Source organism: Triturus cristatus, chromosome 1_1, assembly GCF_964204655.1.
Source record: "Triturus cristatus chromosome 1_1, aTriCri1.1, whole genome shotgun sequence".
Lineage (NCBI taxonomy): Eukaryota > Metazoa > Chordata > Amphibia > Caudata > Salamandridae > Triturus > Triturus cristatus.
This window is the reverse complement of record NC_140579.1, coordinates 488156597-488217641: the sequence shown is the minus strand read 5'-3', so window position 1 is coordinate 488217641 and position 61045 is coordinate 488156597. Positions and strand designations below refer to the sequence as shown.

General features: G+C 47.3%; 1 long non-coding RNA gene across 2 annotated transcripts; it reads left to right on the top strand.

Annotated features, from left to right (window-relative positions):
• Window positions 1–2197: 2197 nt before the first annotated feature.
• On the top strand, window positions 2198–32647 carry LOC146870454 (uncharacterized). Of its 2 annotated transcripts, XR_014978127.1 has the most exons (5): window positions 2198–2317; window positions 2959–3078; window positions 3177–3197; window positions 3573–3641; window positions 31409–32647. It is a non-coding gene; the product is annotated as an uncharacterized LOC146870454 (long non-coding RNA). The 2 variants fall into 2 exon arrangements; XR_014978126.1 differs by lacking the exons at window positions 3177–3197; window positions 3573–3641 and having other exon boundaries at window positions 31409–32640.
• The last annotated feature ends 28398 nt before the right edge of the window (window positions 32648–61045 follow it).

The window sequence follows — 61045 nt, the reverse complement described above, 5'->3', positions numbered from 1 at the left end:
GAGTACGTAGATATTTTTCTGCAACCCTTGGTCAAAAACCTGCCATCATACATACGAGACACGAAACATGTTCTGGGTATTTTGGCCGTTCTGAACTGGGATGACAGTATGACTCTGGTGACTCTTGATGTCACTGCTCTATATACTAGCATCAGGCGAGAGTGTGGCCCAATGGCGATTCAAAAAATCCTTAACACTAGGTCAGCGAGTGCATGGAGCCACAACGAGATGCTCATTAAGATGATGGACTGATATTAGACAATAATGTCTTTCTCTTTGGAGAGAACTGGTATGGACAGAAACAAGGAGTAGCCATGGGCTCCAGATTCTCTCCCTCGTATGCCAATCTTTTCATGGGTTGGTTCGAGGAGAAGAGGGTCTGGGGTCCCATGGGGGCACAATGGAACGATTCGATCCTATACTGGGGCAGATATATAGATGATTGCCTAATGGTCTGGATAGGTTCCACAGAGAAACTGATGCAATTCATCGAACATCTGAACAACAATGATGGGAACATTAGGTTTACCTTTGAGTACAGTACCAACAAGGTCACATTCTTGGATGTTGAGATTTACGTTAGAGAAAACACGATACAGACTAGACTGTACCGCAAGAAAACAGCATGCAATGCAGTTTTGCATGCTTCCAGTGCCCATCCTTCACACCAAATAAGATCAATACCATATGGAGAAATGGTCAGGATCAGGCGCAACTGTAGTTATGACCCTGAATTTGTGGAGCACAACCGCAACATGATGACCCGATTTCAGAATAGAGGGTATAAAACTGAGATACTACAGAAAGCAGAACTTAGGATACAGAAAACTAAGAGACAGGACACACTCCGAGAACGCGAAAGGCCAGTACAGAAAAAAGAGGAATTACGGATGATAACTGGCTATAACAACTGGTCAAGCGTATTACTTGACAGCCTAAAAAAAGACATTGGCATCTGCTGAAAGCAGACAGATCACTCAGTGACTTTGTCACTGACAAGCCCACTATCACATATAGAAGAGGTTTGTCCCTTAGGAATATGGGAAGCCCTAGCTATCCCAGAGCTGAGAAAAAATAAAACTGGTTGACACAACGAAGTAGGGGATTTTATGGCTGCAATACATGCAGCGCATGCAAGTGGGCTAGCAACCACAAAACAGAATTCAAGGGTCCCTATGATGAGACACACAAAATAGAGTCAAACATCAACTGCCTGACAAAATATGTAGTCTATCATTGAATGTAAATGCACCAAGAGATATGTGGGAAGCACCATTAGAACATTACGAGAAAGAATTAATGAACATATGAGGGCTGTGAAACAGGAAGATTCTAGATATCCAATTGCTGCACATATAACACAATGTCCCGCACAGACTACTCACAAACGTTTTGAATACTTTGGTATAGAACAGACCCACAGACATCCAAGAGGGGGCAACAGGGAACTGGCCCTCCGCAGACGCGAAGCTCTGTGGATCCTTCGATTGAGGAGTACAGAAATAGGGCTTAATATTGACCATGAGCTGCATTATTTTCTAGGAAGATAATCCTAATGCAAGAAATACCTGAAATCTTCCCTCAATAAAGTATCCTAACATCATGTTTGATTATGCTAATGAGCCTACAATGTACAAAGGCCTTTTTCCTTTTGAAATGTATTACTGATATCATATGAAAGTTTTATTTACGATTCAATATGTTATTCATGCCAAATGATTATGTGACGCTTCATAACATTCATACCCTATACATGTAAGAAAATGTATTTAACCCATAGATGGAAGAGATGACCTTCATACAATGCAATTCATAAATAAAATATAGCTACCTATCACATATGATGCGAGAGACAAAATCACGTGATAAGAGCACTAACAGAATTTCACACTCACTGCTTGCATGAATTGGCACCGAGGTACTTATCAGAAAATACTTATACCTAGCTCGCTTTTAGAAATATCGGTACTACAAGAACCTTTTGAGCCTCTATCTTAATTTTCATTATCAGCCAATTACTAGGATCCTCCTCTTATAATTCAGTCTTATAACGTTCCTATGACCATTCTAATTTCTGTTATCTACTTTGGCTGCTTCTTAAACTTTAATATGGCCGCCGTATTAATAACAATACGTAGCAAGTCCCCGCTCTACTACTTTGCACCTGCGAGACAGAATACTCGTAGTCCGCCTTCTATTTTTATTACACCACGTTGGTGAGTCGTTATTTTCACAGTAATGGCGTGGGGTCTCCATCGCGCCCTTCACTCGGGGAGACGCGAGGAGTGACGTCACAGACTACACGAGCACCGCAACGGTAAGAGGACAGAGGATTTAGCTTGTGTTTACTGGATATCTATCAGCTATAATGCGGAGCTCGTAGCTTATTGTACAACCAGGACCCATGCAAGCATTTAACCAACTTACTTATAAGAATAGCGAAAATACCGGAGGAGATTTTTATTTTACATATGACTCTCGTGGCACTTGCCCTTACTAGGCTTATGTGATAGAAGCGAAACGCCTCTTTGATATCGGTTAGGACGTCATACCTAAGAACTGTTACTAAGTATAGTAGGAATTTATCTACTATTAAGTCCAATATAATTACTTTGGAGTTAAGACACCCGTGTCTATGGTGTTAGCAGCGCGTTTAAAAGGACATTTTCCGTTTTTTAATAAGGTTATATTTAATACACGATCTCATGTGACTCAGTATTAGAATTTGAAGCTACCGTGACTAATGTACAGGAGACAGGGTGCGACTTGTTGTTTTTGCAAGTTTTCCAACGTACCTTTATTATTCGGTATGATTCGATTAGGTATATCATACCGTACAAACCTTGCCATATGTTTCACCACTAGGAGATATACACACTTGACTTAGGTCTATGCTTAGGCATATAATGTGTCTATGACAGAATGCTAATATGCGGCCCTTTCTAACATTACTTTCAGAATATATTGAATCCTGCCAACAGGGACATAACTGGACCCCTGGGCACCTACCCTCACACTATTGGGACGTCGCTAAGAACAGAAACCCCTTTGTGGGTTGGAAATATCACCACAAAACAAGTAGGTCATGGACTGCTTTATTTTAGGCATCACAAACTCACATGAAGCCTTCCTTATCAAGCAATATATGCTTATCATGTGTGTCTCCATATTTTCAGGTCAATACAAGAAAGACAGAGGTACTTGGTGGATGAAATTTTGTTTACACCCTTATCACTCACTAGGGTATATAGGTGGGTGTTTTCTACACAACACTATTGTTGGCCCCACTATTAGAAACTTTTATCACAAACATAATTTGATAGCTGCTCATGTCACGGTTAAATCACGAACCCACTTTAAGACAATAATTTTGATGTTTCTCTTTCCCATCTCTTGGATATTCGTGTGGGCTACTTTGCCCGATTTATTTTAATTTGGCTAAGCATGTTTTTCCGCCTTTGCTCCTATTTGTGCTTCTTGAGCACCTCTTAAACAGCATTGCTTTACCAATCATATGTACACCAATTACTTTGTAAGGTGGTACATTGTTTGTTTTTGTTTATCTTACACAGCCTCGATAAAGTCGCGGGAGATTGCCCATTTGCGACGAAACACGCGTCGGCTGTCAGAAGAACTTTACAGTTAAAAAAAAGGAAAAAAAGTCATTGATTTGTACTCAACTGCTTTCAATTGTTGTTTACAGTATGCCATTATATCAACTGTGAAAAAATATTCTACGTGTGCTGGGGATAATCTTTTGAAATTGCTGCTAGCCACGGCTGGCAATCCTCTGGGGGGTTTAGTGGTATCCCTCACCCTTCAGCACCGTTATCGATATTGACATAGTACATATACTCATATGAGAATTTCCTGAGTGGCGCCATTTTCCTATCCCCTACCACCACCCTTCAGGGTATGCCCAAACCATTTCTGAGGCAGTGTACGTTTGGCATCTTGCCCTGTGACCTAAATATATATTTATCTGCAACACCAACACATCTGGTTTGACCTCGGCTGTCCATAGATGGAACGCACAGTCAAAGTTCATTGGGATTTACTCTGACACACATGTAACAGGCCTTAATCCAAGCAGAGTTGAGCCTGGTATTCTTGTCTGGGGGCAACATTAAAAATACAGTTTGTACTTGTAAACAGAAGCAGAGCTGTAGACTCCAGATGAGATCAACCCGGTTCCAAGAAGGACTGATTTTTAAGTGAGTAACATTAATATTTCTAGGAAGACAATGGACGCGTCCATGGCTTTAGTTCTGATAGATGCAAATCAACACATAACAATTCTGAGTACACCCCTCACGTCCCTCCAGACGTATCTCGTATGTACTGTGAGCAGGAGATTACCATTAGGGAGTGACAAATCAAGAACTCGTTTTTGTTTACAGAGGTCGTTGTTGCCTGACACTTTTGTGATTCAGGTTTATAGTGTATAAAATCCTGCAGCTTACAGGCTGTCTCAGTGGGCAATGGAGAAAATAGATTGACATAATGTTTTTCGCATAATAAGAGACACAATGCACTAACTAGGAAAGAAATTCACACTGATGAAAAATCAATGTCCTCCAATGTCAGCCTGGTTAAAATATCAATAACCACGAGGGTAATTAAACACTGTAGACCCACGTTAACAGCTGAGACAGGTAAACGCTACTTATTGCAGCACCAACTCCCCTTTCTCAATCCAGTCCAAAATAATATTACTCATTTTTTCCACCCTGTACCGCCAGATGTGAAGGCTTTGACGCACACCTTATCAGCTTAATTTGTAAAATATTAAGTGCAGGTGCTCACATTTTTTTAAGAGGCCACACCCAGTTCCCCGACTCCACCCACTTGTTCCTCTGGCTCCACCTACTTACTCCATCGGTTTCACCCACATCCTCAACTGGCACTGCTGAAAGCCAGATGTACTAGTGTGAAATAATCTATCCTGCAACACTAGGTAGTATACGGTGGTAGGTGGTGTTTTTCCCAGAGCTGAAGGAGGGATAGTGGTGTGGGTGCGTTATCATCAATTGTTTAACATGTATTTCTTGCGTTGAACCAGAGAGAATATTTTTTTCAGATTGCCTATTAAAATTGTCCTTAATAGCCTCAGTGTCTGAATTGTAAGTTGTAGAACAGTTTGTGAAATTAAAATCCACCTTAAAACGGTAGGTCAGAGAATTTACACGGGAATTATAATTATATTCCTATGCCGAGCCTCAATGGTATGTAGATTGGCATCTGTCAGTTGAATTGAAACTCGCAAGGGTTGGTTCTCTGTTCTCTGGCTGCAAGGTAGATAGTCTGGAAGTCTTTAAAGCGGAGTGCACAGCCAAGCCAGGCATCCCCGAAGTGCTCATTACCTGTAAACAGGAAACGCCTTCGCCCTTCTTCACGCCACACTGTAGGAGCGTTTTGATGGGCCCGGTCCATTCCCCGGTGAATTCGTCCTGCTGGAATATTTCGTTCTTCTTTATATATTTATATTTTATATATTTAATCAATATTAAATTTCCAGTGATTTTTAACATTGGTTTTTCAAATATTAATTTCTGATGGATATGTGTAACTGCTGACTCTTCACTTTGTGAATCATCTTTAGAGCCAAATTTAATGTAGAAAGTCTTGAAATAGCTTGTATGCGCAGACACAACTCGCCGACCGACCCTCCGGCAAATCGGGAGGCGGCGTCGTCCTGATCGCCCGCAAAGAATTCTCCTTTCAGCCGTTATCCTTTCCTTTCATCGGATCATCAGACTTTTTAGTCGTTCGCTCACCTTCCTTTAGCGTCCCACTTACCTGCCTGCTCATGTACCGCCCCCCCAACCTTCTCCATCCTTTCTCCCCGGCTTCCAAGATCTAGTGGCTACCCTAGCGGTCAACAACGCCTCTATCTTGATACTAGGAGATTTTAACTATTGGCCGTCCGACCCCGCCGAATGCTCGATTTCGAAAGAGTTCTCAGACACCCTCCGCTCCCTCAACTTTGACTCTCACGTTCACTCCCCCACCCACATTCAGGGCCACATCCTGGATCAAATCTGGTCCCTAAATTGCCCTCTAGCCTCCCTGCTCATCTCCCCCTGCATCTGGTCTGATCACTTCATGTTGTCCTTCTCCCTACACCTTAGCCTAGTCTCCAAGCCCTCTCTCCCCAAAAACACCTGGGCGCGCTCATGGAGCAAGGTGGACGTGCCCGCTCTCTCCGCCACTCTCCTTGCATCTAGTCCGGACCTACACGGCCTGTCATCCTCCGCACAGGCCGACTCCATCAACTCCTGGTTCCTGTCAGGCTGCGACTCTGTCGCTCCCCTCAGGCGGGTGTCCTCCAGACGTGCGAACGACGCCAACCGCTGGTTCAACGAGGAACTCAAGGCACTAAAACTCACAGTGCACCATGCCGAGCGGGCCTGGCGACGTGACTACTGCCCTAACCTCAAAACCCAGTATATCATCCTCCTGTCTCAATATAAAAAAACTATTTTGGCTATGAAGACGGCCTACTTCTCCTCTAAAATCATGGCTGCTGAAAACCAGCCCAGAGAAATTTTCTCTATTGTTCACGACCTTGCTTACTCCGACAGAGCCACCCTCAAACCCACCCCCTCCCAGGATCTATGTGATTCTCTTAACTCTTACTTTCTGGACAAAATCTCTAACATCAAAGCTAATATCCCTTCTCCCCCCCCTTCCTTCGTCAACCCCCAGTGTCCATTAGTTGCGGCACGCCTCGATTCTTTCCCTCTCTTGACTGAGGAAGCCTTTCTCTCCCTTCTCCCTTTGATTAAATCAGGCTCTCCTCTTGACCCCTGCCCTGCCCACATCCTGAGGCACATTTACTCGGTCTGTGCGCAGCCTCCTCTTGAATTTCTCAATAGCTCACTGTCCCAGGGCACTGTCATTCAACCTCTAAAATCGGCCATCATTGTCCCTATCCTCAAAAAACCGGGCTCCGACCCCTCCGCTCTCGCTAACTATCGCCCCATCTCATTGCTGCCCTTCCTAGGGAAGGTGCTGGAGCGCCATGTCACCAGAGCTCTCAGTACCTTTGTGAAGGAAAATGGAGTGCTAGCCCCCCGTCAGGCCGGGTTTCGCCCCGCACACTCCACGGAGTCCGTAGTGCTATAGGTCCTTGACAACCTCAGAGAAGGCATGGACACTAACCACCCCCAGGCCCTGGTACTCCTCGACCTCTCCGCCGCTTTTGACACGGTTGATCACTCCATCTTACTCTCTTGTGTCGGAGCGGCGGGGGTCGGTGGCTCAGCTTTGGTCTGGCTGTCCTCCTTCCTGACGGACCGCACCCAGGCTGTCCGCTTGGGCGACTACTCAGCGGACTTCCGGAAGGTGCAATGCGGGGTCCCCCAGGGTTCTTCCCTCTCTCCTCCATTATTTAATTTGTACATTGCCCCTCTCATCTTTGCTCTTCAGCAAATGGAGGTCCCCGTCTACAATTACGCAGATGACCTCCAGCTTATTTTTACTTTGTCTCCCTCCCCTGAGTCCATGGCGAATTTCCAGTCTATTATGATCTTTATCTGGGACTGGATGAATTACAACCACCTGAAGTTAAACCCAGACAAAACTGAGTTGGTTCTGACAGGTGGTTGCACCAGTCCCTGGACCCCGCTCTTCTGGCCCCTCTCCCTACGTACCCCCCCCCCCCTCCTCCCTCTTCCTCCGTGAAAACTCTAGGGATCAAACTGAACGACCAACTCACTCTGCACTCCCAGGTCAGCTCCGTGGTTTCCTCCTCCTTTCTTTCACTCCGCACCATCCGCAAAGTCTCCCGTTTCTTTTCTTTTTCCGCCCTGAAACTCATTGTCCTGGCGATGGTAATCTCCCGCCTAGACTATGGCAACGCTCTATCCTGCGGCATGCCCGCCTACAGCATGGGCCGATTACAACTGGTCCAAAACCAGGCTGCCCGCCTGGTTCACAATCTGGCCAAATTCCACCATGTCACTCCGCTCTTGAAGTCCTTACACTGGCTCCCTATTCGAGAACGAGTTCAGTTCAAGATAGGATGTATCACCTTTCAAGCTCGGGCTGGCGTAGCCCCTGCGTTCATCTCCTCGGAAATCAAAGCCTACGCCCCCGTCAGGGAATTACGCTCATCCTCTCAACAATTGCTGACAGTTTCCCGCTTTAGGCGTAAAAAGTGGGGGGGCACAACATTTTCCACACTTGCCCCTGCCTTCTGGAACTCTCTCCCCGCCCACCTTAGATCTTCCACTCAATACCCGCACTTCCGCAAGGCGCTCAAAACTTTGCTTTTCTCACGGAACTTCCCATCATAATCGTCCTACTCTTCCCCTCCTCCCCGGCCCTCTTGGGCTCAGTACTTCATAGCGCCATGAAACCGCCAGGTGTACGTGCGCTCTACAAATATTTTAAACTCAAACTGAACACAGTGTACATCTTGGGCAGTGCAGTCCTACCTCCTGACATGACAACACGGAGGCACATAAAGAAATAAACTGACGTGATGATACCATTTGCTCTTTTTACACACCAGAAGGCAATTAACAGTAGCTCTGCTCTTACTGATTTCGGTTTTCATGAATTTTCAAAATGCTTTACCAGGTTTTGACAGTGCAGAGTCATGTCACCTTTGAAGACAAACGCATTTAGACAGTTTCACACAAGTTGAAAGCAGGATCGGTGTAGGACCCACACAATGTCTGCTGAAGGGGTCTTGCGGCCAAACATGACTCCAAGTTCTTGAATGAGTGTTCATTGATGCACCTGAAGGACAGGGAGGCCAAGCTCTCTGCTGTGGAAAAAAAGAGGCTAGGTTAGTCTCACTCCAAATCACCCTCGTCCGGCAGGTTTGAGGCAAAGTTAAAAGGCCAGTCCAGTGAGTAAAGTTTATTATGCATGATTAATAAAAACCTTTCCATGTAAAAGACTTTGTACATAGCCATAAAAAGCGAATTTGAGGAAATGTTAAAATGTAGATCGAGATAGGTTACAGACCGTAAGAGCCTTGCCATCGGGAGTATCAAGTGCAAACAACAAGCAGAGGTAAGTGCGCAAAAGCTGCTTTGTGCCCTAAGAGTGTTGCAAAACTGTGCATTATGCTATAACACACAGCCAATAAATGGTCTGAGATGTTGTTCAGGTGAGCTATGCTTGGGGCCAGGGGGCATTAAGGTGCTTAAAGTGCGGAAGACGTGCCGATTAAAGTGCATAGTGCAGTTCGTAACAGCCAGTTAGGATAAAAGTCGTTTGACAAGGTTCATGATCTGTTGAGCCCAAAAACGAATGTGTGGTATAATTCATAAAAGTATGCTAGGTTAAAAATCTTTCATCAGTGTGGCTGGCCACTTTCATTAGTGTGTTTTCCACCCCCTGTAAATATTTCGCCGTCCGGCATATCAGTTGTGGATCTGCCGACCTGAAACAGGTAATTAATACTTGTCTGCAAAAATGAAGGGCTTTTTGGTTCCAGATTGGGCGAAGCAAGGCTTGATGGAGGCTGAGCGTCTCTTTACAGAGGCACAGCACGTGAATGATGTCCTCGTTTATGTGGCCACACAACCAGCTGCTGCCTGTGTCGTCCCTTTGTAGCCATGGAGATGCATGTAAAGTTGATGATAGGATACCCAGTCTGTATTTCAAGTATTTTGCTGTAAGTGCGCTATTTATTATATTGTTGCAGCTTCATGGTCTTGTAGCTGTTCAGGATTGTCCAACCGTGCTGTCTTTTGGCTAATGTGGCGTTGTCTTCCAGAAGCGATATTTTTAGTTGTTTTGTTTGCCACTTTTCTGAGTAAGTCGTAGCTGGCAGAGGAGTCGCAGACTTCTTTAGACAAAACATGGAGATTGTCACATTGAGATATTTTCTGGCAGGTGAATGTAATCTGTCTTTTATCTCCAGCCATATGTTATAATTTATAGTGTTTCGATCAGAGGTTTTGGATTTGTAGCAGCAGATGGTGAGGGCCGAGTTCCAGTCTTATCTGTGCTGGAGATGTGTGACTGGGTAACTGTAGAGTTTGCCTATAAATCCTCACTCTGACTTTGTCTAGGGTCTCCCCGTCTCGCCCCTGCAGCGCCTGGCTCCCATAGGCCAGGGTGGGGATTATCTTTGTACAGGCAAATTCAAAAAGCATTGGCATAGCCAATAGGTCTCGCCTTTGGGGCCTTATAAGTGTTTAACCATGCAACAGGTATGTTGTTGCCCCGAGGTTACTGTGCTGCATAACTAAATACTTATAAGGTCCCAAAAGCGAGACCTATTGGCTATGCCAATGCTTGTTTCTATTACTGTCCCGTAATATATGGTTCCACGCTGACTCACGGTGCTGAGATTGAGCTGCTGCACCTAACGTGCACGCAACACTGACACGCCTTTAAATACTACCGCTTCCCACCGCGAGCTCACTTTTGTCGCATTGACGGAGCGGATTGGCAAGAGGTGAGTTTACTTCTGCCTCACCAGACTGGGCCTGTAGAGTTCCCCCGAGTTAGCCACGTTTCCACAGAGCAATTTTGATACGTACGACAGAAGCGCTTTTTATTTCTGTTTGAAGAGTCCTGGCTTCAGCTGTCTGCGTTCGCATTCCCCACATTCTTCAAGCCGCAGACAAGCAGATGGTCTCCACCACAGCCTGTATTCGCAATTTAACCAACAGTTTTCACTCATTTTAGATTGTTAGTTTATATTACACTGCCTAATCCTTTTCCGGCGGCCGCTGGAATACGGCTTGTTTTACAACTTTAACTTTGGCAGTTCGACCGCGGATCGACTTACGAGTCAGTTGGCATCACGCTGGTTAGACTTCTGCACCAATATCATGCGTGCATTTCTTCAGCGTTTTTTATTTAATTGACCATTAGTTGGTATTGCATTATCACTTTCTCGAATATCTAGTCCTGATCACATGCCTAACGCCAGCAAACCTTTGCTACCTTGGGACAAATGGCACAATTCATTTGAAAACTTCCTGGTGGCCATTAAAGCAGAAAAATGAAATGCAAAGAAGAACAAGCATTGGCATAGCCAATAGGTCTCGCTTTTGGACATTATAAGTGTTTAGCCATGCAACAGTTGAGTTGTTGCACCAAGGATATTGTGCTGCATAACTAAATACTTATAAGGTCCCAAAAGCGAGACCTATTGGCTCTGCCAATGCTTGTTGTACTTGTAGCAGTGTTTTGTTGATAGATTTACTACAGTATACGAATGGGGCATGGAATGTGTGGCGCATTCTATAGGCTGGCTTCCAGTCCAAGGCATTCTTGGTATGGAGGTCTTGGAGTGGAAGCTGTGCTGCCCGGCTCTCACCTGTTTCCTTGTGTGACTTAAATAAACAGGAATGTAAGAGGACAACCTTCTCTGTGATTTATGCGGCATGCCAACATTACAATTGGTGACGATTTAGTGACATCCACTCGTAAGCAGAAGATCAGAGGATTATATTCGGCTTCTGAAGGGTAGCTGACATATTGGAACTACGAGGCACATGAAGTAAACGGCACGCTGAATTTACGGTCGACATGAAGGAAGGAAGAAAATTTAAGATTGCAGGCATTACCTTGGTTGAGGAACGTTGAGCAGTTGGGTGCAACAGCCGGTCAGCGTATTTTAGAAGCAGCGGCAGTGTTCTCAGACAGCATTGTTGAGCCCCAGGGGAGAATCAGCTGGCACGTCATCATGACAGAATAAAACTGTGAAGCATGCTGTGAGATTGCATAGTAAGCCTCCTAACAAACCTAGTGAGGTTCCTCCCACTACCACTACCACTCCAGGGACTGGTGTGCGAGTGATTAAGTACTATCGGTATGGTGCTCCTGGTCATATTGCTTCTAGCACTAAGGGGTCACTTCCGATCTCGCTCGGATGGCCCTCCCAGAACCATCTGTAGCCTTACCTTCCCATCAACTCGTTCCAGGAGCCGGTCAGTCCAAGTGAGGAAGTATGTTGCGCAAATGTGTCCATTTCCTGAGCGACACGCATGCTCCGAATCCAGCAACATTTTCTGTATGAGCCGGCTCTGTAAACGCTAAATGGACTCGCCCGGAACCATTTCTAAAGCATTTCCGACCAGGCAAGTATGATGCGTACTTCCTACGCGCCGAACAGGTCGCCACCTCCAGCACGTCATAGCATCCGGAAGAGCTGTATTTCAGCTCCGATTCGTGTCGTAACATGATTACCACATACGAGACAAAGCAGCCATGTATCCGATCGCGCATGTCCTCCCTATACCTATGGTGGAATCAACAACCGGAACCGACGCGTATGTTACAGATGGTAAGTCAGACACCTACCACACACAAAAACGTCACGATGCTGCGAAAGGCAAAACAGCCAAAGTGGGTGGATGTCCACCCCCCCAGCAATGTCCACCCATAGGGGGTGGATGTCTATCACCACCAGCACTGTCCATCCCATAGCGGGTGGATGTCCATCCCCCCAGCAATGTCCATCCCATAGGGGGTGGATATCCATCCCCCCAGCGATGTTCACCCCATATGGGATGGAGGGCAAACACTCCCCCACTATTGGCATGCCAAGATTGTGTATTGTTTGCAAACTGCCGGAAATAGTGACGCATTAAGAAAACAAATACAGAAACCCCCATCACTGTAGTGACCAAAAGCTGATTGTGGGGTTCAAACCACCAGCATTGTCAAGCACATAGGGGACATGGGGTGCAACCCCCCCCCCCCATCAGTGTAGTGACCAAAATGTGAGAGTGGGGTTCAAACCCCAGCATTGTCAAGCGCACAGGGGACATGGGATTAACCCCCCCATCAGTGTAGTGACCAAAAGGTGAATGTGGGGTTCATACCGCCAGCATTGTCAAGCACATAGGGGACATGGGGTACAACCTCCCCCCATCAGTGTAGTGACCAAAAGGTGAGTGTGGGGTTCAAACCCCCAGCATTGTCAAGCACATAGGGGACATGGGGTTTAACCCCCCCATCACTATAGTGACCAAAAGGTGAGTGTGAGGTTCAAACCCACAGAATGTGCAAACAATCAGGTATGATGTTTGAGGCCTAAAATCACAAGCAATGTAGTGACTAAGTAGTGGTTGTGTGCCAAACAAACACAGATCTTTTGAGGCAAACATTGTTGTGCCTCAAAAAATACCCCCTGCCATGTGGAGCCAATCATTGCCATTGTGGGCTAACACTGCCACCAATGTTCAATTCGACAATGTAAGAAGTGACCATCAAAAGACAGAAACACACATTTGTTCACAAACAGACACACATACAAAGAAAATCCTTCCCAAACCACAGTTATGACGAGATCCTATTCCACACTGTGGCAGAAATGGCAAACTCAAAACATGATGAATGTGCAGACTGAAGATGTAGGAGTCCCAGGGACAGTAGATGAAAAATCTCAAACAAACATACACTCAATGCCCCTCAAAGCTAGTAGAAATACATGGGTGAAGATACAGTAAGACAACCAGCCAGCCACACACGGCAGAACAAACACAACATGTGTGTGTGTGTGTAAGTGTCACTAGGCTACCCCAACACACACAATGGTGGGCAGAACTCCACTGAGACATATGGTGTTGAGTATAATCAAGAAGTATCTCCAGAATTGTGTCACTGAATGTTGGCAATATGGCATAGTTTGATGAGCAGGTTCACAACAGTCACATGTGGAACAAGCTTTGTGGAACAACAAACAATACATCAAGAGACTGACTACCTTACGCAGTACCCTTAAGGCCACTACACTGTGGTGACAGTATCCTGTCTGATGACCCTCTGTGATGATAAACTAAGATGTGGCCCATAATTCGGAGCACACTCACTCTTGAGCACTGTGTCACGTGTCTTGCCAGAACAACTTTCATCACACATACCCAAACATTACTCACAGGGCATGGCCTGTAATGTAAGGCCACAATGTAGGTAGGGGCCTTGCCAAGAGGCAAGTCACATTTGGCCTGTCTAAACACCACACACCTTGATCAGCAGCAATGTGCATCAGCTAAGCCTATATTGTCTGGTGACATTGCACATGCACCCATGACAATCCCAGGGGTGGTGGTGGGATCTGTGTTTTACAAACATAATACATATAGCTAGTCATTACACCTGGTAAATTTTGTCACACCGTTTAGGATGGGGTACATGTGCATAACGCGAAATGTATCAGACACGTTGGGAAATTTAACACTGTCCCAGAACAATGAAACACTTAAGGAGACCTACAGATAAGACATCTTGCCATCATGCGACAGGGAAGGGTAGAATCTGCTGAGTGTGCGCAGTCATACACACATACAAGTGCCAAACTCCCAAAAACAGATGACAGATTAAATACACGGTGATGTTGGTAGCAGAGATGTGACTTGGGGAATCCAAAATATGTCAAATGTGAGTTTGCCCACAGTGCAGGCACTTATATCAATCCATTTAGGGATGACACCATAATGACTCAATTTGGCCCATGCACCCATATCCCGGACACTCTCAGTCAAATAGGTTGGCAAAGCACTGGACAAATCTGCAAGCTTCGCAAACATTAACATCTGCAGGGACTACAGTCTTGGTAGAAATAGGGTGTGAAACACAGAGTCATGCTCACATAACACACACCATGGGCTCAGGAAATGTCACAGGTTAACGCACTGCCATGAGCTGATTTCACTACTATGGAAGGTCAGCTGTGTCAAGCTTGGTCTTGGCATGGGTCTGTCATTTCAGAATGAGACTCGGACATCGATAAACCTATTACAACACACAGAATACTTTGGTCCCATCAGCCTGTGTACAGGGGTGTCTCCAAAGTCATCTGCACACAGTCAAAATCCATGTTTAGCAAGTGGCAATGATGAGACAGATTACTTGTTCATCATCAATGCACTATTCTGCATGTCAAGTTTCAAGTTTTTCAAGTTTAAGTTTATTTGATTTAGTTCTCAACTGAGAACAACAACATTTTTACATATAAAATTTACATTTAAATAGTAAAATTGTCATTCTAATACAAAGTTAAAAATGAGTTAAAAAATTTGAACATATTAATACACAAAAATTCATTAGGCGGTTCCTTACAAAGAAGAATCAGGTTCTGAACAGAGTTAATTTTGCATTTTGTTCTTATTGGTTTTAAGAATCTTTTTCTAGCCTCTGTGACAATCACGTTTGGGCAAGCGAATAACACATGTTCTAAATCTTGCACTCCGCCTTTACATAGGTCACAAAGACTAGACACCTTTTCCTTTGGATACCACTTATATGTAAATGATTTCAAAGTCAGTATCCCTAGTCGGAGCAATAAAATACTTCGCCTGACTCCGTGCTTTAAATTAAAAGAGATATACTGTTGTGTTTTCTTAAATACAATAGTGTCCGCATATTGTTTGTACAATGATAGCTTGGTGCAGTGTTGGATATCGAGATCCATACTTAACCTTGGCGTTAAATGTTTTACAAAAAGTTTCAGATGTGCTGGAGTCCATGACTTTTGCATGTCGAGGGTAACCTTAGATAGTTTAAAAGCGGTAGAGACATTTTTACTAAATACATAATTCGAAAGTTCTTGCTCAAATGTTTCAGTTTTTAGTAGGGATCGTAGAGTTTCCTGATCCGCATGAACAAGGTTATATGCCCATCTTATAATGTTAATGATCCCTCTTGCAAAAGAACTGACTAATGAAAGTTCGAGACGAACGGCTTGTAGCGGCACAGCTTTTGACGTCTTGGTCAGTTTCCACAGGGTTTTCCCTTCTTTCAGGTCGAGTTGTTTCCATTGGCTTATAGGAATATATTCTATAGCATATGATAATACCGAGTGAATCTTTGAGCTATATACTTGTAAAAGTGATGAAAAGTGTCTTTGTCCAGTGGAGGAGTAAAGTCGTTGAAGAGCCCCTAGATGGACATCAACTTGACGGCCCAGATTTTGTAAATGGGGCAAGTTCTGCAACGATTGTGAAAAGATTCTCCCTAAATATGTATACTCCTTTATGATTTCTAACGGTTTTCCCCCTAGAGACCAGTTGTAATTAGCACATCGCTTCCTTCCTGTAAATGGAATGATTTTTGTTTTAGTGACGTTAGGTATTAGATAGTTTTCTTCCGTATACTTAGTGAGTGCCTGCAAATTCCTTTGCAGACCGAAAGGAGTCAGATCTAAAATGACTGCGTCGTCTGCGTACATCAGAGTATGGATTTTATAAGATGCAATTTTAGGTTGAAAATTATTGACCTTGATTATTCTGCATGTCCATTGGAGACGTGCGTACCGTTGAAAACATTGAAAATGTGTACAAATGTCAGCCCAAATTATGTGCTAAAATGTAAGCCAAAGATGGGAGGTTGTGAAAAGATTGTCACACTCCTTGTCCAAACCTATGTGGATCCTGACAACCTATAAATGCAGTCAATGATGACTCTGATGCATACTGTAATAGGACACATATACCATGGACCCCATGCAGTCCATTACATCACTATATCAATTTTTGTCCTTAAACAATATTTCCACAGCAAATTCAGTAAATCATGTACACACAATGCTAAGCAAAGAAATAACAAAAATTAGCTTTATTCATCATTTGCATATGAAAACCAAAAATAATGATGAACAATGTGGCCAATGGCCTGTCCATGTTAATGAGTCCTTCAGGGGGTAAACATGATGAGTCATCATCCATTGCTTGCCTGCACTGCCATAAGTAGGGGACATCTCCCCGAGGAGGGGCATCTTTTGGGGCAGGCCAGGCACCTCAGGGACAGAATTAGGGTGTACCAGTATGGGTTATAGGAGGGATGGGGGCTATTGAAGTGTCTGTATCAACTGCAGTGGACATGTCAGATTGAGGGGGTGGGGGCTCCACTGCAGTGGACATGTCAGATTGAGGGGGTTGCGGCTCCACTGCAGTGCCCATGTCAGATTGAGGGGGTGGGGGCTCCACTGCAGTGGACAGGTCAGATTGGGGGGCCAGGATCTCAACTGCAGTGTCTGGAACTGACTGAGGGTGTGGTGTTGTGTGAGTGGAAGTGCTTGTGGTAGGGGCGAGGGCCTGATCATCTTGGGGATGGTGTAATGGTGTGTGGGTGAACCTGGGATGGCTTGTGATGTGTGAACTTTGGGAGGGGTGGCCTTGGCTTTGGAGGATGGAGATTTCGTGGTGGAAGTGTGGTATGGTGGTGGGGTTTTGCCTTTCTTTGTCCTGGGGGATGTACAGGTGGGGGCCTCACTGTTCCTACTCTTCGGGGAGGGTGTGCGTGCAGTTGGTGGATCTCCTCTCTGTGCGTGGTGATTTCCTCTTCCCCTTGTGAGTCTGGTCTCAAGTATCTGTGGGGAAGAGGCCAAGGTCACAGAGGAAGAGCCTCTGGGAAGGGGGGGTTGCAGGAGAGTTAAGGGTAGGGCTTTTGGAGGGAGAGGTAGCTGAGGAATGCGTAGTGGTTGTTGATAGGTGTGTGTGTTTTGTTGTCCTATCCCCTGTGTGTGTGATGTCAGTCCCCTGAGTGTGCGTGTTTGTTTGGACTTTGTTTTAGGTTGCAGTGTGCTACTTCTGTCTGTTGGGGTGTGTGCATGTGCCTGTGTGAGTGTGCTTTGGTCAGGTAGGTTAGTGTGGACTGGATGGGCAGAGGTAGTAGAGGTGAGGGACTGTTGTAGGAGGGACATTGCTGCCGTCAGTGAGGAGGCCATGGACTGATTTGTCTGCTGTACGGCAGACATGTCGGATGACATATCCTCCATGTATGACACCAATTGTGTCAATAGACTGGTGTGTGCATGGAGGACACTCAGCATGGGTGTCTGCCCCACATTGTAACTGTTTCAGCAAGTCCACAGACTCCACACTCAGGGCAGCAGGGGTGACAGATGCAGGGGGTGAGGTGCATGAACCAAAAGAGACATGCTCCCTAACACGGAGTGTCCACGGACCTTTGGAATGGGAGCAGCTGGGAGGGTGAAGATAATGGTGGCGGGGACAGACACTGTTGTTGTGGCCTCTGCTCTGGTAACACCCACCACCACAGGGGAGTCATCACTGGAGCTAGATTGGTCCTCAGCTGATGTTGATGTTTCTGAGTGGCCAACAGTGTGGTTCCCCTCACCCTCTGTGCCACTGGGTCCCTCCTCCTCCACAGTGGACCCCGTCTGGCTAGCCGCTTCCTCTTGGTCCTTGGAAATGTCTCCTCCAGTCACCATAGATGATGCTGTGAACAAGGAGGAGAAACAGATTCACATCAGTCACCTGCATATACTTGATACGTGACTTTTTTCATAACACATCACAGAGTAAGCCCTTTCATGATGTTCATGCCACTTTTCATATACATTACACATATGTCAACATGTCACTTGTCAGTCTGCCAGTGAATCATGGTAACCAAACACATGATGGCAATGGAACCATCTGTCAGATGTATCTCAAATTAAACTAAATACAAGGCCAACAACGCAATGTTTTGCCTGTTGTCTGATCTGAAATGCTCCTGAGTGTAAGGGCTCATTAAAAACATGTGAATGAATTAATGAATGAAATAAGCATAGCTACCCTAAGGCATACCAGCACTATTGCGGGCGTGGACCTCTACTGAGTGATAAGTTAGAATAGCCAGGTTTTAAGTCGTTTCCTGAAAGACAGATGATTGGTTTCCTGTCGTATGTAAAGGGGGAGGGCGTTCCATAATTTAGCCACATTATAAGCGAAGGAACGGCCACCGCTTCTTGCCCTCTTTATTTTTGGAACTGTTGCAATGAACATGTTCATTGAGCGGAGGCTTCTGTATGGGTGGTATCGGGTAGTCATGGACTCATTGATTACCAGTCCCATCCCCTGGAAGAACTTATGGGCAATACAGAGCGCCTTGAGCTTAATCCTTTCTGATATTGGCAGCCAGTGTAAAGTCTTCAATGCGGGTTTGGCCGATTGCCTATAGGGGAGACCCAGAAGCAGATGAGCTGCAGAATTCTGTGTGATCTGGTTATCGTGGCCTTAGGGGCTCCCAGATAAAGTGTGTTTCCATAGTCCATTTGCGAAAGAATGAGGGCCTGGACCTTTATCCTTCTAGCCAGGAACGGAAGGGGGAAAGCACATTACGAAGCATCCTCATGATGCTGTAACATGTTGCTGATAGATTGGCTGTTTGGTATCCAAAAGTCAATGAGCGGTCCAACCACATACCCGGACTTTTGATCTGATTTTTTTCAGGTGGGGCAGGGCCAAAGCAGTTTGGCCACAGTAGTCCTATGCTGGAGATTGGAGAGTTGCCTAGGAGCATAAGCTCGGTCTTGTCTCCGTTCAATTATAAGCAGGAGAGCTCCATCTATTGTGCAACCTTCTCTAGGCAAGGGTCTAAACTTGCGAATGTATTTTCTGGACGGTTTAAGGCCACAACAAGTTGTGTGTCATTGGCGTACGTGACAATTATTATGCCAAATGGTTGTACTATGTCGGCCAGCGGCCTCATGTATATATTAAATAGGGTGGGGCTCAGGGAGGATCCCTGAGGCACCCCGTAGCTGAGGGCCATACACTTAGACACCACTTCTCCTTCAAAGACCTGAAAAGACCTATCTTCTAAGAAGGATTTCAACCATGTGGCTACATCTCCTGACACTCCCAAACTCCTGAGTCTACGCATTAGAATAGCGTGATTGACTGTGTCAAATGCGGCGCTGAGGTCAAGGAGGATGATGGCTGCAACGCCTCCCTCCTGGACTCTTCAGCCACTGCTAGGAGTACAGTTTATGTACCATGAAGGGGCCAGAACCCCGTTTGTGTGGGGTGGGGCAAGGAGTTTGGTTCTAGAAATTCAGATAGAACTGAATTAACATGCCTTTCCAAGATGTTACTAACTACGGGGAGTAGGGAAATCGGCCTCTAATTCCTCATGGTCCTTGGGTCAAGGTTGGGTTTTTTCAGCAATGCTTTTACCATGGAACATTTCCATGGTGCGAGGACCACTCCAGAGGAGATGGAGGTGTTGATAAGTTCTTGAATCACGGGAGAGTAGTAGCCTTCGCTAATTTCAAAACATGTAGGGGGAGCTGGGTCCCTGGGTGAACCTGATTTAACCTGGATGAAAATGGATTCAAGTGAACTAGTGTCCAGAAGACGGATATGCTCCAGCTTTAATTGTGTATCCAGGGGTTGCGTATCCGTCGGATATGAGTCGACGTGAACTGATGATCCCGGTAATGTAAGGTATTACTCATGAATCTTCTTATAGAAGAATTTAGCTAGGTCATTGCAACACATGAGGGCGCCATCTGTGCTGACTGTTGGTGTGGGAAGTTTGGAGAGGGTTTTAGCAATGCGGAAAATTTCCCGTGGTGCATTGGCGGCAAGAACGATTCTTTCCCCATAATATGTGGCTTGTGCTTTTTTAATTTCGCTTTGATAGATTTTAATGCTTGCCCTACATATTTGTTTGCTAGGTAATGCATAATCTTTTCTCCATTCTCTCTCTAACTTTTTACATACTTTTTTAAGTTTGCGAAGGTTCGAAGAATACCATGGTGATATCTTAGGTCTGTTCTTTTTGAGGCATAATTGTTTAGGGAGAGTTTGGTCTCGCAAGAGTTTAATCCATTGATTAAACATATTATTAGACACATTCGGGTTAGCATTTTTGGGAGGTATGGTGGTGTCCAAAACTGAGATCCACTTTTCAAAGAGAAGTTTAGACCATAGACGATCCTGCGTAATAGTCTTATTAGATAGGGTTGGTGGTCCCATAGTGGCCCATGAGAAGGGGATAAAAAAATGGTCAGACCATGAAAGTTGAGTTGAGGCCCCTACTGAGAGATCCTCAATGTTAGTGAAAATTGGATCCAGGAAATGGCCTTTGATGTGAGTATGTCCGGACACTTTTTGATGGAGCTGAAGGGATTCTCAACTAATTCTGAGATGACCAAAATGTTGGAGTCGTCTAAGTGCAAGTTAAGATCTCCCATAACTGTGAAATTCGAGGGGGTGCTAGCTAAATTGGCGACCATTTCGCTGAAGGATTTGAGAAACAGTCCCGATGTTCCCGGGGGACGGTAAATCAATAATCCTGAAAATGTTTGAGTAGGTGAGAAGCTGATGGAAAACATGAGGTTCTCACAGTTGGGTAGTAGGTCATATGTGACGCGGCAGGAGAAACGCTCTTTTTATATAACGGCGATTCCTCCCCCTTTACTGCTTTTGCGATCTAGTCTTTGAATAAAATAGCCAGCGGTAAGTGTTTGCACCAAAACTGGGTCAGAGTCACTAGACAGCCAGGTTTCTGTTAGGAATAATGCATCATGGAGCTCATCTTCTAAAAGCATGGAAATTTCCGTTCCATGTTTTGTCAGGGACCTACAATTCAAAAGGAACATCCTATAAGAAGCCTGTTCCTTAACTACTGGTTGAATTTTAAGGGATGGTGTAAATGCGAATGAACACTGTCGACAGGATTCTTCACTATTGGATGGGGTTAAAGAATGGGAGCAATTTTCATGTGTCTTCCCTCTGAGGAAATGGAGATAGTCAGGTGCGTATACGCGTATACCTGTAGTGAAACGTGCAGAGTCTCTGGCCCCTGGTCCCATCCGGGCACAGACGGGTGCAGACGGGCTTGCCTTTGGCGTGCCCACTGCGCGTTGCGGAAGTCATTGATATTTATAGGGTTAAGCAGCTAGACTGCTAACTCTAAACTCCGCCCCCACAGCTCCTCCGGTGATGCCGCTTCTGATTGCCCCTGCTGCCTTCACTCAAACGGGACAACCCGTGGTGGACTGGGGAGCGGGGCTGAGGAGGCTGCCGGCTGGAGACTGTGCAAATATGCTTAATTCTTAAAATTGATTAAAAGAGTATTCTAAAAATGGTGCAAAATAGACATTTACCAAGCTTCAGACAACGAAAAATAGCTTCGCGCTACCTCACTAGATCGCGCGTCCGCTGTGCGTTGTGGAAGTCATTGATATTTATAGGGTTAAGCAGCTAGACTGCTAACCCTAAACTCCGCTCCCTCAGCTCCCCCGGTGATGCCACTTCTGATTGATGAGCTAGCACTTGTTGGTAGAAGCGGACGGCTTTGCGCGCTGCTCGCACTATGTTTTGCCCTGATTGCACTTTTTAAAAGGAAAGATTGTTTTGGATGCTCATTTTCTAAAGAATCTATTGTATGAATTCATTTGACTTGATTGCACTTACTTGAGGAGACGGTGTGTTGCACGGTTTTTGCGCCTCCCCGGTCCACAGCAGCCATTAGGGGGCTGATTGTTTTGGAGGGAGTACTGCATTGACCCAGCCGGCGTAATTCCACTTCCGGTTGCCGTTTCCCTGCCGCCATCTTGTCAGGAGAGGCGGTCTAGTCTGCCACTCCCTTTGTTCTTGGACACACTGCTTAGGCTGCCCATGGCGCGGGAGCGCTGGCCGGTGGCGCGCCAACGGCGTGCCAAAGGCAAGCTCGTCTGTGCCTGTCCGCGCCTGGACGTTGCCAGACGCCAGAATTGCTGGCGGTTTTAAGTCTGGTGTGCCAATTTATACCAGAGAAGTTCTGATGTCCATCGGCCGGCGGGTAAGCCCATGCAGACAGCTCTTGGTGAATGCTGTGGAAGGGCCTTTCTGTTGTCTTAACTGTGGCTATGACTCCCGTCCTGCTCTGCCCCCCTCTCGTCCCCTGTCTCCACCCAGGGCCTCTATGAAAATTCTATACCTCAATGTCCACTCTCTGGTTAAGCATTACATGGAGATCTACGACTTAATAGAGGATGAATCACCTGATGTGTTCTTCCTAACCGAATCCTGGTTGACTGATGTCACGGTGGCTGAACCGGGCTTAGCACTCCCCCCGGGTTTCAGTATCTTGACTGTAAACAGGGAGTCTAGAGGTGGGGACATAGCTGTCATCTTTAAGTCCTGTCACCGCTGCTCATTTGTCATGGAGGATGTGGCTGGGTGCGAATGCTCTCGTTTTGTAATTTCCTTTAGCGCCCACTCTACTATGACAGGATTGATAGTCTACCGGCCCCCGGGGCCGGTCTCGGAATTCAAATCGGCTATCATTGAGGCTGCGGGTTCCCTGGCGCTGACGGCCACTAACTTTATTATCATTGGTGATTTAAATCTACACTTTGACCGTCCCTCTGATCCTGAAATCAGCAGCTTGCTTGCTGACTTCGCCGCTTGCCAATTAAGACAGCTTGTGGTGGGCCCTACCCATATTGCTGGGCACTTGCTTGACCCTGTTTTTTCTAACATCCCTTCTCTTCTGGTCAAAACACCCAGCCCGGTGTGTTGGTCCGACCATTTTTTGGTCTCCATCTCCTTCCCGTTATCAGAGCCAGTGCCCAGAGCCGATCCTAAGGCCTCCTTCAGACGATGCTGGCATAAACTTAAACTGGAGGACCTGCATGCCATCTTGGCATCCTGTCCCCCTATCCCAGCCACTGACCCGGATCTGGCATACAAATCACTCTGCGACTGGATCCTACATGCCCTAGACACTCTCATTCCTGCTAAATGGTCCAAGGATCGCTGTTCGAATTCCAATCCTTGGTTTAACGATTCTCTGGCCGCCCTGCGCAGTACCTATAAAAAACTAGTACGGGCCTGGAGAAGGGACAATGACCCTGGGGCTAAGAAGTCGTACCAGGATGCGATCAAGTGCTATCACAAGGCCATACATCTGGCACGAGCGGCTTACTTCACTAATGAGATCAAGTCTAGTAAGAACCCTGCCAAAAGTATCTTCAAAATACTTAACGACCTCAAAAACAGGAAATACCCCTCTATCCCGGTGATCACGTCTGGGCAGCAATGCGAGGACCTGGCCACCTTCTTTGTTAAGAAGGTGGAAGCCATTTACAAATCCTTCCCTATATCCCCAATCAATCCCACTGTTTCGCATGCTCCTCTTCCCACTCTCACCTTGGCAGCTATCCCCCCTATTTCCCAGGATGAGTTTCTCACGCTGAGCAAGAAGGTCAAATTGGGCTCCCCTATGGATCCTCTGAGGCCTGCCCAATTTAGGGACTCCCTACCTGTACTCTTTAAGCCTTTGTGTCAGGTAATCAACGCCTCTTTCACCACTGCAGTGGTGCCTTTGCTATGGAAGCAAGCAAGGGTGGTCCCTTTGCTGAAAAAACCCTCACTGGACCCGACTAAACTGGAAAGCTTCCGTCCTATATCTTTACTGCCTAGGGCTGCTAAAGTTGCTGAGGCCCACACCAATAACATCCTCTCTGGCTTTCTGAACAACACCGGCATCTTGGATCGTTCCCAGAATGGCTTCCGCCCTGGCCACAGCACTGAGACTGCGCTCTTAGCTGTGACCGAACACCTGCGGACCATTCTGGATGATGGACATACTGCAGCCTTGATATTGCTCGATCAAAGCGCCACTTTTGATACAGTCTCTCACCGGATCCTCCTACGTCGCCTCGAGGAGGCTGGGGTGGTAGGTCTTGCCTTGGATTGGTTTCGATCTTTTCTGTCTGACAGAACATTCCAGGTCACTGCCCCCCATTCCGTCAAGCAGGGGTCCCACAGGGCTCCGCCTTGAGCCCCGTACTGTTCAACCTGTACGTTCAACCCCTGGCTGCGTTGGCGAGGGACCAATGCTCTCGTATGCTGATGATACGCAGCTGGTGGACCTCTCCGATGATCCTACGCTGGGCACCTCCAGACTTCAGAGCGGCCTAGCGGCGGTCGCACAATGGATGACCACCCATGCCTTCAGCTCAACGCTAATAAGTCAGAAGTGTTGTTGATGGGGAGAGATAAGGGGCTCTGGAGTACGCAATGGTGGCCGGCGACCTTGGGCAGCGCCCCCACCCCTAAGTCGGCTGAAAAATCTTGGGGTCTGGCTCGATTCCACTCTTGGGTTTCAGGAGCACACTAAGAAGGTTGCAGACACCTGCTTTGGCCTACTCCGGGGACTGAGGCCCATGTTGGGTTTCTTCGATCCACTCACCCGCCAGTTGATAGTCCAGGTGACTATTTTGTCCAGACCGGACTACTCTAACTCACTCATGTTAGGCGCTAACAAGGCAGAAGTGACTCGTCTTCAGCGAGTCCAGAATGCAGCCGCCCGAGTCCTGTTGCGGCTCCCTAGAACTTGTTTCGTGACGGGTGCAATGTGCCGTCTACATTGGTTACCCATGTCCAAAAAGATTGAATTCAAAACGCTATGCCTGATTTTCAAAATACTAAAGCTTTCATCCTCTGAGATTCTGTCTAATCTGCTGGTTCCCTATGTACCCACCCGCCAGATACGCTCTGCTGAGTAATATTTGGCTACGGTCCCTCGGGTGAAGCGCCTCAGAGCTGGGGGCCGGTCCTTCCGGTATCTAGCCGCTAAACTAAGGAATTCCCTCCCTAATCAGATTCGTCACCTGGATTGCTTGCTATCCTTTCATAAGGCCACCAAAACCTACCTGTCCCCTTGGTTTAGTGCCTAGCTTTCTACTGACAATGCTGCCAGCGCCGGGACGCCTCTTCGCTGAGGCAGCTGCGCGCTATATAAGAATAGCTAACATAACATAACATTGCCCCTGCTCCCTCCACTCAAACAGGACACTAATCTCATCTCATGCAAGGGAGCTTGGAAGTGGCACAGCAAATGGGATGGACAAACTCATAAGTTGACATGATGAACATACTTCTAACCCCAGTCACAATGATAGGCTTATGTCTTGAACTTCAATGCTAAAATGGTCTGCATGCAGGAAAACAGACAAGTACAAATACTGCAGCCTCAAGATTTTTCATGTGGCAAACTATGCCACAGGCCTGTCTAGCTAAACAGTCTGTATTGACTCTTGTTACAGGGGCAGTGAATCCTGACTTTACAGTCAGCTCCGTGTGACACTCATGTATTTGTTGTTAGTGAAACATCTGTAGTGGTCAAGTATACATGTCCCCTAAGTGCTTTACACAATTTACACACTTTTACCAGCTCACGTTGTTCTACTAAGCCATTGGAGTATATAAAGTAACAAATCTGTATACATGAACATCTAGTAAGCTTCCAAGAACAAAGTGATGCAGCATACACATATTGAAGCCACCATTATGCACAGTCAAGGGATAACCCACACAAGTTTAGTCTTGTGTATCTGAGCCAATTTTCATACATTAAATGTCTGTCCATATCCAATATATATGCCATTTGTTTTTTAAAAGTTCTGCCTGTACACACTGACACAGAGTCAGACACATGAATTTATCTTTTGCAGTGGTTAAAGTGTTGCCTGACAAACAAAAAATAGGATGTGACGGTGTCTCAAATGGCCTGAGTTGGCATACCTGTCCTTGGTCCATGTGAAACATGGGATCAGCCGGCGGACTAGGCAGGTGACTACGCATGTGTAACGCTTATCCATTTCATTTGTCTGAGGCATCAACATTGATATTACCTCCTGCACGGGTGTGTAGTATTATTCTCACAAACTTGTTTTTCTAACATTTATGTATGTACCACACAGAGTACAGGTCACATTTCTGTCAATGTCCTGACACGTCAGACAATCACCTCACTCATGATGGTCAACTCACCTATTGTCTATGGTGTTGTTCACATTACCCATGGACTACAGCAAATACACAGGACCCAAATGATACATGTCACAGACAGAAAGGGACACACCTGGCCATCAGATGAGAATGTGGCAGCATTACATTTAGCCACATAAGTGTTGTCTCAGCAGATGAACCACCTGTGAGAGTGTAACCAGGCTGAGGGAGTGCAACATGCATGTCAGACATAGTTTAGTAAAATGGCACAAACTCACCCCCTCCTTGCTGCTGTCTAGCCTTCAACTGTCCATCCAGGTCAGGGAAGACCACTGTAAGTATCCAGAGCATATGGGGGGTCAGGGTCCGTCGTTCACTCCTTTTGCGAGGAGATGACAGCTTCAGCTGGACTCTTGCAATCTTCCGGGTCCAGCCACGGAGGTCCTGCCACCTCTTCTGGCAGTGGCAGACTTGGCATTTGAAGACCCTCACAGATCTCACTACCCGGACGATGGTCAGCCAAAGTTCCTGCTTCTGATGGGCGTCGACCTGTAAGGATGAAAACAGTGACACACCATTACCACACATGCTACATGTTTGGTCTTCACACACTTGGACATATAGGTCATTGTTAGAAGGGCAAATAATGTATAAAGGTTGTACAAGTATCAGCAGGGGCAGTTGTCCTGTGTGCAAGGCTGCCTTAACAACATGACAACAGTGCATGAAAATCAATTCCACAAAATACACTTTTACATCACTGTACCTGTCCAGAACATGAATCTACACACTGTGAGGCTTACAATAACTATGTGTGCATGCTTGCCGTTGGGGATCACAATGCTAGTAGTGTCTGTTATAAAACATGGTCAATTGAAAAGTCAGTGCAATCAACACTCACCTGCTCCCCTGGTTTCCCATACAGCTTGCTGTTCTGTGGGAGGAGGTTGTCCAGTAGGTCCTGGTTCTCCTCCTCTGTGAAAGCTGGTGCCCTCTCCACAGTAAGTGCCATTGCAGATCCCTGAGAATGCAGAGACAGCAGCAGTGGTAGGTTGAGATGTAGGCAAGTAGCATGTAGTGCAGGCAAGTGAAGTCTCTTGGGAACACACAGCCTTATATCTGTGCTGCAGAGGCGGATTCTGTTCCATGGGTCCAAAGAGATAGGTCCGAAATGTTCGCCTTATCCGAATTTGGCAAATCCATAACATTGCATGCATCGGACACGCCTACCGCGTCGTTCAAATATTCAGCATCATAACACTATTGAGTTTGATACATTGCTGTTAGCCAACAGAATTGGTGTGCAACAGTTTATACACGAAGCAAAACCGCGTCTGTCCCCATGACGACTGTTAGACCTGGGACAAGTCTCCCTTCCATTTTTGCTGTTGTCTCCTCTGTTTTTGATATGTTTTGCTGGTTTTTATGCTTTGGGCACTGTACCACTGCTATTCAGTGCCACAGTGCAAGTGCTCCCTATTGTAAATTGTTGTAATGGATTAGTGACTCCATGATTAGCTTATTTGATTTACTTGTCAGACCCTAGTACAGTGCACCATGTGTGCCCAGGGTCTGTAGATCAAATGCTGCTAGTGGACTTGCAGCACTGGTTGTGCCACCCACAGAAGCAGTTTGTAAATTGTGTCTCAGGCCTGCCATTGCAGAGCCTGTGTACAGTCTAGTACTGCCATGTTGACTTGGTAAGTGCACCCACTTACCATCCCTAAACCTTCCCTTTTCTACATGTTAGCCACCCCTAAGGTAGGCCCTAGGGCGGGGTGCATTGAGCGTGAAAGGTAGGACATGCCCTGATGTGTGTGGCATGTCCTGTGAATTACAGCCAATTTCGATTTTCACTATTGCAAGGCTACCTGTCCCCATAGGTCAGAATGGGCAGTTTGATTATAACATCTTATAATCCTAACGGACCCAGGGAACATGGTAGAAAAACGAATTTAGTATGCCTGAACTAAGAATGATAAAATATATCTTTTAGTAAAGTTGGTTTTAACATTCTGTGTTTGAAAATACCACTTTTAGAAAGTGGGTATTTTCTTACCTAACCATCCAGCCTGCCTCTGCTAGGTTGTGTATTGCATGTCTGGTTTGTGAGTGACAGGAGGGCTTGGGCTCCAGCAGTCTGATGAGTCAGGGCTGGGCTGAATAGGACCTTGGCTGCATAGTGAGTGGGGGGGGCGGATATTTCCTTTCAGTGCCACCAGCCTTCATAGAATAGAGAGTAGGGGGAGGAGATTTCCTTTCAGCTACCTGGGCCAGGTCTGCTTTCAACAATGCTGTCTCCACCTCCTGCAAGGAAGCTGCACAGAACTGGTTTTGGCTAGGTACAGGCACCCACTGCCCTCAGAGGACAAAGCATTTACTAGTATAAATATTGGGGCCCCAGACCCCAAGACTTTAGATCACTTCTGGGAATCAAGACTGACCTTTTGCCAAGGAGAAGAACCAGAGAATCTGCAGGAGTTTTTGACTACCCCTGTGCCAGTGTGTTATTTTCTGGGGTTGGCCTGCAGTGGTTTCTTTATTACCAAGGAAAGGAGAAAGACTTTTATTGAAACTTTCATCATCTTGAAGAAGAATCTCCAAGGGCTTTAATTTTGCTTGTCTCCTGCTGAAGTCTCAGGGATACAAGACTTCACCACCAGCTCCCCCCTGAATTTCCTTGCTGGGAATTCTGCCTGCAGAAGCCTGCGTGTTGTTGGGAGCTGGAAGCGCGACTCAACGATAAGAAGCGTGTCGCATCCACAGCTGTTGCCATCGCATCATCGTAGAAGTGTGTCGCCACCACAAGGGTCGCCGTTGCATAACCGAAGAAGCGTGTCTCCATCGCAGCTGTTTGTCGTTGCATCACCAGAGACGCGTGTTGAACCGCAAGGGTCGCCGTCGCATCACCGGAGAAGTGTGTCGCAGGGCCTGTCGTGTCTCAGAAGTTATAGAGTTTGCCGCACGGCCGTCAGGGGTGCACGCATCGCCTTCACGTCGTCGCATCGAAGACGCCATCTTGTCGCATCGCAGCATTGCATCGAGGTGCCATCTTGTAGCATAGTAACCAGGACGCACCACGAGATCGTTGCATCACCTCCTCTCCGGTAAGGAACAGACGCATCGTCTACTTTACGCAAGCACTGAGGAACAGACTCATCGCCTCCCCCAAAGCAAGGAATCGACGCATCGTTATCCCTGCGAACCTTTTGTTTATCTTGCGTTACGCATCTTAAGGTACTCTCTGAGAAACATGTCGCATTTACCATCTAAAGTGAACTAAGCTATTTCTACCATCTAAAAGTCATTTTCTTAATACTGTATTGTGGATTTTTGTCGTTTGGGTCTTGTTTAAGTCTACATAAAGAATACTTATTTTTATAAAACCTGTGTGGTGTCCATCTGTGGTGTTTTCACTGTATTACTGTATGTGTTCACAAATGCTTTACACACTGCCTTTGAGATAAGCATTTCTGCTCGTGCCAAGCTACCACAGGGTTGAGCAGGGGTTATTTTAGGCGTGTAGCCCCCTTACCCTGACTAGAAGCAAGGGTCCCTATTTGGACAAAGGTGCAAACCATTGCCAACTAGAGACCCCCAGTTTTAACAACGACCAATAGCCAATGTGTGCGTCCGGCTTGGTTTTGGAGTTTACGCTACATCTTTGAATACTCACCCGCATCTGTCCCCATGAGTACCAATAGCCAATGTGTACGTCCGGCTTGGTTTTGGAGTGTACGCCGCGTCTTTTGAAAACTCACCGCGTCTTTCTTCATGATGACCAATAGCCAGTGTGTACGTCTGGCTTAGTTTTGGAGTGTACGCCGCGTCTTTTGAATACTCACCCGCGTCTGTCCCCATGACGACCAATAGCCAATGTGTACGTCCGGCTGAGTTTTGGAGTGTATGCCGCATCTTTTGAATACTCACCCGCGTCTGTCCCCATGACAACCAAATGCCAATGTGTATATCCGGCTTGGTTTTGGAGTGTACGCCGTGTCTTTTGAATACTCACCCGCATCTGTCCCCATGACAACCAATAGCCAAAGGATGCAAATCACACTGTTTTGGCTCAGGTGCCCTACACCAATCAATAAGCCTGTCAGACAGTATGGGAATCTTCATTTTCTGCTTTATGACATGTGTGGGTACATAGATTCACATCATATTGGACAGAGCACTTCACAGTTCACACTTCCATGATGAGCCAACCTTCATGTGCACCAAATCCATTGTTTGTGGTGCACATCACCAATGTGAGTGACAACTGTACATATCACCCCCCTAGGCCTGGACACAGTTCCAAGGGCCCATTGTGTTATCACAAGTTACATACACCCACAATAATAGCTGTAATGAACTGTGTGTTACAAAGTGCTTTGGAATCAGTATTTTTGAGTGAATCCACAGTATCTGACTATTGTACAACGCACACACTCCATTGTTTAGGTTGTTGATGAAATTGACTTTAAAAATCAATCTGTATTTTGCATGTGAGTTGCTGTTGTGCCTTTGTGTCACAGACATACCTGTTTGTTATGCAGACAAAATGTGATACACATCATGTGTGTTTTATGTGTGTGAAGGTCCATGTATGTCAGACATTACATCATGACAGTGTCCATGTGGCATTACATGATCCCTGTGTGTGTACCTTTCCACCACGTGTCAGTTGTTCCACACATCTATCTTTGATAGTTACTGAGGTGTGTGTTTAGTATGTGATGTTTGTTAAGATGGGCTGTGACAGACACCATTGATTGGTCGCAGCAAAGACTTGCACTTGTTGTAAAACCATCATGACATAAAATGTTCTGTGAGGGTCACAAAGCTGGCCTTTATGTCAATGCTCAACATTACACACCTGACTCCATTGAGTCTTGCTTTGATATTGCATATGATATTTAGAATGTTACTTGACACATTTGAAAGGGAAATGATAATGTTTCTTTATCACCTATGTAACGCAGGAGACCAGCTGTCCACAGACCCTTCCCCGACCTAGACACCATGGTAGAACGTGAAAGCATCAGACGTTACCGCTTCACCAGACCACTCATTAAGGAGTTGGCAGAGCAGTTGGGCACACATTTTCTACCTGGACGCACATATCCATCTGCGCTGACCCCCAAGGTGAAGGTGATAGCAGCCCTACATTTCTTTGCCACGGGAACCTTCCAGTATACTGTGGCTACTGCCGGTTGGATGTCACAGACAATGTTTAGCCATGTGCTTCGTGATTTTTTGGAGGCATTGTTACATTTTCTGAACGGGTACATCAAATTCCCTACACCACGACAATATGCTGACATCAAGAGTGACTTTTATGCTTTAGGAAGAATGCCACATGTCATTGGATCAATTGATGGTACACATGTGGCTTTGGTCCCACCACAGGCAACTGAACAAACATACAAGAATTGCACGTTTCCCAGGATCAGCACACGTTGCGTACATCATGAGGAATAGTAGGATCCCACAGATGATGTCTCAGCTGCCAAATCAGCGTGCCTGGCTTGTTGGTGTGTAATGTCTGATTCTGTTGTGTGTTTGTATGTCATGTTGTACCCTGTTTTCAGACACGAGATGTATTTTTTTTAAAAATGTATGTGACTCCGGATACCCCAACATGCCGTGGTTGCTGACACCACTCAGGAACCCTGTCACCTCTGCTGAGTTTCGTTTCAATGAGGCACATGGGCGGACCAGGCTAGTGAAAGAGCGGACATTTGGCCTACCGAAAAGAAGATTTCGCTGCCTGGACTGTACAGGAGGGGCTCTCAAATATACATCAGAAAAGGTGTGTTAGATAATCATTGTGTGTGGCATGCTACACAACCTGGCAGTGAGGCATGAGCTACCTCTCATCCAAGATGACGGTGACCAGCAGCCTCCAGCAGGGGAGGATCCAGCCCTGGGTCATGTTACTAGTGATGATGAGGGGGAGGAGGATGTTGTTTATCTTGCGTTACGCATCTTAAGGTACTCTCTGAGAAACATGTCGCATTTACCATCTAAAGTGAACTAAGCTATTTCTACCATCTAAAAGTCATTTTCTTAATACTGTATTGTGGATTTTTGTCGTTTGGGTCTTGTTTTAAGTCTACATAAAGAATACTTATTTTTATAAAACCTGTGTGGTGTCCATCTGTGGTGTTTTCACTGTATTACTGTATGTGTTCACAAATGCTTTACACACTGCCCTTGAGATAAGCATTTCTGCTTGTGCCAAGCTACCACAGGGTTGAGCAGGGGTTATTTTAGGCGTGTAGCCCCCTTACCCTGACTAGAAGTAAGGGTCCCTATTTGGACAAAGGTGCAAACCATTGCCAACTAGAGACCCCCAGTTTTAACAACGACCAATAGCCAATGTGTGCGTCCGGCTTGGTTTTGGAGTTTACGCTACATCTTTTGAATACTCACCCGCATCTGTCCCCATGAGTACGAATAGCCAATGTGTACGTCCGGCTTGGTTTTGGAGTGTACGCCGCGTCTTTTGAAAACTCACCCGCGTCTTTCTTCATGATGACCAATAGCCAGTGTGTACGTCTGGCTTAGTTTTGGAGTGTACGCCGCGTCTTTTGAATACTCACCCGCGTCTGTCCCCATGACGACCAATAGCCAATGTGTACGTCCGGCTGAGTTTTGAGTGTATGCCGCATCTTTTGAATACTCACCCGCGTCTGTCCCCATGACAACCAAATGCCAATGTGTATATCCGGCTTGGTTTTGGAGTGTACGCCGTGTCTTTTGAATACTCACCCGCATCTGTCCCCATGACAACCAATAGCCAAAGGATGCAAATCACACTGTTTTGGCTCAGGTGCCCTACACCAATCAATAAGCCTGTCAGACAGTATGGGAATCTTCATTTTCTGCTTTATGACATGTGTGGGTACATAGATTCACATCATATTGGACAGAGCACTTCACAGTTCACACTTCCATGATGAGCCAACCTTCATGTGCACCAAATCCATTGTTTGTGGTGCACATCACCAATGTGAGTGACAACTGTACATATCACCCCCCTAGGCCTGGACACAGTTCCAAGGGCCCATTGTGTTATCACAAGTTACATACACCCACAATAATAGCTGTAATGAACTGTGTGTTACAAAGTGCTTTGGAATCAGTATTTTTGAGTGAATCCACAGTATCTGACTATTGTACAACGCACACACTCCATTGTTTAGGTTGTTGATGAAATTGACTTTAAAAATCAATCTGTATTTTGCATGTGAGTTGCTGTTGTGCCTTTGTGTCACAGACATACCTGTTTGTTATGCAGACAAAATGTGATACACATCATATGTGTTTTATGTGTGTGAAGGTCCATGTATGTCAGACATTACATCATGACAGTGTCCATGTGGCATTACATGATCCCTGTGTGTGTACCTTTCCACCACGTGTCAGTTGTTCCACACATCTATCTTTGATAGTTACTGAGGTGTGTGTTTAGTATGTGATGTTTGTTAAGATGGGCTGTGACAGACACCATTGATTGGTCGCAGCAAAGACTTGCACTTGTTGTAAAACCATCATGACATAAAATGTTCTGTGAGGGTCACAAAGCTGGCCTTTATGTCAATGCTCAACATTACACACCTGACTTCATTGAGTCTTGCTTTGATATTGCATATGATATTTAGAATGTTACTTGACACATTTGAAAGGGAAATGATAATGTTTCTTTATCACCTATGTAACGCAGGAGACCAGCTGTCCACAGACCCTTCCCCGACCTAGACACCATGGTAGAACGTGAAAGCATCAGACGTTACCGCTTCACCAGACCACTCATTAAGGAGTTGGCAGAGCAGTTGGGCACACATTTTCTACCTGGACGCACATATCCATCTGCGCTGACCCCCAAGGTGAAGGTGATAGCAGCCCTACATTTCTTTGCCACGGGAACCTTCCAGCATACTGTGGCTACTGCCGGTTGGATGTCACAGACAATGTTTAGCCATGTGCTTCGTGATTTTTTGGAGGCATTATTACATTTTCTGAACGGGTACATCAAATTCCCTACACCACGACAATATGCTGACATCAAGAGTGACTTTTATGCTTTAGGAAGAATGCCGCATGTCATTGGATCAATTGATGGTACACATGTGGCTTTGGTCCCACCACAGGCAACTGAACAAACATACAGGAATTGCACGTTTCCCAGGATCAGCACACGATGCGTACATCATGAGGAATAGTAGGATCCCACAGATGATGTCTCAGCTGCCAAATCAGCGTGCCTGGCTTGTTGGTGTGTAATGTCTGATTCTGTTGTGTGTTTGTATGTCATGTTGTACCCTGTTTTCAGACACGAGATGTATTTTTTTAAAAAATGTATGTGACTCCGGATACCCCAACATGCCGTGGTTGCTGACACCACTCAGGAACCCTGTCACCCCTGCTGAGTTTCGTTTCAATGAGGCACATGGGCGGACCAGGCGAGTGAAAGAGCGGACATTTGGCCTACCGAAAAGAAGATTTCGCTGCCTGGACTGTACAGGAGGGGCTCTCAAATATACATCAGAAAAGGTGTGTTAGATAATCATTGTGTGTGGCATGCTACACAACCTGGCAGTGAGGCATGAGCTACCTCTCATCCAAGATGACGGTGACCAGCAGCCTCCAGCAGGGGAGGATCCAGCCCTCGGTCATGTTACTAGTGATGATGAGGGGGAGGAGGATGTTCGTAGACAGCTCATCAACAACTTTATCTCATGATTATGAGTACACAATGATGAGTTGACTAAGCTTTTTCTTTGCATTATGTGTATCTGTACTACAATAGCTATGCAGATGTGTGGGTGCATGCTACTTGACACGATCCTTGAAGTTGTTATGTGTCCATTGAGTTAGTATGTTCACCAGTACAGTGTTGACATGACTCCTAGCTAGTGTTCACAATTCATAAGACTTGTGTATGTAATTAGAGATGTATGCAGAAATGTTGGTATGTAAAGACTGTTCTATGTCTCTCATTCAATGGGTCCTTTGGCTGTTGTATGGTGACATGTGACCTCCAAAACACACAATGCTGTCACAGAGTGCAACTTTTCTCTTGGGATCAGGAAGCTGTGCCACATACTCCATTCCGAAGATTTTGTAACGTCTTAGTTAATTTGTGCTGACTGTCACAGTGTGATTAGATTGCATCTGTTGTCGATGCAACATGTTGTGACTTTGTAATAAACCTGTGCTACACATTGAGGTGTGCCTAGTCTGTATACACACATCCAACATTCATTTGCATACTGTTTCTGCGCCCCGATTTCCACTCAACTTGAAATTGTTCAGTGTTTGTGCATTGAAATGTCTTTTCAGTTTACAATAGTGGAGGCAATTATGATGTTCGCCATGTGGCATTTGTGTTGTGCTGACCTTGTTGTGTGTATCTCTTATACGTGTCACATCACAATTACTCACAAGACTGTGTTTTAATTGCTGTACTTATTTTCCTGCAAGATACTTGTTTTTCAGGGCATCATCTCTATGTTACAAACAGTGTTTAATTCATGACAGAGGCAAGTATTGTGTGATTATGATTTTATTATGATGCCTGTGTGAAATAGTACAAGTAAGTGATAGTGGAGTACAAAAGTTAGAAATCCAGAGTACACAGAGGAGTTGTTAGTGGTAGTAGATGAAATTTTCAGAGCCAAGTCTGCAGTGATTTGAGTCATTGATCCAACTTAGACCCTCCATCCCGTGTGGGAGACTTCAGTGACAGTCAACAAGGTGAATGCTTTGCACACAATGGAGGATAACAGGAGCAGGTTTTCACTTCTTGGGGGGGATGCATGGCCACTGTCTCTCAATTGTCCTTCTTCGGACGACCTATCTTCTTCTTTTGAGGGGGAACCTCAGGTGCAGGCTGCTGCAGTGCAGGGGACTCTCCGCCAGAGTCCTCATCCCTCCCTGTGACAGTTGCAGATGTAGTGGCAACAGATGTAGTGGCCACACAGGGAGGTGGGGGTCATGTTGTCAGCAAACTGGTGGAGGTAGGTGAGTATGTCCCTGTGCACCGCAGTGAGGTCATCAATTTTATCCATTTTGGACTCCATCCTGGACATGTGGGACTCCATCCTGGACATGTGGGACTCCATCCTGGACATGTGGGACTCCATCCTGGACATGTGGGACTCCATCCTGGACATGTGGGAGTCCATCCTGGACATGTGGGAGTCCATCCTGGACATGTGGGAGTCCATCCTGGACATGTGGGAGTCCATTCTGGACATGTGGGAGTCCATTCTGGACATGTGGGAGTCCATCCTGGACATGTGGGAGTCCATCGTGGACATGTGGGACTCCATCGTGGACATGTGGGAGTCCATCCTGGACATGTGGGAGTCCATTCTGGACATGTGTTTGTCCATTTTGGCATAATGGGCAGCCTGCTGATGTTGCATGTCCTTGAGGATCCCTACTACCTGGCCAAAGTCTCCGGTGCATTCTCGATATGCATTTAGAATGCGTCCCAACTGTGGGTCAGCTTGATCAGCAGCACTATCTTCATGACGTGACCTCACCCCGCAGCCCATCCCACCACCCCTACCCACACAAGCAGGACCAGTTGTTGCAGACACAGATAACACTGAGCCTCCTTCATTGTTTACACTGGTGTTGTTGTCAGCCAACTGCAGAGTGCCCTGTGTTGCTGAGCCATCGGTGTCCTCTTGCCTTGTTGTATCCGTGTTGGTAGAGGTCCTCTGGGGGTTGCCAGATGTGGCAGAAGTGGTTGCCGGGGGTGCTGAAGTTACAGCTGCTGTTGCTGCATGCTGATCCACACCGGAGGGGCCAGGTCGTTCATCTTCATCCGAAGAGGACTGAGAGACATCCACACTGGAGAGCTCAGGGTCAACCAGAGTCTGGGACTGGGATTCTTGTTCTGTTCCTGCAGTGTCCCCGGCAGGCCCTGTGGGTAGAAGAGAGACACAATGTATGTTGTGGTTTTGCACTGGTCAACGTAGGTTACACATTACATCTGCTATTGTACATCATGATGAGTGTATGTACATTGCATTGTCCTCAATTGCCACAGACACAGGCCTATATTGCTAAAGAACATTGTATTTTTTACAAGATGTGTTTTGCTGAGCATGTTGAACTTCGTGCATGACTAGGTCATGTATTGATTCTTTGACTGTAGAAGGAAATATTCCTAGGCAGTCAAATGGTAGAAATACTTTAACAACTCATCATCACAAAAACAACATGATAGGGAGAACTCAGTGTGATTACAATCAGGTTATATTAAAACATATTGGAATTTTATTTGATTCATTTAAAAAAAAAAAAAACCTCTTATTCAGAAGATGTTTTAAACAATACATAAATATGATGCAACATAATTTCAGTGAAATACAAATCACATAAATGTCACAAAAGTGATCTACGATAATCAAAACATGAATTCATATACATAAACATGACAAACGGCAAAACAACGAAGGGGGACGAAGGATGAGGTGGCTAAAAGATGGATCTTCTCAGCGCTTGCTTCGGCACTAAAAGCGCCTTCATCAGGAGGGCGACAACTCTTTCTGTAGGTAAGTAAAGCATCAACTGCAAATCACACTCTGTGGGTGTACCAGTCACACCATTCTTAAAAAGGTTATACTGCGATTAGTAGGTAACTCGCATTGATTGTTCATAAGAAGTGAACGATGCTTATAGATGACTTTGCGTGTTTATTAGTGTCTGAAATTGATGCAGACAACTGATGACTGATCACAATAAGAATAGGCTCTTGAGATTGTTGGCACAGCTCTGTCTAGCTCGCTCTGGGGTGCATATACAATAGACCATAATCTTAGAAGGCTCTGCCTAGATATTGATGTCCGGGATCGATACAGGCGTCTAATAAGATATCCCAATAAGACAGGCTCGCAAAATTATTGTCTCAGCTCTGATAAAGGACTAGTAATTATAATTATTAGCAAAGTGGCGGCCTAAAATGATACTGCCGTCCATGTATGCGTATTCGGGTTACCCAAGGCAGGTGGTGCGAGGAAAAGCGGAAGTGTCCGCGACGGTCTTGCTCCAATACGTTCAGGGTGTATCTGACGCCGCCATGTCAAAATTCTTTTACTGTACATAGAAATTGAAAGTCAAGTGCCACCCTGTGCTTGACACAGGTGTGTTGTTATTTCCCACATTTGTGCTTTTATGATGACATACATACTCTTACCTCTTACGATGTGTTGGAAGATTTGTGCATGTGTGCTGGCATTTGTGCATGTATTTTTGAGTCACATTGGTGTGTCTACGTGGTATGTGAGCATTTGTGATCTAATATTTTGTTATATGTGTTCCTAGTTCTCATCTCATTGCATACATGTGATTGTGTTTCTGTTGTAATTGGTGTTGCTGCTTAGCTTTGTGCGTGATAACGTCATGTTTCTCTTCCAGGGGATCCTCATCAATAGTCATAAGCACTGAATATTCCCGCCCATGTGCGGGGACCCCGGAAATAATAAAATTATATATGTAAAAAACATACATATATACAGCTCTGTATATGTATAAACATATATCATTTTTTCCAAGCAAATGCAGCCCCTATAAAAGGCTAGGCAATGTATATATACACATCCAATAACACATATAGGTATAATAATACACCTAAATCTCTTTTTTTTTTTTAATGAGGTAAACACTCATGAGAAAGCAAAAAAGAGAAAAAAACTGTGGGGGAAACAGATCTACAAAACATTGCTAGCCTGCAGGCTGCATTGCAATACAATACCATAGAGACTGAAAAGCCCTGTACAAGTAAAAACTGGCACCGTGCCTTTAAGGCAGCCCTGACTTCCATATCCCATCATGCCTCAGGAGTGACAGTTGGGTCAGTTGTTCTTTCCGGCTCCTTCAGTCAGGACCCTGGAATTCAGCTCTCTTCTTTTTTGACTTTTCAGTCAAGAATTATTGCTTTCTAGTAATTTTTTTTAGACTTCTTCTTATTAATATCTGTGAGGAAGTTAGTATCCTGTATTTTTCTGACTGATTTCTACAATTTTGTCTGTCAGAAATATGCCTTCTTTATTTATGCCATGTTCATCTTGTGGCAAAAAGAAGGCCACTTCAGACACACATGAGGTGTGTATTGTCTGCCTGCCGGATTCTCACTCTCCAGCTACATGTCGTCACTGCAAAGACCTTTCCAAAAGGACTTTAAAGGAGAGAGAAAGGATTAGACTCTACGGCTTATCAGAACGGTCGACGTCGAGGCAGCTGGTCCCTGTTTGCTCCCCATCGGCGTCGGGCTTGGCGTCGAAGACTCCAGCGGCGGGATCGTCGCTGAGAGGTGAGGAGTCCAGGGGTAGTCATGCTGCAAAAAGAAAATCGTCGTCGACTCTAGACACAGCGACGAAGCGGATGCGTTCGTCGTCGGCGACTTCGACGGCGTCGAGGGATCGCCGTCATAGTTCGACGTCAAGAAGACATCTTTCGACGTCAAGAGAGGATCGTTCGACGTCGAGACAGAGACCCCGTCCGACGTCGGAAGAGAGACATCGTTCGACGTCGAGAACAGTCGACGTCGCAAGAGGTTCGTAGGCGTTCAACTCCAAAGTCTACGACAACGTCGAGACCAAGATTGCCGTCAAGACCAAGATCGCCGTCGAGAAAAGAACACTCTTCGGCGAAGAGACTTATGACGTCAAGACATTCGTCGTCGGAGCATTCGACGTCGAGGCAGGCGCCTCCGTCAAGACCGATGTCGAGGCAGGAGCCTCCGTCCTCACAGGTCTCCAAGGCTGTGGAGAAGTCATTAACGTCGAGGCGAGATTCCCCGTTGGGGTCTAGACCTCCGTTCAGACTAAGCCTTCCGTCGACGACGAGGCTCTCGACGTCGAGGCAAGAAAAATCTCCAATGATCCACGCGGAGTCAAGTCCCAGGTCTCCGGTGATAGGCCTATCACCGTCGAGGCAGACCTCTGCAGTGGGGTATCAAGAGGTGTCGCATGTTCGCCTAACTATCAAGCCAGTCTCAAGGCGCAAATCCCCTCATAGACTGGTGTATACTACTTCTGAGCATGATTCACCACGTCCCATCTCTATCTCGCCTTCAGGATCAGAGGGCTCGAGATCGAGATCCGAATCACTGGAAATTTTACATCAATCTCCAGTGCCTGCAATAGAACATAATTCACAGGAAGAGGATACTGATATACCTCAAAGTCCTGCGAGGGAGATGCCTCAGGACTCAGCTATGTCTTACGCAGTTAAGGCCTCCCTAACAAGGTTGAGAGGCATGGACTTCCCATCGAGAGAGGTCAGATCACATTCTCGAGGGAGAGAATTTCGACGTCGTTCTCGAACACCAATGAGACGATCCAGATCCTCCTCTCACAAAAGAGAGTCGACCAGATCGGGGAGAAGGCGCCGTAGGACTCCCTCATCCTCTCCGTCGACTCGGTCATCCAGAAGGGATTATTCGCCGACACTCTCGGATACACAACCTTTAGGATATCTCCGGTGGATGATATCTCTACTTTCCAAGAGGTGTTGTGCAGAGGAGCTACAAAATTAAATATCCCAATGCCGATTCAGGAGACCACCTCCTCCATAATCTTTGAAACCCTGCATGAGCGAGCACTGTCACGCCCGCTGTTGCCATTAGTCCCTGGTTTACGACAACCAGTAATGGATATTTTTCTCACGCCAGCGACCACCAAATCTGCGCCGGCGCGGATTCTAAAAAAGTATCGTCCGGCTCCGGATGATCCTCTATTTCTAAAATCAGATCCTCCACCGGATTCTGTCATCACCGCTGCTGCCAGAAAGACACATGCAGTAGCTGGGTCTTCAACGGTGCCCCCAGATAAGGACAGTAAGACGCAAGACTCGTGGGGGAGGAGAGTTTGCAGCTCGGCATCTTCAAGCTTAAAAGTGGCCAGCGCCTCAGCGCTTCTGGGGCGCTATGATAGATCATTATGGGACTCCCTCCAGAGGTTTATTGAAAAAGTTCCATCAGAAGACAGACGGGACTTTGAGGAGATTTTGCACGAGGGAAGTCTGGTCTCTAACCAGGTAATAAGTGCAGCAGCGGATGGAGCAACCCTAGCAGCGCATTCCTATGCACATGGAATCACAGCCAGAAGGTCATCATGGCTAAGGTTGACGGCTCTGAAGCCTGAAGCTCAGGCGAGAATACTGAATCTGCCTTTCTCGGGTAGTTCACTTTTTGGGTCTCATGCGGACGAAGAAATGGCTCGCATGAAGGCAGAGCTGGATACCATGAAAGCCGTGGGGCTTGAAAAGAGAAAGGAGTTTGGACGCCGCAGGGGGAACGATAGGCGTAACTTCCAACAGAGGGTTCAAACCCATCAGTGGCAGAAGAACCAGGACCAGCAAGGTCAAAAGAAACAGCAATACCAGTCCCGCAGACCATCCAGGGGACGTGGTAACAACAGACAATCGAACGCAGGAAACAAGGCTCCAGGGAAGCAATGAGAGACCGCTTCCTCCGATGCTGTCCACCGCTCCGGTGGGAGGAAGTGTTGCTCATCATCTCCCAGAGTGGCAATCCATCACAAAGGACAAGTGGGTTCTAAATATACTGCGTCATGGATACTCGCTTCGTTTCCGAAGCCATCCTCCATCGATTCCTCCTGTTCATTCATCTCAGCATCTAAAACAGCTAAGAGAAGAGGTGGCGACTCTTCTACTCAAATCTGCAATAGAAAAAGTCCCCAAAAAACAAAGAGGAAAGGGAATTTAGTCCAGATACTTTCTGATTCAAAAAAGGAGTGTGAAAGTAGAGTTCAGACCCATTTTGGACTTACGGATACTGAACAAACACATCAGAAGGGAAAAATTTCGCATGCTGGCGCTCCACCAAATATATCCTCTTCTCCGGTTGGGCGATTGGATGTGTTCGCTGGACCTTCAGGACGCATACTTCCATATTCCCATCCTACGGAATCATCGAAAATTTCTCAGGTTTGTGGTGGGGAACTCTCACTATCAGTTCAAGGTTCTACCAGTCGGCCTGAAGTCAGCTCCTCGAGTATTCACCAAATGCATGGCAGTAGTAGCAGCTGCACTGAGGCGCGCAGGAGTCTTCGTCTATCCCTATCTAGACGACTGGCTAATAAAGGGTCCATCGCCTCAGAGTGTCCGATCCCAGCTGTCGCTTTGCCTGAACTTATGTCGCAAGCTGGGTCTCAGAGTGAATGCCAAAAAGTCCAATTTCTCGCCTACACAAAGGATCCACTACCTGGGTGCAACTATTGACTCCGTGGTAGGAAAAGTGTTTCCTTCGGAGGAGAGACAGTCATCCATTATCCTCAAAGGCAGACAGATTCTATCAAACAATCTGTCGACGGCAAGACAAATCTCATCTCTGCTAGGGGCCATGGCATCCTGCATTTTCCTAGTACCCAATGCCAGGTTAAGGATGCGTCCTCTCCAGCAAGATCTCGAGGACAAATGGGATCAAAGGAACTCCCTGTGGGAAGAAAAAGTTTGCCTTTACTCAGCGGCCAGGCAGTCAGTCAAGTGGTGGTTGAAGCCACTAAATCTAAAGGTGGGGATTCCCTTGCATCAAGAACCCCCAACTCAGTCCTTAATCACCGACGCATCCCTTCAAGGCTGGGGTGCGCATTTCGGATCTCTACAAACTCAGTGGCTGTGGTCCAGCAGCGAGCAGTTGTACCACATCAACATGCTGGAGCTCAGGGCAGTCCACCTAGCCCTCAAAGCGTTCCTGCCTGCGATCAAGACGAGTACCATTCTAGTACAGACGGACAATACCACCACAATGTACTACCTGAACAAGTAGGGGGGTACTCGATCCAGGACGCTATCGCTGGAAGCTCAGTCCTTGTGGTACTGGATCCTAGCAAGAAACATCTCGATAAAGGCGGTGCACCTGCCAGGGGAACTCAATGTACAAGCGGACTTACTCAGTCGTCACTTCCAAGAACCGGAGGATTGGGTACTCAACGACGAGGTGTTAGAAGACGTCTTCAAAGAATGGGGACGTCCGCAAATAGACCTCTTCGCGGATGAGTACAACACAAAATGCCGAGGCTTCGCCTCAAGGTACCATCGGCCAGGATCGATAGGGAATGCCCTTTTGATCGATTGGTCAATGACATTTGTGTACGCTTTTCCGCCTCTCCCACTAATCCCCAAGGTGGTGACCAAGCTGCAGAATTCATCTGCCAAGATGATCCTCATAGCACCGGACTGGCCGAGGCAGTGGTGGTACACGGATCTCCTGCACATGTCGATTCGCCCCCACAAATGACTGCCGTGCAGGCCGGACTTGTTGTCCAAGATGCAGGGGAAGATTTAAGCCCAGCCTTCCCTCGCTGAGCTTAACAGCATGGCTCCTGAAGTCCTCCAGTATGGCCATCTGAACCTTCCCCAGGAGTGTATGTACATACTGAAGGAAGCCAGGAGGCCTTCGACAAGACACTCTTACTTCTGTAAGTGGAAAAGGTTTTACATATGGTGTGTTAAGCATCAGTATGATCCAACAACATGCCAGGAGGATGTAATTTTGCCCTATCTTCTGAATTTAGCGAGGGCAGGGTTGAAATTTTCATCCATAAAAGTTCACCTAGCAGCCATTACAGCATATAGGCGTTCTCCTACGCAGCAGTCATTCTTTGAGTTGCAGGCGGTGAAGGATTTCTTGCAAGGTCTCAAGAAAGTCTATCCCCCTGTTAGACCTCCCTCTCCTTCCTGGGAGCTAAACTTGATTCTGTCAAGGCTCATGAGTTCTCCTTTTGAGCCTATACATAAGGCTACCTTACAGCACCTCACATGGAAGACAGCCTTTTTAATAGCCATCACTTCAGCACGGAGGGTCAGTGAGATACAGACCCTCTGTTCTAAAGAACCCTACACTACGTTTCATCTTAATAGGGTAGTGATGAGGACTCATCCATCATTCTTACCTAAGGTGGTATCGGACTTTCATGTAAATCAAGACATCTCCTTACCAACCTTTTTTCCCAACCCCTCCTCTCCAGCAGAGAGGGCGTTGCATTCTTTAGATGTCAAAAGGGTCCTAAAATTCTACCTAGATAGGACTAAGGCTGTCAGGACATCTGATCAATTGTTTGTGAACTATGGTGTTGTCCGCATGGGCTTTGCTGCATCCAAACGTTCCATCGCTAGGTGGATTGTTTCAAGTATTAAATTGGCCTATAGCTGGCTCAGAAGCCATTGGCTGCTCGCCCTAAGGCGCATTCTACGAGAGGGAAGGCGGCTACCGCTGCTTTTCTCAATCATGTCCCACTCTCCGAGATCTGCAAGGCAGCCACTTGGAGATCTGTCCATACCTTTACCAGACACTATTGTCTGGATTCGGACACCAGAGCAGACACTCAAGTAGGACAAGCCTCCTTGAGGAATCTGTTCAATAATTGATTGTTTTTCATATTTTCTTACTCCCCGTATAGTACATTTTTCATTTGCCTGCAGGTGGAAGGTGGGCTTGCTATTCTATTCAGTGCTTATGACTATTGATGAGGATCCCCTGGAAGAGAAAGATAAGTTACTTACCTGTAATCCTAGTTCTCTTCCAGGGGTATCCTCATCAAAGTCATAAGCAACCCACCCGCCTCCCCAGGCAAATGAGAGAAGTGTATCATTCAACATGGAAAAGATATATCTTTGTGTTTAGGACTACACAAAGAACAACTGACCCAACTGTCACCCCTGAGGCATGATGGGATATGGAAGTCAGGGCTGCCTTAAAGGCACGGTGCCAGTTTTTACCTGTACAGGGCTTTTCAGTCTCTATGGTATTGTATTGCAATGCAGCCTGCAGGCTAGCAATGTTTTGTAGATCTGTGTTTCCCACAGTTTTTTTCTCTTTTTTGCTTTCTCATGAGTGTTTACCTCATTAAAAAAAAAAAAAAAAAAAGAGATTTAGGTGTATTATTATACCTATATGTGTTATTGGATGTGTATATATACGTTGCCTAGCCTTTTATAGGGGCTGCATTTGCTTGGAAAAAATGATATATGTTTATACATATACAGAGCTGTATATATGTATGTTTTTTACACATATAATTTTATTATTTCCGGGGTCCCCGCACATGGGTGGGAATATTCAGTGCTTATGACTTTGATGAGGATACCCCTGGAAGAGAACTAGGATTACAGGTAAGTAACTTATCCATATTGTCCTTGTCCTCCATGGACATATGAGCTTCTTGCGTTTCCATGCTCATAACTGTGAGGTCCCGAGGTTTGTGTGCTTGGGTTGTGCTGCTGTAAATTGTTCCCCTCCTCCCCCCCAGTCCAGATGACTCATCATGTTGAAAGTGTCAATGATAGTGAGGGAAGTGTAGTGGCAAGGATGCTGACAAAGCTGCATGATGTAGAAGTTGAATGCAGCTCACAACAGTGCATTGTGTAAATGACAACATGCAACAGTGTCAGCTATCTTGCTGTGGATATTCCATTCACTGTCAGGTATCCCTTGTCAATGATGGATATGTTGCTTTGTGTGTGTGTATTGATGTGTGCTATGTCTGCATCTCACCACATGTCCTGTACTCCACACACCGTCACAGCCAGCCAAGGGGGCACCCCTGGGGCAATGCGTCCCCAGACACTGAGTGGAAATGTACAGTGAAGATGGCTGAGAGTGTGGACTGGTATGAGAGGGCCAGAGCCTAGGTGTGACTTGTGTCCAATTCAAACATAAGGCCCATTTTGCCGGTACATTCGCTTTCACTGTCATGGACTGACTAGTCACGAGAGTGCTATTTGTTCCGGCTGAGAAGATGTGTGTAGGGCATGGCTCGGTAGTAGTTTAATTCATTGAGGAGCCTCCTCCTCCCCCCCAGACCAGATAGGCCACCATGAACCATGCATCCATGACACTGAGTCAAACTTTATGCCCAGGGTGTCAGACAGTGGGGCCTGGTGTTTGTTTGTGCACATCTCCAAACAGGGCCTTGTGCTCCCCACACCAGAGGCCAGTGTCAGCCATCTTGGCTGTACTTTTCCACTCCCTTTGAGATGAGCATGATTCAAGGTGGGCTTGTTGGGCCATGTGGGAGGAGGACTGTTGGCTGTGACTACGACTCCCATCATGCTTTCGGCTATATCTACCTTCCCAGACATCCCAAACTTAATTCCTGTGACTCTGCTTTCCTGGTGGTGGATGTGTGCAAACAAGATGGCTGCTGCATGTGACTGGTGTTTGGATCACATTGCCTTGCTATGGGTTTGTGCTAAGTTTGTGAATATTTTTACATGGTGGGCCTTCCTGTTACATTGTAGGTGTTGTAGGAGAGTAGGATCTGCTTCACATAGGTACCCCCACTTTTTGCTGGTGTTTCACTGTTTTTCAACCTTAGTCTGGCTGTGGCCCTGCTAATCAGGACCACAGCCTAGCTGCTTCCTCTCTAAAATGGTTTCCATGTACATTAGGTACATATCTAATTGGATTCTGGAGTGTCTTATAAGCCCCTAGTATATGGTATACTATGTACCTAGGGCATAGGTACCTCAGAGGCCTACCAGGGGCTGAAGCATGTATTATGCCACCCCTGGGAAGCACTCCAAAATGGCACCACAGGTCTGCTACTGCAGCCTGGGTAAGGGTGTGCTTGCACCCCTTATTGTGGTATAGGCTACCTATATCACTACCTTATACAGACACATATAAACCTATAAGCCACTCCTATGGCAGGTCTTGACAATCCTGAAGGCAGAGTGCTTGGTTTTGAGTGAGAGGGTGCCCAAGCATGAGCTGAGCCCCTCTGCAGCTTTCGGAAATACTTCCTTATGGCTGTTCTGTGATACAGCCATACCATATACTCTTAAGTGCATTATAACCTTGCGGTAAATGCTAACTTAGGATGGCTGCATCAAATCATGTCGTGTTTGGTGTCAAACGCTTTGGAATACTACCCCCTCGCCAATTCTGGCGGCGGGGGTAGCATTCCACCCTTCTAGACATGTTCCCACTGGCTAAACCCGGTAGGACTTTCCTGAGCCCTGGCATCACAAAATGGATGCCTCTGCCACAGACACGGGTCTGGCCTCCTGCTGCTGACCGAAACGCCGGCACGGGAGGCCTGGACAATAGGTTTCCTGTCGAGGGGAGGTGTCCCCACCTCCCCAGACAGGCTGATGTGTATTGGGGCTGGTCGGGAGCACTCTCTGGTGCTTTGTAAGTCCTGCACTGGGGGCACACTTGGTGTCCCTGTGCATACTCCAGTTCAAACCGGTTGCAGGGGCTACCTGCCCCAGCTCTGGCGCGACACTGGACAAGGGAAATGGGTGTAACCACCCCTCTTTCCTGGCCCACCCATAGGTGGGGCCTTAGAGTTGATCCATCCCCTAAACTTAGTATAAGTATAGGAATGCAGTCCCTAGGACTTTAGATTACCCTGGACGAAACTCTGCAACGTACATCCTGGACCGTCGATGTTCTGTCCTGACTAGAAGACTGAAGAGATCTCCCTTGGGGTCAAGGAGTGACTCCCCTGCTTGGTAGGCACCAAAGAAGCAACTGACCAGTCTGCAATTCTGAAGCTCCCACCAGACGCTGAAGTCTCTGCATCCCCAGAGGTGGATTTCCAGACTTCCATGAGGCTACCCTGAGTCCACAGCAAAGCTGAAGCCCGTGGCTATTGTGGGTGACTTGGAACTTTGACCCCTGGACACCGTAAACTTTTGCAGCAACACTATCTTCCTGGTCCTCCTTGAAGTTGTGCTTTGGGCTCTGAGTAGCTCCAGCCTTGAGCACCTCCTGCACCGAAGATTGTTGGCCTCCACTCCACGAGTGACCCGTGGGCCAGCTTCAAGTGCGATCACCTCGAGGCTCCTTCGCGATCATTAGCCCGTTGGCTAGCAGGTCCTCACGAAGGCGACTCCTTTTCTGATTGGGCTTACCTGGTTGCTCCAGACGTGCTCCGACTTACCCTCGCTGGGTGAGTCCCTCAGACCTTGCTGGTCTGCACCGCAGTCCTTTCTCTGAATTCCAGTGACTTGCCATTGCCAAGGCTTGTTGGGTCCTTTCTGGTCGCCGACACCACAGCACTCGACATACTTCGTGGGACAGCTCGAATCCAGCTCATGGACTTTGTCGACGCCTCCTGGACCTCGTGGCTGAAGAGTCAAGACACCCTTCAACTCACCTGAAGCACTCAACATCTGTGGGCATTGGTCCATCCTGCCCTAGGTCACTGGCAAGTGACCCAGACTCTGTCCCCTCTGCTTTCAGGTTCCTTACATCCTAGATCAAGGCTTGGATCTCTTTGGACACTTCTCCTCTTCACGGCAGCAGCAGTTCTCTGCAGGCTTCCATTGAAATCGACGCTGCAGCCCGACACCAAAAGACACCTATGCACCCGGCTTCCCTGGGTGAGGTAACTCGAGTACTCTGGTGCTCCCGTGGGTGCTAGCCCTAGAACTTCTTAAGTCCAAAAGGGTTTATTCCAGACTCAATTAGAAGTGTCCCTAATCTTTAAATTTCCAACCGCGACATTTCCGCGGTTGTGTTTTCACACTGCATACGGTCCCCGTGGGTTCCCTGTGTCACTACCTTGGGTGGTTCCTTGGGGTCCCAGCGATTCTAGAGGCAATAGGCCTAGTGCCTATTCCAGTCGTGGTTCTTATACCACTTTTTTGGTATATGGTTAGGTAAACCCCTAGGGCCCAAACGTGTATTTATGCTTTTACTGATGCTTACTTACTTGTAAACTAAGTACTTCGAACTCCAGTCTCATAAAGAGTCTAGAGGGGTGTGTTTTATCTTAAATACATATATTTTGAATATATACCTGGTGTGGTTGTATTTTCATTTGATCATTCAAGAGAATATAGACTGGTAAAACAAGCTGCTTTACATTCCTTCAAGACTTAGCCTGAAGGCTGCTCTCCATAGCTACCACTAGGATAGCTTTCACATAAGGTTGTCTTTAACCATTCACCATAAGGGGTTGTTTGGACTGATACAAGGTGCCCACTAGAACTAGTGGACAGCATATATCAGGCCACCTTCTCACATTGGTGTGCAGCGTGTGGGATTCCAGCTTGCTATTGTTTTACCAGATAATCTCAATTGAATTGATCAACTGAAAACCACTAAAGGTACCTGAGGTACATATAATATCAAGTTTAGCTACAGTAAGTTCTACTGAGCTTAGAGTTGTGTGTTAAGGGATAGCACACCCTTTCTACAACTCAAGAGAGTTTAGTAGGCCACACTTGTGTAGGTAGTGCAATATACCACACTACATTAGTAATGTCTAACCAGCCAGGAACCAGTGAGCTCCTTCCCTATAAATATGAGGATCTCTCCTTTGCACAGCTTAGGGCCTTATGTACCTTTAGTAAGCTGAAGACAGGCAAAGGTCCATCCACCCAGCATCTCATAAAGATACTGAAACTGGATGATATCACAGGGCCTAGTGGGCCTGATGATGTAGACAGTGTGTGTGGGGCAGCACCTGAGGGTGGGTCCAGGGGTGGAAACTCCCCTGGCCCTACCTCTAATGCTGACCAGACTGGAGACAATGACCAGACTCTGGTGAACGCAGACCACCAGGATGAGGATGAGGAGGATGACAATAATGCCACTTCCTTCATTCCTCCTGGTAGGCCTGACAACAGGGCTAGAAGGGATAGATCTCTGTCAAGGGGATCTATCCAGTCTAACTCCTCTGTAGGAACCTCTGTTTCTTCTCACAGAGGGAGGGAAACCTCCCAGGAGAGGAGAGAGAGACTGCTGAAGTATGAGCAAGACAAGTTCAACCTCAGAAAGCAGCAGATGGCCTTAGATAGGGAAGCCCTGGAGCTCTACAGAGCTAGTAAAAAGGAGGGACTAGAGTCCCTTGGTGGCAGCAATTTCCCTAGAGATAGGGAGAGGTCTTATGACCATAGAAACCTAAGTCAGATTGTCCCTCCCTACCAGAGTGGGGTTGACATCCACAAATGGATAACTGCCTTGGAGAGGGCCTGTAAAGTACAGAAGGTCCCTCAAGGTCAGTGGACAGCAATCTTATGGCTCTCCTTGCCTTGCAGACAAAGGTAGAGACAAGCTCCTCACTGTGAGAGAAGGGGATGCTGATGACTACAAAGTCTTGAAAAGTGCTCTAATAGATGGGTTTGGCCTAACCACTGAACAATACAGGTTAAAGTTCAGAGACACCCAAAAAACACAAAATCAGGACTGGGTTGACTGTTGACTGTGCTGCTAAGGCTCTGGAAGGTTGGTTATTGGGCAGTAAAGTGTGTGACTTCAAAGGATTGTATAATCTGATAATGAGGGAGCAGATTCTTAATAACTGTCAAAATCAGCTGTTGCACCAGTACCTGGTAGACTCTGATCTGACCTCTCCCCAAGAATTGGGAAAGAAGGCAGACAAATGGGTCAGAACCAGGGTGAGGCAGAAAGTACAGAACCAAGGTGGTGACCCTAAGCAAGATTCCCAAAACTCTGATAAGGGTGGTGACAAGGGTAAAGACCAGAAGTCTTCCCAAGGGCCCCAAAAACCTTCTTTGGATGGGGATTCACAGGCTAACAAAGGGAAAGGCCAAAAGAAACCATGGTGCAAAATCTGTAAACAGAAAACTCACTGGACTAGTGACTGCACCAAGACCAAAACAAATACTCCAGCCCCCACCAATTCCCCTAAGGCACCTGCTCCCCCTTGTGCAGTTACAATTGGTGGTGGGAATACCCAGAATAAGGGTGTAGTAGGGTTGACCCTGGGTTCTGAGATGGACTCTGGCCTAGTCAGAGTAGCAACTCAGGCTGTGCTTGTCAGTGATGGGGGCATGGATATGTCCCCCTTTGTGAGCCCCAGTAACCTGGGCAAATACAGACAGCCGCCTTTAATTAATGGAGTAGAATCTTGGGCATTCAGGGACACAGGAGTAAGTGTCACAAAGGTGACAAAAGATCTGGTGGATCCTGGGCAGATTATACTTTGTGAAATGTACCAAGTGACCAATGATAGCAATGTCAGAACAGACCATTCTCTGGCAGTTGTTAACTTCTCCTGGGGAGGGGTAACTGGCCTTAAGAAGGTTGTGGTAAGTGCAGACCTACCAGTACAGTGCTTGCTTGGCAATGATCTTGAAACTTCAGCTTGGGCTGAAGTGGAGCTCAGGACGCATGCAGAAATGTTAGGGATCCCTGCACATGTCTTTGCTGTGACCAGGTCACAGGCAAAAATGTCAAAAGCTGGACAGGCCCTGGATTCTGGAATAATGGACCAGGTGCCTCACAAGAGGAGGAGCAGTAGGGTTAAGGCAGAGCCTTCCCACCTGACCATGCTGATCAGTCTCCTCAGGGAGATGATCTTGTGCCTGAAGAAGGAATTGTCCCAGAGGAGCTTGAACCTGACCAGGTTGAGTTCTTGGGGACAGGGGGCCCTTCCAGGTCTGATCTGAGCCAGTAGCATAAAACCTGCCCCTCTCTTGAAAGCCTCAGACAGCAAGCTGCTGATGAGACTGCTGGGAATGCTAGTGGCACCCATAACATTTATTGGAATGATGGACTCCTATACTCAGAGAGTAGAGACCCCGAGCCTGGTGCATCCAGGAGGTTGGTTATACCTCTGAAGTTTAGGGGCTTCCTATTGACACTAGCCCATGATTCTCCCTTAGCAGGACACCTGGGCCAGAACAAGACTTGGGACAGAATTGTTCCTCACTTTCACTGGCCCCGCATGCCTGAAGACACAAAGGAGTTTTGTCACTCCTGTGTAACCTGCCAAGCCAGTGGCAAAGCAGGTGGCACTACAAAGGCCCCCCTGATACCACTACCTGTGGTGGGGGTGCCCTTTGAGAGGGTAGGGATTGACATTGTTGGTCCCATGGATCCCCAAACAGCATCTGGGCACAGATTTATACTGGTGGTAGTGGATCATGCCACCAGGTATCCAGAAGCAATTCCCCTCAGGACCACTACAGCACCTGTAGTGGCAATGGCTCTCTTGAGTGTGTTCTCAAGAGTAGGCTTTCCTAAGGAGGTAGTATCTGACAGAGTTGCAAACTTTATGTCAAGTTACTTAACTGCTATGTGGAAGGAGTGTGGAGTGAATTACAAATTCACCACACCCTATCACCCACAATGCAATGGTTTAGTTGAGAGATTCAACAAAACCTTAAAGGGCATGATCAAAGGACTCCCAGAGAAGCTTAGGCGAAAATGGGACCTGCTCTTGCCCTGCCTTTTATTTGCATACAGGGAGGTGCCTCAGAAGGGGGTTGGTTACAGCCCATTTGAAATTCTGTTTGGTCACCCTGTCAGGGGTCCATTGTGTTTGGTGAAGGAAGCATGGAAGTTACCTCTCAAGTCCCCAAAGCAAGACATAGTGCACTATGTACTTGGTCTCCGCTCCAGGATGGCTGAGTACTTGAAAAAGGCAAACAAAAACCTTGAGGCTAGCCAGGAACTGCAAAAAGCCTGGCACAACCAAAAGGCTGTACTGACTATTTACCAGCCAGGACAGAAAGTGTGGGTGTTGGAGCCAGTGGCCCCAGCAGCTCTCCAGGACAAGTGGAGTAGACCTCACACTATTGTTGAACAGAAGGGAGAGGTTACTTATTTAGTAGACCTAGGAACTCCTAGGAGTCCCCATAGGGTCCTCCATGTCAACAGGCTGAAGCCATATGTGGACAGGGCTTACATGGGCTTGCTCATGGCAACTGATGAGGGACAGGAGGAAGAGAGTGACCCACTCCCTGACCTCCTCTCACAGAACCCTGACGATGAGTCAGTTGATGGTGTAGCCTTGGCAGGCAGCCTCACTTCCCAGCAGCAAACTGATTGCAGACATGTTCTCAATCAGTTCATGTTAGAAAACCCCGGGCAACCGGGTTAGCAGTCACCCGGTTTTTCCCAGCACAAGGGGTAGCTTGGCTCGATGTCGACTTCGGGCGGCTCCGGTTCGATGTCGGCGGCCTCGGCTCGATGTCGACCTCCGGTTCGATGACGTCGGGCAATCTTGGCTCGATGTCGACTTCGGGCGGCTCCGGAGTGCGATCTCCACTCCCGACCTCCGGTGCTCCTTTCCTCGGGTTCCGGCGACTCCGGAGTGCGACCTCCACTCCCGACCTCCGGCACGCTTCACCTCGTTCTCCGGCGACTCCGGAGGGCGGACTTCACTCCCCCGTCGACGCCGCACACTCGACCTCGGGTGACTTCCTCCTCGACCTCTGGTACTCTCCGCGACCTCCGTCGGCACCCTCTCTCGACCTCTGGTGGCTCCGGGTACGACGTCTGCTTTCCAGTCAGCGCCGCTTCTCCACCTCGGGCTCCAGGTCTCCAGGCTTCTCGACGTCGGACTTCAAGAAGTTACCAGTAACCAGGTCAGGAACTTGCTGTTCTTTACTTTTAAGGCCTGTTCCTGCTGTCCAGGTCCTTAAGATGGTTTTTCTTGCTTTCTCCCACACAGGGCTCCAGGCTGGGCTCAGTCAGTAGGGACTAGTATCAAGGGTGGGTTAATGGACCTCACTCCAGGCACAAGTTTCCACCCCTGCTGCCTCACTCCTTCCTCCTTCAGGTTTCTGCTGCTCTCTCTCTTCACCAGTCAGGTGTCAACTGCCAACTCCAACTGCCAACCTGGAGATGCCTTCCCAACATTCTAAACCTGCCTCACACTGTCACAGGGTTCTGGAATGTTCTGGAAGGTGCTGGTAGGTTCCAGTGATGTCACAGGTGACAATGGGTGGCCACCATTTTGTGTTTCAGGCCCTCAGACAGAAGTTCCAGGGGTAGATAAAATGGCTCCCTGAATCTGCATCAATACTAAAAAGTGGTTCCCAAAAAGGAAAAATACTAACAGGGTTTGAGGCAAAAGTGGGAAAAAATAAATAATGATGAGGAGGGACCACCCAAAGGGCTGACAGGTCTAACAGTTCAGACACATGTTCTCACTGACTCCAAGTCAGACCACCTGGTGCACTCATGAAGTGGACACTAGGTACAGTCTGCCTATTAAAAATAAGATTTATAGGCAAACTGACCATGTCAGGGGCTGTATCAGGACAGAAGTCCAGAAAATGTTGGATTTGGGAGTTATTGAACCCTTGGGCTAGTCCAGTGGTCCTTGTGCCAAAACCTCACACCAGTGGTGGAAAAAGAGAGATGAGGTTTTGTGTGGACTACAGGGGTCTCAATGCAGTCACTAGGATTGATGCCCATCCAATACCAAGGGCAGATGAGCTCATAGATACCTTGGCCTCAGCCAAGTACCTCAGCACATTTGACTTGACAGCTGGCTACTGGCAGATCAGATTAACTGATGATGCAAAGCCAAAAACAGCATTTTCAACCCCTAATGGGCACTATCAATTTGTGGTAATGCCCTTTGGTCTAAAAAATACACCTGCCACTTTCCAAAGGTTGGTGAATACAGTTCTCACAGGCCTGGAAGCCTTTAATGCAGCATATCTAGATGATATTGCTGTCTTTAGCTCCACCTGGGAGGATCACCTGGTCCACCTAAGGAATGTTTTGGAGGCCCTGCAAAAAGCAGGCCTAACTATCAAGGCTACTAAGTGCCAGATAGGGCAGAGTCAGGTTGTGTACCTGGGCCACCTTGTAGGTGGAGGCCAGGCTCAACCATTGCAGAGCAAGATACAGACCATAATGGAATGGACTGCTCCAACTACCCAGACTCAGGTGAGAGTCTTCTTAGGCCTGACTGGGTACTATAGGAGATTTGTCAAAGGGTATGGATCAATAGTGACACCCTTGAATGACTTAACTTCTAAGAAAATGCCCAAAAAGGTTCAATAGACAGCTAGCTGTCAAAAGGCATTTGATGACCTGAAGCAGGCCATGTGTACTGCTCCCATTCTGCAGAGTCCTGACTACTCCAAAAAGTTCATTGTTCAAACTGATGCATCTGAATTGGGGGTTGGGGCTGTGTTGTCACAATTGAATGAAGAAGGTCAGGATCAGCCAGTAGCTTTTATAAGCAGAAGGCTGACCCCTAGAGAAAAACGTTGGTCAGCCATTGAGAGGGAGGCCTTTGCTGTGGTTTGGGCTCTGAAGAAGTTGAGGCCATACTTGTTTGGTACTCACTTCCTTGTTCAGACAGACCATAAGCCCCTCTTATGGCTAAAACAAATGAAGGGTGAAAACCCCAAACTGCTTAGGTGGTCCATTTCCCTACAGGGGATGGACTTTACAGTGGAACATAGACCTGGGAGTAACCATGCCAATGCAGATGGACTCTCTAGGTATTTCCACTTAGAACATGAAGACTCAACTGGTCAAGGTTAGTTTAATGTCCTTGCGTTTGGGGGGGGGGGAGGGTTGTGTAGGAGAGTAGGATCTGCTTCACATGGGTACCCCCACTTTTTGCTGGTGTTTCACTGTTTTTCGACCTTAGTCTGGCTGTGGCCCTGCTAATCAGGACCACAGCGTTGCTGCTTCCTCTCTAAAATGGTTTCCATGTACATTAGGTACATATCTAATTGGATTCTGGAGTGCCTTATAAGCCCCTAGTATATGGTATACTATGTACCTAGGGCATGGGTACCTCAGAGGCCTACCAAGGGCTGAGGCATGTATTATGCCAGCCCTGGGAAGCACTCCAAAATGGCACCACAGCTCTGCTACTGCAGCCTGGGTAAGGGTGTGCTTGCACCCCTCACTGTGGTATAGGCTACCTATATCACTACCTTATACAGGCACATATAAACCTATAAGCCCCTCCCATGGCAGGCCTTGACAATCCTGAAGGCAGAGTGCTTGGTTTTGTGTGAGAGTGTGCCCAACCATGAGCTGAGCCCCTCTGCAGCTTTCGGAAATACTTCGTTCTGTGATACAGCCATACCATATACTCTTAAGTGCATTATAACCTCGTGGTAAATGCTAACTTTGAAATGGCTGCATCAAAACATGTTGTGTTTGGTGTCAAACGCTTTGGAATACTACCCCCCCTGCCAGTTCTGGTGGCGGGGGTAGCATTCCACCCTTCTAGAGGGAGAGACATGTTCACACTGGCTAAACCCGGTAGGACTTTCCTGAGCCCTGGCATCACAAAATGGATGCCTCTGCCACAGACACGGGTCTGGCCTCCTGCTGCTGACCAAAACTCCAGCAGGGAAGGCCTGGACAATAGGTTTCCTGTCGAGCGGAGATGTTCCCACCTCCCCAGACAGGCTGATGTGTATTGGGGCTGGGCGGCAGCACTCTCTGGTGCTTTGTAAGTCCTGCACTGGGGGCACACTTGGTGTCCCTGTGCATAATCCAGTTCAAACCGGTTGCAGGGGCTACCTTCCTCTGCTTTGGCGTGAAACTGGACAAAGGAAATGGGTGTAACCACCCCTATTTCCTGGCCCACCCATAGGTGGGGCCTTAGATTTAGTCCATCCCCTAAACTTAGTATAAGTATAGGAATGCAGTCCCTAGGACTTTAGATTACCCTGAACGAAACTCTGCAACGTACATCCTGGGCCTTCAACGTTCTATCCCGATTAGAAGACTGAAGAGATCTCCCTTGGGGTCAAGGAGTGACTCCCCTGCTTGGCAGGCACCAAAGAAGCAACTGACCAGTCTGCAATTCTGAAGCTTCCGCTGGACGCCTAAGTCTCTGCATCACCAGAGGTGGATTTCCAGACTTCCCCGAGGGTACCCTGAGTCCACAGCAAAGCTGAGGCCCGTGGCAATCGTGGGTGACGTGGCTCTGAGTAGCCCCAGCCTTGAGCACCAACTGCACCAAAGATTGTTGGCCTCCACTCCGTGAGTGACCCGTGGGCCAGCTTCAAGTGCGATCGCTCGAGGCTCCTTCCCGATCACTAGCCCGTTGGCTAGCAGGTCCCCACGAAGGCAACTCCTTTTCTGATTTTGCTTACCTGGTTGCTCCAGACGTGCCCCAACTTATGCTTGCTGGGTGAGACCTTGCTGGTCTGCACCGCAGTCCTTTCTCTGAATTCCATTGACTTTCTGTTGCCAAGGCTTGTTGGGTCCTTTCTGGTCGCCGACACCGCAGCACTCGACAGACTTCGTGGGACAGCTCGAATCCGGCTCGTGGACTTCGTTGACACCTCCTGGACCTCGTGGCTGAAGAGTCAAGACACCCATCAACTCACCTGAAGCACCCGACATCTGTGGGCATTGGTCCATCCTGCCCTAGTGTTAGAAATGAGGGGGCTCTGGTTGACGCAGGTGTGAACCCACAACAAGCAGGGACCCTTTACTTCTTGTCAGGGCGAAGGATGACTCCCCAGAATAACCCCTGCTCACCCTCTAGGTGCGTGGCGCGAGCAGTCTAGGCTAAGTCTCAGGCGTACACGGTTAAGCAAATGCAATTACACATACAGTAAACCCCTTGCATGCACCACAAACGGACACCAATCAGGAAGTATATAAAAATAAGCTTTTATGTAGATTCAGCAGGTTCAATACAAGGCCCAGTAATGTTAAACTGATGGGGCCACAATTCTTAGGAATACGGTAAAGTTCTCTTTGTTACGGAAAGTTCTTTAGGCGGGCACAAGGTAACTGTAGGCCTCAGCGCACTTCGTGCTGAGGCAGCGCCCGGGAAGCACACGGCAGATGACAGGGAAATCAGAACGTTGCGGACCCTGGATCCGATGCGAGCTCGCGGTCGAGTTCGTAAGTACAGTACCTTGTTTCTTGACGCAAAGGCGGGTGCGGGATTTCAGCGGCTCTTCGACAGAAGGGCGAGGCGGCGTCCGGGGCTCCCACACTTCACGATGGGGGTCTGATCTTCAGGCTCACGACAGGAGCGGGGTGTTGCAGGTGGCGGGTGAACAAAGCGGGGCAGCCGGGCACGCAGATTACGTCCGGGCCGTCCGAGGCTTGGAGATGCTCACAAACGCCGATTCCGGCGGGAGGGTGAAGGTGCACAGCGAGCCTCCGGCGAGCGAGGTGACAGGGGCAGCCCAGCACAGCGTAGGGGGAGCGGCTCCGATCGAGCGAGGCTCTTCCCAAGGCGGGGGCGGCTAAGCAGTCCTGGTCACGGCTCAAGGAGGGACTGGGGCATGAGGGTCACAGCTCCGGCGAGGGAAAGGACACCACAGTCCAGCAGCAGGCGAGTGAAGATCAGGTAGAGCCCAATGGTCCTGGGGCTCAGTTCAGGGGGCAAGCTCAGTTCCAAGCCCTTGGAGATCGTTTTGGAAAAGCACAAGTCTTGAAAGTAAAAGTAAAATAAAAGTCTTCAGCAACAATTTCTCTTCTCCCCTTTGGCAGCAAGGTCACCACTGCAGGCCAATCCCCCAGGATAGGGACAGTCTTCCTCCTACAGCTTTCCCGGTGCCTCCTCCTCAGGCAGAGATTCTTCTTGGTCAAAAGCGGATCTAGTTTCTTAGGAGCAGGGCTCCTACATGTATACAGCAAATCTTTTGTTCTCCCAGGCCAGGGGGGCCCTTGCCTAGTCCAGTCCGGTTTCTGAGCACTTTGTTTACGTGATGCAGGCTTCTTCTTTCAGAGTGCAGGGCAGAGTCCTCAGACGCACCACCGGGGGCGGAGCCGGCATTGAGGTGGCAGAGCACTGTCCTATTCAGAGCCTAGGAGTACTCCTCCCCCCCATCTACCTGTCGATCGTCCTATTCACCACCAGGCTACCTAGCCCTGCCCATCTGGGTTCCCCCAGCCCTGTCACTCACACCAGCCAGACATCAGATACACATCACGCAGAGGCGGCTGAAATGTTTAGGCAAGCAAAGGCCAGCTTTCTAAAAGCGGCATTTGCAAACGCAGAATATTACAATAAACCTTGGGAAAAGATGTAGCTTATTATTCCGAGTTCAGGCATACTAAACTCGATCTTCTACCATGTTCCCTGGGTCGGTTAGGATCATAGGATGTAACAATCCTAGCCGCCCATACTGGCCTATGAGAACAGGGTAGCCTTGCAGTAGTGAACAACAAGATGGCGGTAATTCACTACTAGGACATGCCACGCATCTAGGCTTGTCCTACCTTATGCTTACAACGCACCCTGCCCGTGGGCCTACCAGAGGGGTGACTAACATGCAGCTAAGGGAAGGGTTTGGGGACCGGCAAGTGTGGGCACTTGCCAGTCAGCATGTCAGTACCAGACTGCACGCAGGTTCTGCGATGGCAGACCTTAGACATATTTTACCGGCCGCTTCTGTGGGTGGCACAACCCGTGCTGCAAGCCCACCAGCGGTGTTTGCATTTACATGCCCTGGCGCTCCTGGCGCACTTTACTGGGGTCTGACAGTAAATCAAACAATCCAATCATGGAATCCAACCAACATATACAATTTACATAGGGAGCACTCGCACCGCGACACTGGTTGGCAGTGGCACAGCGCGCTGAGCGGCCAACACCATAAAAACACATGAGGCACAGCGACAAAAAGAGGAAGGGAGACTCACGCCAAGGTGCCAGGTCTAACACCTAGGTCACTGACAAGTGACCCAGACTCTGTCCCCTCTTCTTTCAGGTTCCTTACATCCTAGATCCAGGCTTGGATCTCTTCGGACACTTCTCCTCTTCACGGAAGCAGCAGTTCTTTGCAAGCTTCCATTGAAATCAACGACGCGACTCGACACCAAAAGACACCTATGCACCCGGCTTCCCTGGGTGAGGTAATTCGAGTACTCCGGTGCTCCCGTGGGTGCTAGCCCTAGAACTTCTTAAGTCCAAAAGGGTTTGGTCCAGACTCGATTAGAAGTGTCCCTAATCTTTAAATTTCCAACCGCGACATATCCCATAGAAGATAATAGGAACCCGCGGTTGTATTTTCACACTGCATACGGTCCCCGTGGGTCCCCTGTGTCACTACCTTTGGTGATTCCTTGGGGTCCCAGCGATTCTAGAGGCAATAGACCTAGTGCCTATTCCAGTCGTGGTTCTTATACCACTTTTTTGGTATATGGTTTGGTGTGCCCCTAGGGCCTGTTAGACCTGGCACCTTGGCGTGAGTTTCCCTTCCACTTTTTGATGGTGTGCCTCGATTGTTTTGCTGGTGTTGTCCGCTCAGGGCACTGCGCCACGGCTAATCCGTGCCGCAGTGCAAGTGCTCCCTAGGTAAAGTGTACCTGTAATTGATGTCCATGATTGGTTTATTGGATTCACTGTCAGTCCCCAGTAGAGTGCACCAGGGGTGCCAGGGCTTGTGAATGCCAATGCTGCTGGTGGGCTTGCAGCACTGGTTGCGCCACCCACGGAAAGCGGCCGTGTAAAATGTGTCTAGGGTCTGCCGCCGCAGACCCTGTGCGCGGTCTGGGACCGTCGCGCTGACTGCGCAAGTGCCCCCACTTGCCAGTCCCTAAACCTTCCCTTACCTACATATTAGCCACCCCTCTGGTAGGCCCAAGGGCAGGGTGCATTGTAGGCATAAGGTAGGACATGCCCTGATGTGTGTGGCATGTCCTAGTAGTGAATTACAGCCATTTTCGTTTTTCACTATTGAAGGCTACCTGCTCTCCATAGGCCAGAATGGGCTGCTGGAGTCACTACACGCTGTGACCCCAGTGGACTCAGAGAGCATGGTAGAATGTCAAGTTTAGTATGCCTGAACTCAGAATAATAAAATACTTCTTGTAGTCAAGTTTATTTTAATATCCTGGGTTTGTAAATACTACTTTTAGAAAGTTAGTATTTACTGACCTGACCATTCCAGTCCGCCTCTGCTGTGTGTGT